At 48.1% G+C, this 71,196-nt stretch overlaps 3 protein-coding genes across 9 annotated transcripts in view; 1 reads left to right on the top strand and 2 right to left on the bottom strand.

Annotated features, from left to right (window-relative positions):
• The window catches only part of LOC148817882 (protein FAM110A-like), a 14,934-nt gene extending 6,969 nt beyond the window's left edge, over window positions 1-7,965 (bottom strand). Inside the window, exon 1 of one of the 3 annotated variants that reach the window (XM_088937158.1) lies at window positions 7,877-7,965. The gene's annotated coding sequence lies outside the window, so the exon portion shown is untranslated. Of the gene's footprint in view, window positions 1-1,278; window positions 1,349-1,371; window positions 1,544-7,876 lie in introns of those variants that run through there. The other 2 variants (XM_088937157.1, XM_088937159.1) reach the window with 2 other exon arrangements.
• A 25,921-nt stretch (window positions 7,966-33,886) lies between these two features.
• Window positions 33,887-38,947, top strand: cox4i2 (cytochrome c oxidase subunit 4I2). The gene is made up of 5 exons (XM_088937156.1): window positions 33,887-34,134; window positions 35,611-35,713; window positions 37,166-37,330; window positions 37,731-37,862; window positions 38,381-38,947. Exons 2-5 carry the CDS (start codon window positions 35,611-35,613, stop codon window positions 38,515-38,517), a joined length of 537 nt encoding a protein of 178 aa, XP_088793282.1. The 5' UTR covers window positions 33,887-34,134; the 3' UTR covers window positions 38,518-38,947.
• Window positions 38,948-39,718: 771 nt separating this feature from the next.
• On the bottom strand, window positions 39,719-70,534 carry bcl2l1 (BCL2 like 1). 5 transcript variants are annotated; one of them, XM_088937155.1, is made up of 4 exons: window positions 70,482-70,534; window positions 69,269-69,376; window positions 66,784-67,420; window positions 39,719-44,362 (listed from the first exon to the last, which is right to left on the bottom strand). In XM_088937155.1, exons 3-4 carry the CDS (start codon window positions 67,303-67,305, stop codon window positions 44,219-44,221), a joined length of 666 nt encoding a protein of 221 aa, XP_088793281.1. In that variant the 5' UTR covers window positions 67,306-67,420; window positions 69,269-69,376; window positions 70,482-70,534; the 3' UTR covers window positions 39,719-44,218. The 5 variants fall into 5 exon arrangements, with proteins under 5 accessions (XP_088793281.1, XP_088793278.1, XP_088793279.1 ...); XM_088937152.1 differs by lacking the exon at window positions 70,482-70,534 and adding an exon at window positions 70,030-70,189; XM_088937153.1 differs by lacking the exon at window positions 70,482-70,534 and adding an exon at window positions 69,877-70,187 and having other exon boundaries at window positions 66,784-67,415.
• Between the last annotated feature and the right edge of the window lie 662 nt (window positions 70,535-71,196).

Raw genomic sequence — 71,196 nt, 5'->3', positions numbered from 1 at the left:
CTTTATTGCTCGCCAAACATGGGACTTCAGACATTCCTTCCCAGCCTGCTCTGCTCAAGCGCCCCCACACACACACACACACACAACCGCTCCTTGGCTCACTGTGTGGGTCGTCTCACTGCTCTGTCCACTCAGCCAGGCTGCTGTCTCACGCCAAGTGCGGAGACAAAACACAAGCTTACGTTCTTCAGGTCCTGCTCACGTTACCTATTGAGGTACCGTCAGCATCAACTGAACAAGTTCTTCTCTCTGTGGTTTTCACGATAAAGGCTGCAGCAGTCAAATTCTCTGCCAGCTTTCTCTCTTATCCAGGGACTGCTCTGCCCTGTATGCTTCAGATCATGCACGCCTTGCTTTTCGAAAAACAGAAACCCTTTCCTCCCATTGTGGTGAATGTCAGAACCTGGAACTACCAGCAGTGTTGCCAGAGGCCTTCTGCAATTCCTCAACATCAAGAGCATTCTGTAAGCTATTCCCCAGACTTGGCAAGAAGGGTGCTTCACAGGCTCAGCTCGGCAACAATGACCAGGTGGATTCCCAGGGAGAGCCTCTGGCTCGAGGTTTATAACAGGAGAGAGGGGTTAACCCAGCAGGTAACATCACGTCTCCAAGTGCACTGTGCAGACCTTCAGAGTCCAAAGTGTCTTAAATCCTAACCAGTATTCAGTTTAACATTAACAGAGCGAAGAAATGCAGCAGGATTTATTGGGTAGGTGGTGACAATGTACACAAACAGCTACTACCAATGGATTTTACTTTCACATTCACAGTTTGAATTATTCGCAGAAGTAATTCGTAACCGAATACACACAGACTCATAGTGAAACTAGCGCTTCATGTTTTAGTTTTTAATACCTGAATGAAAAGGGGAGAGGAAAGCAATCAGAAGAGTCTTTCAAGTAAGCATTCGACCATGTTCACCATATGCTGTAATGATAACCACATGTCCATTATTTATAGACGGGGAAAACTTCCTTAAGCTGGAAACAAGCAGAACAAGCAGGTAGCTCAAGCACCAACCACATACTTGTGCGCAAGTACTCCTGTCTGTCGGACATGTTTTTATAGCCAAACATTAATCTGCAACTCTAGAAAAGAGCTGTGTTATCTGTTTGCCTGCCCCGCTGTACCTTAACCGCGCTACAGGCAAAGGAGATCAGCGCCGAGCCTTCAACGTTCATGTCCCCGCAAGCTCTCCACAGCTTACTAAAAACGTCCCCGAGTCTTGTAACCTAAATACCATGCTATATTTAAATCAGAAAGAAAAGGATGAGGTACCCTCATGAACGCCGGACGGCACAAACTTCCCCGCTGCCACCGTGCCTCAGGACGCTGCTCAGTGCGTTTGGAGACTGCGCTCACTCTACTTACTGTTTTCAGGAGCTCGGGTTACAGGAGAGGAAGAGACACCGGCTGCAGGCCACTGTGCCTCGCGATCCAGCCTGTAGCTCCCGCAGAGGCAGCAGGTGAGTGAAGTGAATGAACAACACCAGGGTCCCGAGCTTAACAAGTCCCTCCGCCCCCAGCGCCGAGTACAGGAAGAACCACTCAGTCAGGAAGTTCTCTCCCCGTCACATGCCTGCGCTCTACCTGTGAACGAGCTGTGGGCTGGCTGGCTGGCTCAGGCTGCCTGCCCTGCGGCTCTTTCCCAGACACGCTCGGCTTTCCTTTCCCTTCCTCCTCGCCTCGCTCCGGCCCGGGAGAGGAGACGAGCACAAGCACAAGCTCGAACGGCTTATCTCCGCAAGACGAGCGTGAAACGCACGTGAACAGCCCTGTCTGCGTGTGGGAGCTGGGGCAGGCTCGGCGTCAGCTCAGCTCGAGGGAGGGACTGACTGTCTCACTGGGCTGCAGCCAGACCTTCTAGATGAGAGTCTGCTCGCTGGAACTGAAATGCATCGCAGTTTTCCCCCCATTGCAGTGCTCAGGTCTTGAGCACTGAAGCCTTACTAAGTATGATGGTCACAGTATATGCTAGTGCAGTGAACAGTGCAGTTTGCACTTCTGCACAGTTAAAGAATGAATTCCCTGCACTCTCCACATTCCACCTGATTCCGAGGGATGTTTAAGAAAATACGAGTCACAGAGCAGAACCCAACACAGGGCCCTGGCTTGAAGTGGTAGATGTTTTCTTTGCCGCACACAATGTTTGCTCTGCAGTGGACAGGGCTCAACTGCTTGCAGTCTGAGACAGGCACACCTGTGCGTAGAGGCGGTGAGGATGTCCGTGAAACCAATGCAACTATGTGCGAACCCCCTTTTACATACAGAAAATGGCATTCGGGTATGGACTCTGTATGAAACCACCTAGGCAAGATCCTGCCTCCAACATGTGGCTACAGGGGGAAGCACCAGGCACTGATGGAAACTGTAATTACACGGAGCTGCTGTCACTGCACATGGCCCAGCAATGAGTCACTAATGGTATGTTTCCTCTCGAGGGAGAGAGAGGGGATACTGGAACACAGCAAACAAGAAGGGATTCCCTCGGTCTGGTCCGATGCAAGACAAGTCCGCGCAAATCTGAAGACATCACCTAATACCACATTGACATCGTGAGCGTCGGGGTGAGCAGAAGTTGTTTCCCTGGGTTCAGAGGACGTGCTTTAACACGGAGGGATATAGAGGAAGGCTTTCACAGCAGACAGTGCGGCATACCAAGAAGAGCTCGACCCCAGAGGTCTCAACCCTACCAAAGCAAGGCAGAACCGCGGCTTGTCGACAACACGCGGGTTCGAGGATGTTGCACTCACAAGAAAATAAAACAGGATCACCTACAACGAAACTAACAAAGAGATGAAGCAACAGGGAGCTACTTTAAACTGTTTATATCGACCGTTTTCCTTCAGTATCTCCATTTCTACTCGTTTGCCAGGCAAATATTGGGGAACACTCATCATTGAAGGAAGAAAAAAAAAGAAGAGGTTTTTAATCTCTAGCAGGTATTTGCTTAAACGTCACGGATTTGTTTAGGCGCAGCTGATCGACGTGGGACCTCAAAGGGTGACGGTTTGAATTCAAATACGCCAAACACCTGCAAAACCATAGAAACCAAAGGACCTCCATGGTCCCTATTATCCGAACAGGAAACTCCAGAGCTACAGAGAATGCCAAGTGGCAGCTGGCACTGCCCGATGAATATTAAAAGCCGCATAATCAGTGCAGCCTTTGGGGAGGGCTGGACAGCACACGGACAGGGCTGTGAAAGGCATCCCCAGGGCTGTATCTGTGAGCCACCGTGCATATGACTAAGTCTTCCATTTATCATGTAAAAGACACTCGTTACACGTGTCATCTTGCCACTACATCCTGCAGCACCTTTCTCCTGTGCAAGAGAACAAGAAAGAAGAAACGCACCCATTTATGTTAATAATGATAATATCTGGACTGCAAATAAATCCAAAACGATCCCTAATTCTTATAGCCATGGTGCTTGATGCTGACGACTTGGCTTCTTTACAAATGGACAAGACCACGCAATCAGCACCACGGGCATTTCTTTACTCGAAGAGTGGTGGGAGTAGGGAACGAGTTCTTGGCCATGCTGCTGAAGCTGATAACCCGGTTTCTTTCAAGTTTTTATTTACACCAGATAAAGCAATGAAATGTTAAAAAAAAAACTTTTTTCACATGGACTTAGAAATTGCATTCTCAAAAAAAAACTTCCACTTGTAGTTCATTACAAAATGCACTTTTAGACAGTTTATAGTCTGCCTTGAAAACAGGTTAAATGGGGGTGGATGATCAGAGATAAAGCTTTTCCCTCTAGACAGGCGTGAGCCATCCTGCAGGCATTCCACACAACCAGCCAGGCTTCATAGTTTATGCTGCTGAGTATTCAGAGAGGGAAAGTCCCGCTTCATTATATCAATACAACTGAATGTCCTGGGAAACAGCTTCAGAATACTTTCAGAAAATTAACCTAATAAAATGCTTACTAGATGGTAGTATGCAGAATGCCCCACCTGGTAAGTGACAATCCTCAATGCTGACAAATGCACATTCTCCTGGATAGTGGTTCGTTATTTTTGTGATAAATGTTACCTACTGTTGTACCAGATGCCAGGTTAAAAAAAAATGCATGAAAAAAAAAGCAAAGTGCACTGCAGTAAAAATCATTTTACTGGTGAATTATAATTTATCAAACACACAGGGACATCAAGCCTGTGAAAATTAAGAACCAAATTTATTAACTGTGTCTGCATTTAAAATTAAACATTTGGTTAGTTTTAGAGTACATTTTAGTATAAATCCTTCATTAAATAGCATAGTAAAACAGTCCAAATCCACAAAAACAACTTTATTGCCATTTACTTTCATCTTCCTAAAATGTACTGTATGACTTAGGAACTGCATCTTGGGAAGCAATCAAAACCACAGCAATCCAGCAGTGTTATTACAGCAAATGAAAATAAAAGCCCACAGACAGGAGCCTGCACATACTGTACATCGACATTATTAATCAATCACCTTCGGTTCAATTACCAGAGTGTCGCCTCTCCCTGCAGCTCCCCCACTTGTTTACAGTTCAAAGTCTCACCCGCTGCCCTGCTGAGAACCGAAAGCCAAGCAAAATGATAAGACGGTCCAAAGCTTCATCTCAAACAAGCCCAAGAAGAATGTTAATGAGGTGTAGGAGGCCCTCGACGAGCAATCTCAATACAGGACCAATGTCTCTGCGGTTACTGCACCTGGGCGATGCCGACAGAACCGATGAAGAGAGCTCACCGGCTCGCCTCCCACACCTCTTCCTGCACAAGTTCACGCGCAGCGCCGAAAACCACTGGCCCGCACGACCCCGACACAACAGAGCAGCGAGCTGTACAACGAACCAGCTGTACGAGCCCCTTGGGATCAGTGAGCTGGTCGACCAGACGGGCTACGCGGGCCGAAGGGTTACCAACGAGGAGACCGTTCTTATGTTCTTAGTTAAGAACAGGGCCCATGAGGGAGCTGGGGCTCACGGAGAGACGCTACAGGACCAGGGCGCAGAGCACAGCCGCCCGTTCCCACCTGCAGCAGGTGTTCAAGGACACAGCGCCCTCAGCCCGTCGAGGGGGGCCGATTGTTCTCGACGCGTTCGTCTGTAATTAGGCAAGCCAGCAAGGGTCCGGCTCAGTGGGAGCCCTGTAATTTATCTGAACAGAGCAGGTAGCTCTACAGCGAACACGAGAAGAGATTTACACAAAGTGCTGCTTAAAGACAGCTCGAGATCTTGCCTCCGAGCTTTATAAACGTATGTGCTGTACAAACCAACGTCATTCAAGCCTAGAGTGACTCAGCCTTTGACCAAAAAAAAAGTATCTGGATAACTTTCCAAACTTTTTCTTCAAAGGGATCAGATTTCCCCAGTGAGGCTTATTGTTTGAAAAGATAAAGCAAGATTTTTACTTTGCCTCCAGCTTTTTTTCCAGTGACAGAGTGAACATTGTAAATTTTGTTTGTTTCCACCCCCCCCAAATCCAACTGGACTGAGTCACAGAGCAGGACTGCTGGCTAAACGTGATGTCAGCACCCGAGTTCACAAGAGTCTGGGTCATGAACGTGTATCTGCAGAAACGGAGATCAATTAGGTCTCCACCCTGCATTTGTTTGGGCCTGCTCTGTGAACCAGGCCCCTAACGTGATGACTAAGTGATACACAATGAGGAGATCAGGCCATCTCCGCACTGGCAATGGTGAATACAGAAAATGAAAGGAATTCATACTCGAGTATTGCAAACCCACTGCTACTGACATCCCAAAAATGCCATAAACGGACAGCTTTTCAAGCTCTCGCTTCCTTCATTAGGTGGCTTAATTAAAGCACTGGTGTCATTCCATTCTTATACAAATCAAAGATAAATAAATCAGTGCAAGAGACACTTTGCACCTGCAATAGGATGAAATGGGTTTGCGCTTCGCGACTCTGATCACGCAAGCTGAACCACTTTTTAGGGACATAAGAGAAAACAGTTTCACTAATGAAAATGAATAATGTTTGAACAGAACCTCAGCTGAACCAAGAGGCCTCAAACTAGCGATCACAGCTGTGTAGCCGGATGGTATGTTTTGCAGGTCAATAACAAAGAAGGCAAAGATCACAACTGAGAGGAGGCCATTTGGCCGATCTTGCATGCGTCCTGAAGCAGAGAAAGGAAAAAAAAGCAGGACCACTTCCACAAGAAGTGCTGCGGTCTTTAGCAAACCGTTATTGAACCCCACAGCAGCAGCTGCATGTCCGTGGGAAGTCCGTCTGGAAGCAGCCAGCGTGCCCTGAGACCTGCCAGCTCCAGAGGCGCAGGGGGTAGGCAGTGTGGGCCAGGCCACACCAATCCTTTCTTCTCCCGAAGGCCTCTTCCCTCTCCCTCCCCTGCACAGCAGCTCTGCTCTCTGCCCTCCCTGCTGCTGTATTCCGGGACCCGACTCTCCAGCCAGGACCATAAGACAGGAGGGGCCTGCATCCTCCCTACCAACGGTATTATGGGAACCAAAATGAGAAGCAACATAAATTTAAATGCATCCAAGCTCCGTATGGAAAATTAGTTATTCCTGATGCTTCTCGTCCGTCTCCTTTTCGGTATCGTAAATTGCAATTAAACGTCAGTACGAGATATATTCGTTGAGGCAAAGGGACTACATCCAAAAGCTGCAAATGTTAATTGGCTGTTACATCTAAGGGTTCAGTCTCTCAGGAGTATATTCATAAGACATTAGCTGCGTACAAAGCTATCATTCTGTCCAAAACTCTCTCAAAACTTCTCCCTTCTCAAGAGAGGTTTTGAACATTCTTGATGTGGCACATGGCTGCACATTTAAAGAGGGCTGGTGGCCGTCACTCCCAAAACAAGTCCATCTAATATCGGAAGAAAAGCTCAGAAAACCTGCACACTGATATACTGTATCCTCTGGGGCCAGAGATCAAAAGAATCCCAGACTGACAGACAGAGGACAAAATTAGCAGTAACTCGATACTTGGCTGGAACCAGGTTTGGAGGAGAGGGGGGGGGTTTGGGGTTCAAATCACAGGACAGGGCTGCTCCTGCTGCCTGCGAGATCCATTCACTTCTTCTGCCCATCAGAACTGGCAGGAAGCCCTGCGCGTAAATTAAAAGCAAGGGGCAAGGGCTAATACCGTTTCACGGAAAACAAACATAGCGATTCTTCGTTCTGTTCGGCCTCAAGGGCAAGGGCGAGTTCATTTCTTCCCCCACCCTCTTTTTGGTGCAAACTGAAATTTTGGCATTCTTTAACGTGACGATTTAAAGTCACACTTTAATAAAAACAAGTAAAAGCTGCGAAAAAGGTTCCAAAGAGAACCTGAAGCAAGACCGAGTGTAGGTTTAAGCGCTGGAAAGGAGGCAGCTGGGTGGAATTAACCATGATCACAAAAGGCAGAGATACACTCAAAAGCGCCGGGTTGGACGGAGCACTACTTCTGGCCCAGGGGCCCGAGTTTTCACAGTCCCTCTTTGACTAATAACCCCATCAGTGCTCCTGTCATCAGATCGCTTTCCACTCCCTTTCACGCAGGGGCGCAATCCTCCTCTTTCCGGCGCCGCAGCCCCGGGTCGGAGCTGGGCAACGCCAGGACAGACCCCCCTGCAGCGCCAGGCGTGCCCCACGCCCTGCCCGCGACGGGAGAGGCGAGCCACTTCCCTCCCCGACAGCACCGTGTCCGAAAAAACAGCTCAGGAGGAAGTGAGGTGTGGAGACCGCGGGGATCTGTACGCCCGCTGCCTGCGCCAGTGCCCCATCCCCGGGCACCGTCCGGGCGACAAGCTGTGTGACAGTCGTGTTATTTACAGTCTACATGAAAAACTAAGCAACAAGCTACTCCTTAAGCCTCACCGACAAGCAAGCGGCCTTATACAGGAGCGTTAAAAGAAATCGTCACCTTCCAGCTCCCAACGAGACGACCGTCAACTCGTCTTCTCCCCCCCGCGCGCTGCCTCCCCGTCGAAGCTCACTTGAGAAATGAAACGCGACACTTCTTGGCCCCTTGCTTTTTTTTATGCTCCTCTCCATGACATCATCTCGCCCAGGTTCCAGTGCGCTCCGAGCTGCACAACAAGCCTGGACAGGTACGGGCTTCACTCGAGACGGGGAAAAGGGAGACCGACGCCGACCTGCAACTGTGCGTTTTTACCTCTAGGACTGAAAAGGCTTTCATTCGCACTGCAAGGAGAAGGTCTAAAGAGAACCTATCAGTTTACAGCAGCTCTTATACAAGAAAGAAGGAAAAACACCTGCCGTTTAACCCCTAAGCATCCCATCTTTTCTTGCAGCGCTGATAATCCTGTCTGAAAAAAGTCTCCAAGCCGGCTAAGAACAACCTTTGCTGCTCCAGAGTAGGCATAATCTACATAAAAATAACAATTAAAAAATAATAAATACACTTATATAGCTCTTTACTGGACACTCCACTCAAAGCTCTTTACAGGTAATGGGGATCCCCACCACCACCAGTGTGCAGCCCCACCTGGATGATGCAACAGCAGCCATAGTGTGCCAGTATGCTCCCCACACACCAGCTCTCAGTAATGAAGCTATATCATGGGGGGGGGGGGGGGTTATTAGGAGCCTACGACTAGTAAAGGTCAGGGGTAAATTTGGCCAGGAAACCAGGGTAACTCCACCACTCTTTTTGAGAAACACCCTGGGATTTTTAACGACCATAGAGAGTTAGGACCTCAGTTTGATATCTTCTCTGAAAGATAGCAACTTTTTTTACAGTATAGTGTGCCCATCACTTTACTGGGGCATTAGGACCCCTGCTGACCCCACTAACACCTCTACCAGCAGCAACCTTAGTTTTCCCAGGAGGTCTCCCATCCAGGTACTGACCAGGCTTACCCCTGCTGAGCCTCAGTGGGCTGCTAGTCGTGAGCCGCAGGGTGATACAGGCGATGCATGGAGTCATGTACACTTTAAAAACTTGAAAACGTAAAAACCCAGCAAAGCAGAGTGTAAGTCGGGCCCCTGTCTGAAAGTCCTTGAGCAACTTTTGCATATGTTACGCTTGCAAAGCTGGCAGTTGTAGCCCGGCCACCATCAACAAAACAGAAACCGCAGCAAAAATCTGACCCCGTGTCTTAGATCATCAAGCCTGAGCCCTGACATGCGACACCGCCAGCCTGGAGTTTCTTGCAAGTACATCTGCACCTCTTTGCAATGACCGCTGTGCCACTCCACACTGCTCGGGGCACGTTTTTTTACAAGAGCTCATGACGAGAGAAGGAAGGAACGCGATCACACGCCATTCTCCATTTTAACATTCTAAAGCAAACAACAATCAAACAAGAATGGCATTCAATTCTTTATTAGGGATTGTGTCAGACACACCCCTGTCCCCACTCTCACACCACACTTTTAATTGTGCTCAATAAGAGGTAAGTCTATTTAAGTTCATAGCATCAATGTTCCATTGATGCGCGTTTGTAACAACCAAGTGTGATGCCACCCTACCGCTCTGACAACCACTTATACAGCCCGTTTTCAAAAAGCATGCCCTGGTCATTCACAAATGTAGCTAAATGTTTATCGCCTGGGAGTGTGCAGGAAATAAGATCTTCTAAAAATAACACTGAGACGTTGTGCAAAAGTAGCTGTTTCACAGAGAAAAGCATGGAGATTCAGTTTCCAGTGTTGTGCGGCAAGGCACACTGGGGACAGGTTGTGGATTTCTAATGAGTTCCAAGAGAGGTGTAGGACAGGACTTGAGCACCTTAACAATTGTTCTTGCAACAATATAAACTGTTTCGTGATTTAGGGGTTATTTTATTCCTGCATAATATTCTGCATATTTTTATCCCCGATTCACTTAAAGAAAAAAATGAAGGACCAACCCAATATCCAATCCAAAATGCTTCCCCACTCAAATTCTGAGAAATTATGTGATTGATTTCATTACTCATATATATTTATATTTTCGAGGAATGCATTTTTCTGATTTGACCATTAAGGATTTCAACCAGCTTATAATCACTTTCCAGTGTTTGTTGTATCACTTGCAACATTGCAGAAGTGTGCCCATTATCTCCCATGTGCAAATTTCCTACCTCAGAATCTTCCAAGGAAAACAGGATGAGCCGTGCATTAAACAAGAATTCAAAATGCATGTGGGGAAAAAAGGTAAAATTTCCCAAAGAGGGAACAAGGGTGCCGGTATGTGTTATCACACTGACTGGAAAAGCTTTCATCCGAAGGTGTGTCGGCCCCAGCAAAACATCGGCCTCCTCAGCTCACCCCTGACCGCAGCCTGCTTGACCTCTGCCGAACTGAAGTCCCTGGATTTTCCAGTAACCTCCTCCTGACTCGAGGAAGGAAAAGTGAAGACGCAACAAAGGGAAACGCCGTGTTTTTATTTTAGTGGATATTCCCACTCCTATTTCCTCTTCTTAAGGAAACCCAGAGCACATAAACTCTGTCTCCGAGCGCCACGTAAACAATCGGAGTGCGGCGCACAGGATATTCTGATAGACGGAGGAGGAGAAGGGGGGGGGGGACACAAGACCTAACGCCAATCTTCACATTTCTCAGAACCGCAACCTGGCCTCTGAACGCAAACACACCAGCGCCTCCACAAAACCATGATCAGCCCTACCGAGAAAGCGACTCACGACCCCCGCCCCCACCTCCCCAGGACTTGTGACCTGAGGGAGACAAGAACCACCCCCACCCCACCCCACCCCACTTGGTGCGACGCCATGAAGCCCAGTCAACCCATCCTTCAGGATCCCAGCCATCCCAGGCCGCAAACTCTCCTCCCCCCCCTGCGCTCTGACAAGCGGTACCGCACTGTCCGAGCGCGGACCACTAGGCCGAAGATCAGCCTCTACTCTACGGCAGCTCACATCACAGACAGCTGACTGCAGGCTGCGTCTGTGCACTAGGCCCTTTTGACTTGGACTGCCATGTTTATTCCCCCCCCCACAGCCACACCTGTATTGCTCTGTTATGATGTTCGTAATGGGGCGTCTCCTGCTGTGCTGTGCATGTCCCGAGGAAGTCCAGCGGACACGTACAGTACACCGCCCCAGAGAGCTCGCCCTCCCACGCCGGAGCTGCCCGATGCCCAGCTTCGGGGGACGGACCCTCCCTCAGGCTGCCCCCTCGCCGGGCGAAGGAAGGGCGGCAGGCGAGTGCAGAGGGCAGAGAGCAGCAGTCCCCAGTCCTGGTGCCCCACACACCTGCCGGCGTCCATCCCACCCCCCCCCCTTCACCAGATAACCGCAGCCCCAACTCATCTAACACGTTGCTTCAACTGGGATAGCTAGCACTCTGTTTCTAGCCACAGGCTGGGGGTTTGCATTTCACTTTTATTTCACAAAATGCAACGGCTAACACGCGAAAGAGCCGGGAACAAACAGCTCACCTCACTCTTATCATTAAGTGAATGAAGGGCTGGATTGTGTCACCGAGGGCTCAGCTGGAACACACACCCGCAGGTGTGCAGGGCACCAGGACCGGCACTACTGGGAACCGCTGCACCGCGCTCGCCTGGGAGTATTTCCGGGGCCTACAGCCGTTACTGGTTGTACTGGGAACGAACCTTAAAAATATATATATACACACACACACACATGAACCCCCCACCCCTAAAAATAAGTGACAGGGCAGAACAGCCGATGAAGCACAACCAAAAACTCATCCCTGCACACTCCGTCCCAAACTGGCACAAAGCGATTACGAGCCCGAGCAGGGAGCCGCGTCAGAGTGCGCTGGCTGCAAAGGAGCAGGTCAAAGGTGTATTCATAACCCGATGCAAGCCAGACCGTATGACCACAAAACTCATCACGCTACAGATTCAGAAGCACCGAGCGGCGCAGTAAGGGCAGCGGGCCCTATGATGAGGGTGAGGACCTGCCCGCAGGAGGTCTCTCTCCTCCTGTGTGGGAAGAGCATGTGCGCCGGCGAGGGGGTGACCTCCAGCCAAGACGAACGGTATCAGTCGGTTTCTTCCAACAATGCGATCAGTAGGACGGGGCAGGGGAAAGTTACGACAGCACCGCAGTCCTGATACCCCTCCGGAAGAAGTGCGCTCTGGGCAACAAAGTACAATTGGGTGGCTGCGTGCAGGCAGGCAGGGAGTCCCTGCTAAGGAGGCGAGAAAGGTAAAGAAAGTGGGTGTTTACCCACCTGCCCGCAGGACAATCGGGTGGCGGAAATGCACTCTAAAAAATTGCGACAGATTAAAAACACACGCCACCAGCAGTGAGATAAAACCAGCACACCTCGCTGCTTTCAGCGACAAACGCCAGGTGCGGAACAGTAACCACATCCAAGAAGCGCGTCTTCCCACGAAAACGATATCTTCCGAGTCAATTATAGCAATAATTAATGCACCCGTTTGCTGTGTAAAATTACTCACCCCTCGAGCTACGGGCAGGCAAACAAACTGGTCGGACTGGTCGGGCTCTGCAGAAAGTTTCAATTTCTGCGCGGGCGATACCACACAGTGCAATGAAAACTTTGAAAACTGTGGATAAAACAACCACTCTGGTGAAGAAAGACCGGCTTTCTCAAACGGAAACGGGTGGTTTCATTACAGACTGAAATGCCTCTTTTATTAAATATAAAAAAAAGGTTGAGATTCGAACCCCGTATTTTTTTATATTTTGGGGGCGCTTTCGGGACACCCCTCTCGAACTCACTTGGTGCGGCCAGGGCGCTGGAATTGGTGAATTCAGAATTCGGGGAGACGCAGAGAACGCGGTTTCCAGGCAACGCGCTCACGTGCTTGGGATCCGAAATGGGTCTGACTGACCGTGCGGGCCGGCGGCTCGCGGGGCGAGGACATGCGCGGACATGCGCGGTCATCCTGCTGTGAGACTCGGGTTCAATAAACGTAATTGTGAAAGCGACTGTGGGTATTAATACCTGCGTGAGGGGGGGAAAAAAAACATGCTGACACTGCATCTCACGTATAGGGGAGTGCTCTTCAATTGACTAAATATGTATTTATGATCACCTACCTGAATATTCTCCCAAGACGAACTTTGGTGTTTTTTTTCCCCCGTGTTTTTCAACTGTGAATTATTTAGTCCTATTGCTTTTTATACTTTTGCCCAAGGGTTATTTTCTTGGCCAGGTGGGGGACAGGTTTGCGCGGAAGAAGGAAGCGCTTTTTGCATGTGCGCAGGGGCGTTCAGCTTCACCACAAGAGCAGAACATTTGTCCCCCGCTCACACCTGCTCAAGAGGAGAGCACTTCCGATCCTTGCCAGCAGCAACTGCCGGCTGGTGAACGTTATCTCATTTAATTATGGCTGTCAAGACGCCGTCATTACACGCCTCTCTCCCTCTCCGGTTCATTTACTTAATTACCAGCTGGAAGCGAGCCCAAGCCGAGTGTGGGATCTGGCCCAGGATGAGCTGACGGTTATTTCATTGGCACGGTGTTTCAAAATGAGCTCTTGTGAATGTTACGATATGTTCCTAAAAGAACGGTGGCCATGATCACAGAGGCAGAGGGCTCTGCTCTTTTTTTTTTTTCCTGAAAAAAAAAATAATTCTAAAAAGAAACATTTTGGTTAAGAGGGCCCCCAGTGCTTGATCCTGCATCAAAACTAAAGATGCCGTCTTCCTGTCTGACTCATGACGGACCCTGGTGTGCAGTCAATCCAGTAAACCACGTCAGATGCTTGGCTTTGTTGCAAATCGGAGCTCATCTCCATTCTGCTTCCCTCGCTGTGTGGAAGCAGTTTGCCTCTGCCTCCAGATCCTCCAGATCAAGGATGCCTCCAGACCCGACAACCCCCACTGACAGAGAGCAGGGCCCGTTCATGTCCACGGCTCTCGGGTGCCACCAGTGACAGTAAACTGCTCAGTTTCACATCACTTGTGGGGCCAAAAACAAACCTTTTTTTTTGTTGTGGTTCCAAGAGTGTTCTGCAGACAGTGAGCTGTATGGAGAGCCAGTCTGGAAACAGGACAAGCGGGGCAAACTTTTTAGCCTTAGAGCTATAAAAGGATTTGCTAACCCTGCTAATCCAGGAGGTTTCTCCAGCTAAACCAGGGAGGGTCTCCATAGCACAACCGTAAACTCTCTCTCCCCCCTTAAACGTACACTGCCCGACCTTCAGCAAATATCCCAAGGTCTTTGTGTGCAGGCCTGGGCCCGAGGGCAGCCACAATACTTTCTGTGTCTCGTCGTATTCTTCCTCAAGAGGAGTTGTGACGTAGCCGACAGGTGACACAAAACCGCGGGCGATGACAGCGGAAAATGACAAGGCACAGAAACACAGCTGCTGAGAGACACGAGAAAGGACCTTGTGACTTCGAATTGAGGCACTGTAGCGTCCGTTAGCGATTCTCGTTACAGTTTCATCATGACTTCATAGCTAAATGCCGAACGACACAAAATAAGAATAATAGAGCAGGTATTATCCTCAGCCTCTGAGCTCTTTTGTTTGTCAGGTTTCAGGCCTTAACTTGCTTTCTTTTCTATCTGTGTGCAAATACCAGGCACACAGATATAAACTGAGATCACAGAGGACACAAAGTACTGAGCACCAGACCTGAAAAGAGAACTGAAAGGGGAAGGTCATTTTAAAGTTGTGACATGGAATTCACTGGCAGGCGAATTCAATTGCAGACTTCAGGCAGGCTTTTGATGGCTTGGAGATTTACACCTACTGCTGAGGTTATAAACCAAGGTTGACTCCACTTGGTCTTTGGAGGTTCACTTTGAAAGCATTTGTAAAGTACCATTTGTGAAATGTTGATTTAGACCAGGGGTCTACAGCCCTGGTCCTAGAGAGCCCCAGTCCAGTTCAGCATGTTTTGTAGGCAGCTATTAAATAATCAATTTCAAAAGGCCCAGAACAAATTTAATCATGCTTATTTGAACAGATGATATTTTCAATTAAGTAATTTAAAGATAATTTGGAATAAAATCTAGAATGACCTTTAGTCTTCAAGGTCCAGATTTGACTCCATTGAACAGATGACTTCCTTAAGTGATCAATAACTTAAAGAAGTGTGTCTAATCTTTAAATAACAGGTGACGTAGGATGTCCTAAGAGATTATTCGACTGATGTGAAGAAACCAAATAAGCACAACGTTAAATTCATCAGGGCTCGAGGGCTGTGTTGTACTGTGTCTCAGCGCGTGCATGGGCCTGACAATCAGGCATCATTTTTCTTCACAATACGTTGAGAAGAGATTTTGAACAGGAAAACCAAATATCTCCCAACACAGAGAGAATTAACAGTCAGGTGAAGGATTTAGAAGCTTATTGCGACTCCCTTTGTCATAACCAGGAGTGTAATCCTGAGGCTTTCCTTCAACAAAAATTCACTGGTAAAACTCCAGCCTTTTTTTTGTAAACATGCATCTTTTATCATTTGTGAATTTGTGCCACAGCTTGATGAAACACAACAACATTCTGTCAGGGAGGAACGAACTAGTACGATCATTTGTGACATCATATGATGCCATATCCAGAGATACCTTTTAAATCATTTAAAATACATGTTTTTTTATAGCTTTCAAGGCTAGCCGAAAAGCCCTCTGTAAAGATACAGTGTAATTCCGACTTAGTATGGAATACTATACCTTACAAAGGAATACTATACCTGGATGGAATAGTAGACGGTGGGCTTTTCAAAAAAAGTGTTTATTTAAACACCAGAAATACAAAAACGGAGACAGAATATTAAATAAGATACAGAAATAGACACTTCACATCCAGAGGAATTCACAGTTATAAAAGCTGAAACTTATAATTTTTACATATTTCCATTTTATGTCCCTTTTTACTTAAAAAAGAAGGTCTTCTATAGCTCAGCTGGCAAGACCCGGGTTCGAGCCAATGCAGTGAGGCACGAAGTAGGGTGGGAGCGGCGAGGGCACAAGCCCTAGAACCCGAATCCCTTGCAATAACAAGAGGACAGACAATGAAATGTGGGCTATTTCGAAGTCGCAAATGTGAGATATGAAGTCGCAATTCTGAGATGCTAAATCGCAATTCTGAGATACCATAGCGCGGTTTTTTTTTACTCCCTGGCGGAAACGGCCTTCCATACCTTTTCCGCATGCCGCCCAAAGGAACCCTTGTTGTCGATTAGCGAGTGAACGCGATCGATTCCCCCATATGCCTACCGGGGAATCACGCGTGGCGGGGCACCACAGTCCACGTGTGCGCCTAAAGCAATAGTCAGGCCAACCCCGGAATTAGTACTGGACAGTCTAGGTGTTACACCTGCGTGAGCTACACCGTTGCGCAAATTGCGATTTAATCTCTGTATCAGGAGGTATAATACATTTCAACGTGAAGGGCTGTTTTGACACACCTCCACAGTGAGAACCCGCTCGTACTGAGGTGAACAAAAAGGGTTAAGTCACACCAATGGCATACAAAAATAAAAATGCCCTTTTCCGTGTTATGCGCAATGACGGTTATCTTTCTGTCTCATCAGTCATGACTGGTTTACATTTCCTTCTCAAGGTTTTCCACAGGAAAAAAAAAGCGACTGGGTATTTTCTGTGGTTTCCCCTCGAATTCCTGAGCCGATTGCATGGAAGATGCACCATTCCAACCTGTGTTTTGCTGTGACATTTATATATGTTTTACAGAACTCTGTTCTGCTGAAAAAAAAATGTTCACTACAGAAAGGTTTGATGGGGATTGCATCTCGTTTGATAAAAACTGATCCAGAATTTATTGACTTTTTGCTGAGCAGCGGTAAGAAAGCAATACTGCATATTCAGATACTCATTAAATAATATTTAGGCCCTAGTTTGATGTGAGCTAACACAGTATGTACAGTATGTCACTCATATACAAAGTAGGGGACACATTCTGCTGGTTTATCCACTGGTTAAAAAGGTGCAGTGTATCTTTTATCAGAAAGGTGCCTGCAGCCATTCACTACTCTTGTTCGTACTTCAGCAGTCTAACCATCTCCTAGCCTGCTCTCCTCAGAACTCAGAGGCTGCTCCTGGTCCCTACTGCAATGAGAGACCAGCAAAGAAAATGAGGCTGCTGGCGAAAGGGAGGTTGGTGGACAAGTAGGGGGCGCTCTTCCCCCTGGACCAGAAATTCCAAACCCAGTATGGTAACAGGACACAGCTGAAGGAGGTCCAGTCCTTCCAATGAGACAATTACGTCCTCGACGTCATAGATCCCTGTGTAAGATAGACTGTAAGAGTAGGGGTATTAACTCCAGCGTCTTGGATTAACTCTGCTTTGGGCTTGTTCAGTCTCCCTAAATTGTATTATTATTCTCTGCGACCAGTCCGGCTCAGAACCTTTCAGAGAAGACGTGATCTAATGGCTCTGAAAAGCCATGTAACACATGGGGCGTGAAACTTATATTGGGTCAGCCTCCTGGAGAACTGCTGACTTTCACAGAGCTTTCCACTCAGACAGACAGGAACGTACAGCCTCCCCACTGCCTCGGTGTTGCCAAGTGTGTATTTCATTGAAATCCCCCTGTCAGAGCATCATGCAGTACATCAGAACCACGAGGACTCATTCTGCGTTAAGGAAGTTAATCAGTCCTTTAGTTTCTTGTTACCTCTTCTCCTTGTTAACTTTGTTTTCTCTTACTGTAAAGCACTTTGAGAAGTTACTTGTAAAGGTTCTATATACGACACAGCTGTTTTTTTATTATCATTTAGTTAAAGGAACTCTTACTACAGCTCTTGTTACGCTTAGTGGCCTTTGCTTACATATCAGTTCTGTTAAAGACAGGCCGACTTGCTACAGAAAAGAACATCCCTTGATGTAATTCGGAATACAGTCCCTCCCCCTCCTACCCCCCCCCCCCAAAAAAAATACACAGGCATATTTGAGCCTGAATGACCTCCCATCAGCTGAGCGCCGCACTTTAACATTTGCGCAGGATTCGGAGCACATGCCTTAATTGGAGCGAACATTACAACAGCGCTGCATGTGTTCCAGTGTCAAAGACCCCCTGTGCGGGAGGCTCCAGCCGTCACTGATGAGATTTTCCATCAGTCACCACCTGGCTGTGGATCCGACTTGCGGAGCAGTGCAGCCTGAGTGATTCTATTTCCCTGAAGGGGGGTGGGGGTGAGGGGTGAGGGGAGTCCTCCTTTAGCACAATGGGGCTCCCTTAAAGATTCACGTTGGGGCTGGAGCTCCACAAGGAGGGCCTCTCCAGCCAGAGTACAGCACATTAAACTCCTGGAGATTACAGCGCCATAAACTATGAGAGAAACAGAAGGACTGGAGGAGTCTGTTAGTGTGAAACACGGGGCATAGCAAAATCAAAGTGATCCTTCACACAGGGCTGGCACGTGCCTGTGTAGGAGCCGGGTACATTTGCATTCCTGGATCATTGCTCCGGTAGCCCAGCTACAGGACAGCCCCACTCTCCCTCTTCTTCCAGCGACTTCTGCGGCCAGAGGGGTCTTTCTCGCTCTGCGTCACACCACGTTTCCTTTGAAGCCTCTCTGCCTCGGGTTCTCATCCTTAAACACAACAAGAACAGTAAAAACACCTTCTGTGTTTACCGGATTCCTAGAGTCTATATCGGGAAGAGTGCGTTCACATCTGGTCACGCATCTCACCCAAACAGTGCTATTTTTATGGCTCATTTCCTTGAATTCACTGCAAACCTGGACTTGTCTCACACCCAGCTCAACACACGGCCAGTCAGTCCATCTTGTCACAGATAAAGGATGCATTTGGCTCGCCGACCATCTGATATATTTATAGCTGTAAAACCTATTAGTCTGTTTTCTGCCTCACAGGCCCCAAGCAGGGACAAAAACGAGGCTCTTTTCAGTCGTCATGTGACACCTCACTTCTGTGCTTGTGATCTGAGGAACTGAAGCAGTTTATGACTTTATCGCTTCTTGCTCACAGAATTGTTTTCCAAACCTGTACCAGCCTGCACTGTACATGGCCTTTGGCTGTCCTCCTGATTTGAGCTGCTGCTGTTTTTCTAACTCCATGCCAGTCGCCCCCCCATGACAGTACGGACCATCCCACCGACTGGAAAAGAAATAAGAACCTCCAGAGCATCTCCTTTGTCAAGCGTGGCACCGTTCTTCACCTGCATGATCTTCAGGAGGATTCCTGCTCTTCGGCGCACTTCTCTTACAGTGTCTTCAGTCACAGCAGTATCCACTGGGAACTAAAAATAAAAGACAATAAGCAAAGCACAGGCTGCCTTGTGCAGATATTCGTCTGATCACACAGAGGAGGAAAGTGAAAGTGCTCAGGATCTGTGATGCGGCTTGGCTCTGAGTTTAGGATGTCATTCCTGGCCTCCACTTCTGTCAGTTTCACGACAGATCATTTGTCATAAAGATCTTGCTACAGCCACCTCATTGATATAAAGCAGTCAAACCCTGTAATAAAAAAGTTTGGGGCCTAAAACAGCTTTCAGATCTTCATTTATTTAAATGTCGCAATCATCTTTCCAAAGGGCCCATGAGCACTGACTAACGGCAGAGCAGAAAATAAGGACATAAACCTAATGACTGGCGCAGAGGCGAACTCTGCCAGGCAGAGACGCAAGTCTCTGGGAGGTGAAGATTAGTGACCCACTTAACGACAATCAAAAAGCAACTACACTCTCCATCTCCGTGTTTCTACCGTGATTTATAGCTGGAGAGGGTCATAAATAAGAGGAGAAGGGTAGTCTTGCTAGCCCCACGTCGGCCCGATTCCTGACGTGCTTGGCCAGGCCAGTGTCCCTGTGCGACTGCAGCACGGGCCCAGCATATGTTCCACCCAGCGGCTCATGCAAAATTAAACAGCTCTGCTACATTCAGAGCGGAGACGGAGAGGAGGGCCGCGCAGCCTACAGCTTTGTCAGCCAGGGCGCAGGAGGCACGCTCACGGGGTCACAGCAGGTCAAGGTCTAGGCGGCCGCGGCTGATGACCAGCAACTGGGGCTCTGGGGCGGACAGATGGAGATTTACAGCTTCTTCAATGGAGCGCTGACAGGCTGAGAGGGAAGGCCCATTGTCCGCGTGCTTTGACAAGTGATTTTGATAAGGTGGAGCCTTTCTCTCTCTCTCTCTCTCTCCCTCCCCTGGCAGCATCTAGCTCAGGTCTTAACACACACACACACACACACACACACACACACACACACACACACACACACACACACACCCCCTCGCCCTCCCTCCCCCCTTTTCAACAGCCTCCTCCTCCACCCAAGACGGCCAGCTGCCAGCGCCGCTCCCCGGCACGCAGTGGCTTGGGCGTCCCGTGAAAGGAGGAGAAGGGCCGGCGAGACGCCTGGGGTCAGAGGGCAGGTGCGTGTGCACCGGGCCTTTCTGCTGGGTCCATGCTTCATTCAGCGAGGTCACTTCCCCACTGTGAGACCTTCCACGCGCTGTGTGATGAGGCTTGCGGCGTACACTCATTAAAATGGTGATCACCGCTGATAGAACAGAGCTTCCACAAAGGGGAGAGTCGTAATCGGGCCTCATCCCTCATCCCTCATCTGGGGCCAGTGAATGCGGCACACTTCCCTTTGTGCTGTGAATTTTTTATACAGCAAATCCATTTAATATGCAGTACGCACGGCTCACACACAGTTGCACACAAAAGCCTGCAAATGTACACATAAATCTAAGTGTGCCCATGTGCGGTTTTAGTGTTTCTCCATTCAATAAACCTGAAAACGTTTGATAACAGTCTACATATTGTGTATGAACAGACAACATGTGAAAAAGAGTTGCATGTTCTTCTAATTGCATGATGTTCAGATGTATTCATATATATTTGGCAAACCATCCTTTTGCTTGGACAGCCTCAGGAAGACACTTCCAGTCTTGTGGGCTATTGTCCAAAGATTCAGCTTGTGATTTTTCATGACAAACCTCGGATGTGGGAGTGAATTAGTTGCTGTTTGGCGAATGGAAATCTTTTCTTTTTATGCATCTCCCAAAAGCGCCAGATTCACGAGGGTAGCCTCAAATAGTAGTTGGACATATTGTATCCTGATGATGCCAGATTTCTAACAATTTCCACGTATTTTTGCTGTATATAAAAAACATACTTTGGAATAAGCATCGGCAGGAAAACTACAAACCCTGCAGCCGCACACAGGAAGAATGAGGAAGTGTATGCAGACTCTACCAGACCTCTTGTCATTGAACTCATCAGAGGTTAAAGGCACCGTCTTTTCAAAGGGATTAAGTGTGCTCATCTTACTGTATTCATACTGGCCAAGCATTCTTCTGCGCCAGCCTTCACTCATGGTAAGAATGGTAAGACATCCCTCACCTACAGCACCACGGGCCTGAAAGCCCCTAGGAATCACAGTGATTGCTGTGTTGACTGAAGCTGAGAGAAGCCCTGCAGAAACAGATTAATCCCAGCCCAGCCTCGGCAGCACTCAGCCAGTTCTGCGCCTCCACCTGGGAAGTGGTGTAACCCAGGCTTGAACCCGCGATACTTAAATCGTGGTGTACAACCTGGGCTCACAAAAACCGCTCGAGAGCCTGCGTAATGCCACAGATATTTTAAAACCCCCAAACGTTTGCCTCCCAGACACTTTTTCTGACTGCACATGTGGGTAATATTAGCCTAATATCAGCCTTCCTGAAGACTGACAACATGGTCTAAACTTGTCTTTCACTTTAGCTGTCTCTGACTTTCCCCAACATAATATGGCAGAGATTGTTTTGCTTCTGTGTTCAGACACCGAGTGGTCATCAAGGTGACCTCCAGGAACTTCTAGACACATTCTGAGGCTTTGTACAGCCACTGAAGTTAAGGCACTGCTCTTCAACGAGTTTACAGTACCTTTTATCAGATTTATTGTTTGCTCTCCTAATCTTGTCCAAGGAAAAACCCAAGAGCAATTCTCTTGCTTAAATAAACCAATGGTGGTGCAAACACATGATACTGCGAACAGTAGGAAAATACTGCGCCGTGTCTCCTGACTTTGACTCTATAGATAAGATGGTTGAGCCTCATCTTCTCAGGAGAATGAACCAGCTACAAACCATCCATAACAAGACCAGTTTTGACTAAAACTCTATGACTCCCTCTACCATCGGAAAGACCGTGTTGTTAAACCGTACTTTCTCAGCTGTGTGCAGCTCATCCTCTGCTGTCTTCCCCTTTTGTTATAATCTTCAAAAATAGCATCACTGCATCCAAAGAGCTGTGGAACCCTTAAGTCATATCAGGCTGGTTCACTCTCCTGAGAAGATGAGACTTTTGCTTCTTTGACCTCAGTCTACTATTTATGAAAATTAGGCTTTTGAGCTTAACCCTCATATCTAGAAAGTCAAAGCATGGGGAATGCAGTGGTTGAAGTATCTTGTACAGTATCTTTCATTCCTTTCTTACACAAGGCCCAGGTCAATCACGAATGATTAGATGATTTAAAAATAGACAGAATTCTCATTATTACACTAGGGATAACGTGTAGCAGGAAAGTCCCGTAACTCCTTGGTCAGCTGACCACGTGAGTCAGCCTCCAGTTTACTGGCCACCTGAAGAAGAAGATGAATGGGGCTGTGTTGATCAATCAGTCTTACACTGAATATGTGCTCCTATTCTGGTGCACCTCACCCGGGGACACCCCTGCAGCAGCTGCAGGACCTGTGCTGTGCGCAGCCTGCTCTCACTGGGAGGGCTCACCAAGCCTTCTCGACAGAGCTTCTTTCCAGCACCTCCGGGACACATCTGGCCGACTCTAGCTCACATTGCCTGCCCTCTGCTGAAAGCCAAGGATGAGGCCCTCCATCGTGGTTGTGTAATCTGTACAAGACACTGCTGGGTATTAAACAGCCTGCATATTCATGTCCATGAGAACTGAGAAAAACCTGAAATATTCAAATGCCCGTCATCAAGATAAGCCAGCCTGGTATCTTTCCCAAGAACAAAGAATAGTGCCAAACATATCACAGCCTTTGCTTATTTATTTACACAAGCAGTCAGAGACGTATGCATTGAGATCACACATCTCTAACAATGCTATTCAATAATTTACTTAGTGCAATTCATTAGTAAGTAATGCTGTTGGAGATGGGGCTGCCAATGCATATGTATGTGACTGCAACACTTCATGTATGTTAATTTACCACTAAACTACTGGGTCATTCAAACTAGTCCTAAAGATAGGTGGAATTTATGGAGGTTTTTGCGTTTCATACATCAATAAATGTGTTTTATGTACTAACTGCAGTCATATTTGGAACTACAAGGGGAGACCGGTCCCCTGAATATTATTGACGATATTACTGGGGGCCCCATTTTCTTTGTGAGATCATCGTGATAACTCTCACACACCGGGGGTGCCCTGCAGCACAGATATTTGAGCTCAGCGTGCTATCTTGGAACCCTCAAGCGGGCTGTATCAGTTTCCCTGATCACTGCCTGGAGTTTACAGAGCACTTACTTCTGGGGAGATATGACTGACGGACTGAGACCTGTGGCACCAGCATGCAGGAGACAGCACTGTATCATAATTAGATTGTCTCCCCTGGAAACAAGACTGGCCTAGATAGCTGGGATCTGCATAATATTTAAATAATCGAATCAAGCTCTTGATTAGCCATTCTGTAATAATTAACATTTCGATGGTGGAGATAATGATTATTTAGTTAGTATTAGCAGGCCGACTGAATAAAGTTCTGCATGCAAATATAAAATATTTTACTGCAGTTTTTTTATTTTTAGTTGTAGTCAAGTGGTTCTCAGACCTGTGTTCTCTGTGCCTTATGGTTTTAACTCCAGTTGAATTCTTGATCACAGGTTAATTGATTTCTGTTTGGGACATGCAGTATATGTACATTTGCTCAGTACATCTAAGAGCAATGCACAACCATGCAGGCCCAGGAAAACTAACTCAGGGTCCATTGACATACAAAAAGACAAAGACTCCCAGAGACACTTTTCTCACAGGAGCACTGGACTGAAAAAAAATGGAACTGTTAGACAATTCAAAGAGTTTTTAGAAGTGCCCTCATTTCAGATGTATTGCCTGAAATGTAACCAACTGGACCTCTGTAGGAGTGTCATTCTCTCCTGTCTCTTCAATCGATCAGCTGATTAGTGATGAATCAATTGAGCAGTCAGTAAGAGCTGTTTAGTCAGAGGCTGCATGAAGCTCTGTGTGCTGAAGCAGTCGGAAACAAGACCCTTGAAGTGAGGTTTTCAAGTACTCAGGGCTGAGCGAAGAAACTTTAATCAAAGTTTCAGCAAGCAATCAAGCAAGTCAGCAATTAGCACTGGAGATTTACAGCTCAGCTGGAATGGAAACAGGCAGACAAGACAGAGTTCCTCCTGGACCAGGGTTGAACTGCTGATCTAGGTAAAGCACACGCTTAGTAAAATCTGCCATTAATAATCTAGTCAAAATTCAGATTGCATATAAACTCATATTATTATATTAACTTTTCACACTCCTTATTTTGATTAAGGCTTCTGACCCACCTATGTTCTATGTTTACAGTATATTAAAACCTGTAGCTGAAGACTGTTTAATGATCAATGCAACCCCTCACATGCTTGACAGTTACGAACAGAAAATACTTCAGCTCAGCAAATGCAATATAACTGAACTACTGATGTTTACATAAGTAACTCGTTAGGACAATAGCTAGGAGGTTAATGCTTGGCTTTGTTTATACTTGATTGATTAATGATCAATTCTGCCACTTCGCTTTCAATGATACAGTCAGATTTTACAGAGCCATCTTGTGGACTCATTATGACGGTAATTAAAGACGGGTCTAATCTCTTCAGCAACAATGGCCTCTGACAAGGAGCTGGTGATTCACTGGACAGGCTGCAGCAATGGAGTGAAAGAGGTTTTGCCAAGTCCTGGCAGGAACAATGAAGCCCTGCCATTGGGGCGTCAGTGGGGGGTGCTTGTGTGTGGGGGTGTTGATTAAATCACCACCGGCACGCTCATTTCCCAGTGCTTGTGCCCTGAAATGGAAATTGCACATTTTCACTCTGGAGCTCTTCAAAAAGACAAACCCAATACAAACCCGAAGTACCACGAAGGTCCCCCAGTTAGATTCTAGGTGTACTTAATGACGTTCACAGATTGCGTGTTTAGCTTTTGCAAGTTTGGAATACACGCATCTGTCTACATCAGCATGCTGTTTCACTCACAATGTATTTTTTAACAAAAACAAATTGTCTGAAACCCTGTAGAATTCAATGTATTCTGTACCACAGAAGCCTACAGTCTGTGGTATTAAAAGATGTTATTAACTCGTTACCAACGTTTTACGATCTGTATTCGAGATCCCAGTTTTAGTTGGAATCATTATGCCCCCATCCCCACACATGTGAATTCCAGCACAAGTAAACTGCATATACTGTATCAAGAAATATACATGATACATCAAGCAATAAAGAAGAGAATCTTTATAAGAACAACACAGACAGAAGTATTTGCACTCTTGGATTTGATTCACTTACCAACAAGACCTTTTTGCATTTTCTGAATGCTCTTTCATCCTATCAGCAGTAATAATTCTGAGGACAACCAGGCAAAATGGAGGCAAGGGACTCCAAGAATGAGATACAGTATCTGCAGACATTGGTCCCCATTTTCTGCAAGATCATCAACAGCTCCTCCAGTTTCTGGACACATTATCCAGTTCAGGGTCACAGGGGAGCTGGAGCAACAGGCTCAAGCCACCCTGGACAAGACACCAGCCCATCACAGGGCATGCACACAGACGCACGCCTGGTCCAGAATTACACCCAGGGCCCCAACACTGCAAGGCAGCAATGCAAACCACTGCACTGCAGTGCCGGCCAAAGAATGATCAAACAGCGTTAAATAATCTGTGCAAATGTTTTTGTTTTTGTGTCTGAGACTATTGATCAGCATGATTCTCTGAGATTCCAGGAGGGAAGAGGTTAATGTTGTAAGAAATTAAATGGTGGGGGGGATAGAATTGAAGATGAGAATAAAATGTCATACCTTATATCCTGGAGCATTAAAACAGGCAACACTTAAAACTCTCTTCTCAGGTTCTGCAGCAGTAGCTGCTGCAGCATTTGAAAACAAAGCAGAGCTGTCAGACAGGACTAGTGAAGGAGGTATTCGTGTCTGGGCATGCTGGACGTTTTATCTCTGAGTCTCATGCTTTGTCACTTGTGTTTGTTTTATTAAAGTTCTTCTTTATGAGAAAGGAGAAAGCTTCACATTAACGCGACACCCACTTCTGGGATGGTCTTAAACATGATGGATTATGGCAAACCATATCCGAAATGCTTGATCCTAACTAATTGTACATACACCCTTATTAAATTCTACTTTGGTACACCATGATAAAGACAAAGTGAATTACAGCAAAGCCAGGTGAAATCATGGTAGTTTCTGTAGGTGTACTCAGGTTCATGCTTTACTGTTGATTCTGAAGAATCGAGTGTCTTTTTCCATCTACCTGCTAGATAGAGTCTCTCAGTACCTTTGAGGATTTTGAAAACTGGGACCATGTTACTCTCTTAGTCTTCTCTGCTCAAGATTGAGTTGAGTTCAGATCTTTTTGCCTGTCAGTGTAGGAATCTTCTTTAAGTCAGAGAATACATCTTGTTGTTCTTCTCTAGAATGATTGCAGAGCAGCACAACTTATTTTGTAACAAAGCAGCCAAATTCATAAATAATATTCTAAATGAGATCTTCACTCGTGCATTGTATGATTTTAACGTAACTTCCCCTGATTTACATTCTGTGCTTTCAACTATATGGCCTCATAACTTGTTTGCTTTTTTTTTTTAACTGCTTCCCCACAATGTCTGGAAAAGGGACTTACTCATATAAACACCATACTCCTTTTCAAAAGTAGCTTCTTCAGATTTCTTGCCTATATCTTACGTTTACACTTTGCAACATACAGTAGGACAACTTTCTCTCAACGTGCACCTGAAACATTGATATACCATATTTCTCTCCGATACAGAGTCCCTGTGCACTTTGTTGAAAGCTCAGTTATAACGAATGTGTTTCAGGGGATTGAGGGCTGGCTGGGGTAGGAGGGAGGGCAGCGAGAAACTCTACTGGGGAAACAGATTGACTTCAGCTACCAGTCAACGGCAATTTTCTATCCCCCACCCCCCGAAAGACAAAACACATGACAAATGGTAGCCGTGCCGCCGATCTCCAATTCTAATTTCAAGTTCAATGGACGCACCACGCAGCCCGGCGAAGAGGACAATGGGTGCTGGAATTGGTGTGAAAGAAAGACCGTTCTATTTGAATTGTGCAGTCGGGCACGTGCCGGCAGGCGAGCTGGGGGGGGGGGGGGGGCGCGGGGAGACGAGGAGTGTCTGTCTCTTCCCTCTCGCCGTTATCACCCCAGCTGTTAATGTCAAATCAAACGCCCACCTCACCCTCTGTCTCGCGCCCCCCCACTCCTCCCCTGGGTCTCCGGCAGGGCGACGCTTCAGAGATGTGCGCGGTCTGCTCCCCGGCCTTCAGCCTGCGGCCCTTCCCCGTCCCCCCCCTATCGGGAAGAAGATCCTGCTGCTCCTGAAGAAGTGCCATGGTGTCCGGATAGAAAGAGGCTCTGTTCTGGGGGACAAGCACAGCGTACAGTTTGCAAAGGAACGACTTCAGGAAAATGTTCCTCTTCCGTTCAGCACAGGTGCCCTCTCCAGATAGCAAAGTGCAGCGCAGCTCCGATCAAACAGTCACTAATTACACCCACAGACTGTGGACAATTAAAACCTCTTCAGCTCCAGTCCTCGTACTGCCCTTCCTGGCTGGTACAACTGCATGAGGCGCGAGTGCTGGGGATTTCACAGGATCTCAGTGATATTTCTTTGGGCAGGAAAGAGGGTCAGTTAGAAATGAGACCTTTAGGACTGAAATGTCCATTTAGCTATAAGCTCTCCTGCCAAGCGGACAATAGCAGGCGTCATGAGCAGCTGCTGCTCTCTGGAGTGGACCTTGGACTTAAGGCTAGAGCAGGGGATCTCAGTCCTGGTCCAGTGCAACTGAGCTCTTTATTTCAGTGAGTCCTTAACAGAACCAACAAGCTGCTGGACTGGATCCTTTCTGGGTTTTGTTTCTTCTCAGAGGTTGAGAGATTTTAAGTTTCTGAAGGAACACAATTGTGAAAAAGGTAGCCTATCACATATTTAGGAATCAATGAAATAAACTCCAATTAAACTTATTATTAGGCCTGTTAAGGGCTGGGCTTTTTTATTGTGTGCTTGGGTATAATAAACACCAGCACAGAAAGTGTGGAGGTCCCCAGGACTTCGACAGGGAACCCCGTGTGTTAGAGAGGTGACTTTCTTCCTCTGTTGCTCTCAAAACCTTTGATCTAAGCTTGAAACTTAGTACTGGTCTCTAAATGTTGAAATCCAGCAGGTTTTCTACAGCACTGTGAAACAAAAACACTTCAAAACCAGAGAAAAATGTGCACAATCATGCGGATTTTGTTTATTTTCGCATGGGTGTTAGACTGCTGATGGTCTACAGAGGCTTGGGAACTCTGGCCACCTGCCAGCCCTCCAGGGCTCCAGATGTGTGCCCTCTGAGGGAGAGAGGCCAGTCTGTGCCACCTGGATACTCTGTGTGCGAGCGCTGGCACTCAGGCAACAGGGTGTACTTAGAGAAACATTTAGGCTTCACGCCGTGTTGAAAACGGATGATTCACTGTCTTCACACTGTAACGATATGCAAAGTGAATATTTGAATTCAGAAGGAGGAAACACAATAAAAATCCCCCTGCGAGGCTCAAGACAATTGATCAGGGGGAAATATTGAGGTGGAAGGAATGCAGGCTTATGGAAACAGTCCTATAAAGAGTGGGTTTTTGCTTCCTGCTGTGGTACTCACCCCCACCCCTCGATGCACACAACCCTCGTTTTTCCTGCCGCACGTTTTGATTTCAGTGTTCTGAAGCACTGAAGAAGACACGAGCAGTCTTGTCTCACGGCCTGGGGGGGATACAGCGCCAGGAGTGAAAGTCAGAAGCGTGGAGCAGATGGCCTGGTGCTGTGTTTCAGTCTTCCACAGACGACGAGACGCAGGCCACCTCTCTTTAATCTCACCGCCAGCTCTCCGTACAGAGAGGGTTGTGAAACAGGCCCGGGGATGAGGGTTTTTTTTGCATTGTTTGTTTTTGAGATGTGGAATTTTCCTGGGATGGGGAGGGGGTTTTTAGGTGACTTGTCCCGACCTGCCACACACTGAACCCCCCCCACCGCGTAGCGTGCTCTGCAGCAAGACTGTGCTCTGCTCGGCTTCAGCAGAGAGCTCAGCTGGGCCGTATCTGCAGCTTAGGCCAGGACTGGTTTGGCCAACTCTTCTGTCATGATGACAGCAGCAGCAGCATGGCCCAGTTCTGTGGGAGAGCATGGCACAGCGATGGGGAACTGCCACACTGCTGATGGCAGCCCAGGTTCTTATTTACACAGCCCCCCTTCCCCAGATACACACGTCTGTGTTTGGAGAAGGGCTTTCGAGATCCTGTACCTCCGGGACATGTGGGCGTTTGCAGTTAGAGAGGGGTCTTCAGATTTGTTAAAAATACATGATGTCTCATTGCTAAATGATACTGAATTGAACTGTTTAGTTGACTATAAAAATGTATAGTCTTAGAATTCATATGGAAGAGACGTTTTTAGCCATTGAGGGATATGGATTTCCTTAATTTCTTTCTTAACTGATCAATAATGTACAAGTCTCCCCAGTCCTTTAAAACAGGTAATGTAGGGGGGCATGCAAGTCTCTGTTTGGGCTGTTCCGAGAGCTGGCAAGACTGAGACACCTGCTGCCGCCTAGTGTGCAACTGGCCAATTGCAAAAAACGAAACCGTGATGGGAATGGTTCGACAAGCTTCACAGCCCGGGAGTCCGTGCAGAACAGCACCAGTCCTGCATTGTTCCTGCAGGCATCTGCGCATCGCTACCTGCTCACCAAACCGATACTGCTCCGACCTTCTGACTAGATGCCTAGGTCCGGCGCCTCATTGCCTGCCATCACACCCGAAGAAGGCTCCACAGCCGAAACGTTGCGTTTCCTTTCTTCTCTTTCCAGCAGGGAAGAAACATTTTACTCGTTCCTTTGCAGCCCACGCGTGCTGACGCAGCTCCCCAACTACTTATTTTCTGCAAGTGCGGTATCTTGTGCCATGTCGTCTTCCTGTGCTGAATCCCCTTTTTGTCCAACTAAGTGCTCTTCTTTTTACACCATTTACGGTGTTTTTCATTTGAAAAAAAAATGTCATCTTGGACAAATACAGATGACGGAATAAACGCCAGTAGCCAAAGCGTCAGGTATTTAGCAAATGGTCGGTCCTGTTAAAATGGGAGCTCTGCAGCGATAAACCCCACTGTATTCGGTCCAAAACGTCCATTCTATACTCCATGTCTGCCACCTAGTGGTTATTCGAATAATCGCAACGAACTGCACTTTGGAGCGCTTAATACGACTCAGCGCTATAGATGTCATTTTGAAAGAAATAGACGTTATGTTAAATACGCAGATATCTTTTGTAATTGACTTTATTTTACTTGCACGTTATTATACACATCACGTAAAACGGTTCAGGCAGAGTCCCATGTTTGAACGGTTCAAAATAGATATAAAGGTGAATTTGCAGACTTTTTTCCGATCTTTTTTTACTTCCGTTGAAACGTTTTTCATAAAGCGTATTTGTATTGTAATAGGTACCCCTGACGACGTTATTGATATGTTATATGTACTGTTGTTTTTATTGTATTTCCTTTTGTTGTTCAAATTTTAAAAAAAAGTCTTAAAGTGCCCATTAATCTGAAACCTGGATTACAAAGAAAAAAAGATGCAGCGCTTCTCTATTACGTTTGACTCCGGGTAGCAAAGCATTCTTTTCTTGTGGTAAGTTCATGCAGATCCACTGTAGTTGCGGAGACCTCCGGTCCTCTGGAAATCTGAGCCCATGACTACCAACTAAAACTTACCAAATGATCAGAAGACTACACCTCTCTAACGCAGTTAATTACGACAGTCACAGCCGGGGAGGTATAAGATCCGGAGGACCCGGCAGCGGGCAGGGGAGTTCAGCTGCCTATCCCTGCTAATTCTCCTAAATGTCGGAAGCATCATGTCTGCAAAGGAACTACCCTCCCATCGTGAGCGTCACTACACCCCAGGGACGGACTCCAGCCGGCCTCACAGGCGCTGTTCAGTTAGCGTCTGCTTAAGACAAAGATGTTATGTGCTTTACGATCCAAATCATCTCCGATTGCAAAAACAAACCAGGACCCTTCAGCCCGCCGAGGAGTGGAGAAACCCACCCTCATCACGTAGGGTACCGGGCCTCCGATCCTTCGACGCCAACCCTGTGCCCTGGGGCAGAAAATAATCTTGCAGGCGTGACTCCACTGCCCCCTAGTGGAGAACCCTCAAGCGCGCTGCGCGAACAACCATTTTGCGGCACTGAGACAATACTACCGCTCCCCAAAAGCTCGCAATGGTATTTCTAGTCTCTCCGTTTCTAGTTCTGGTACTTTGGAGCCACCACACTCACCAGCTGCTGACAGCTTGAGGTCCAAGTTACTGATAGAGCCTTTAATCGACCGGTTATGAATATCTCGATATCCTAAATGGCTTCAGCTCTTAAACCGGGTGGCCCTTTTTAGTTCTTTTATAGGTAGTCTAATCTATAGGTTTGTGTTCCCAGCTCTCCGTTACACGTTTCGATCGTCAGTTCAATTAACTGAATAATAGGATGGATCTGAATATATCTGTCTGGCTCCCAGCTGTTAAATTGCAGGTTTCCCTCTTAACAACTGTGTTTCAGAAGTGAAATAAAACCCCTGCTTCTGAGTAGAAAACAAGAACTTGCAGCTATTCCAAACAAACAACACGCAAGTTGGATTACAGCTCCAATCAGGCAGGACTGGGGACCCCTGGCATTCAAGCACAAGAGAATCATGAAAAGGCTAAACAATTAGTTCAATTAAGAAAAGCAATCAAGTAATTGAGAGCTCATCAGGAGTGAGGAGAGCCAACAGGTGCCGAGGGGCCCCCGAGATGTTTTATCATGAGTGCAAAGTCTATTAAAACCAGCTCCTGCAATTTCAAAACAGCTGCATAAAAATGGTCTCCGTGTCCCATTACACAGCTGCAGGATTCATTATGCCCTTGAAAAACAGTTTTAATACTAGCGAGAAAAACTGATGTGTTCCAAACTGATTGTCATGGAAAATGTTTTTAAAATAGTAAAAAACAGAGGTTACCACTTCAGCGCTGCCCCTGCCAAAACTGAGGGGAACCTTTTACCGAGGAGTAGAGTTTGTGGTTTACACCCGTTGCTTATCTAAACACATCAGCACAAACGTAGCCGACATGTGCAAGTACTACCAAAGGCCTTCCAGTTCCATTAACAACATCAGGTTTGCTGGGACTCTTAATTTACATGCTTTTAAACAACCACACTAAGCAGAGCTGTGGATCATACAGAGGTAGAACAGGTGTCTAAATGACCATTACTGGGCAGTACAGGAACACTCCTTTTGTCTTGGACATGGGAAAGCACTTTTAAAACACATCCAGGTTTAGTGACGTAATCCATAGTGACAGAATTATTTAAATCTCCCCTATTTTCTTACTCTCGTCAACACCCTGCTTAGTGCTTATATAGTGATTAAAGGATAGCCCAAATCAATTAGGGATTAGCCAATCAATATAAAGAATTAATCTGACAGTTTGCAACCTCTCCCACCCCCAGCTGGGTATTTGAGGTGTTTTCTCTCTGTTCAAAGCCGTTTGTAAAATCAGGAGCAGATCTGCTCAGGTAAGATGTACAGGCTACCTTCTTTGATAAAGAAGTTGATGGCTCACACTGTGTCTTAAATCTCTAAAGGGGAATTTCAGTCTGAAATTCACACTTCTAGAACTAGCAAAGCATAGTGATGTGATTTGTTTCCAGCAGGTAAATCAAACACTCAGTCCTGCTTATGGGATCAAGAAGGGGGATCTATTTAGAAGCAAAGTTCTGTTCACTAAGAGTAACACCCAAGAGTTAAGTGTATCAAAAGGTTTAAGGCGAGTAAATTTGGCCTGACCTGCTTCACTGAGGGCCAGCCCCCTGACTGCAGGATGAGCAGGCTGGGACCCCTGTAGAGTGAGAGGTGACCCCAAGTGGAGATGGGGGAGGGACACACGAGGGAGAGAAAGGGGTGACCTCTAGTATTTGTAATTTAATGCTCCATGGAACCAGGAGACTGTGGATGTTTTAACTACTGTATGTTTTAGCAAGGAACTGCCAGCCTGTAAAAGACAATCTCTACAGGACAGCATTACTAACAACTGACAAAAAAAAAGCCCCTTGACAAAAACGGCACCAGAACTGGCCGTATTCACAATAAAGTTCTGGCAGGTATTAGAATTGACTAATGCATCGTGGAGCACAATGTTGCAGAATGATGCAAAGGCTGTAGCAGAAATGCTACGCTTCTTATTTTAGAAGGTGCATTCGTTTTCTAGACTGATAAAATACTGAGTTTATAGTCCTGAAAATCATAATAGTTTTAGATTTTTAGCTTGCTTCATCCAAAACATCTGATATGTGCATCCATTTGTACAGCTGGGCATTTTACTGAAGCCATCTGTGTACACAGCCTTGCTCAAGGCAGCAACAGGACTTAAGGTTTGATCCCTTGGTCTTCCTATTACAGGTCCAGAGTCCTGACCGCTTATTCACACTGCTGCCATCTTTTAAAACCCAAACGTAACACTGAAAGAACTTCCTAAAGTGTGCACTTAACCTGCACTCATTGCTGCTGTTTACCCTGTGGAGAGTCTGCTTGAGGCTATGGTTTCAGCTGTGCCAAAAGTTACGGTTGCTATCCCAGACTTCTGCTGCCGAGTTCAGGCCTGGCTGGGGGCCAGCAGTCTGGAGGGTTCCATTTGTTTAGCGGGGAGAGAGGAAAAAGTTTTGCTTCCCCACTGGCAGGACAGCAGTCCTCCCCACTGTATCTTCAATGTCAACTGTCCTCAAAGGACACGGACCAGAAGCTTGATCGATGGTGCTGAATGCACAAACCTTGCAGTGCCAGTACAGTATCGCACTGGAAAAATGTAGCTGTACCCCCATCCCCATAATTCCTTGGTCAGTGTGAGCTTCCTTTTTGTGCTGAGAGTCCCAAACCCGAAAGAAAAACTGCACAACCGGGCAGCAAGAGGGGAAGAAGTTAGAGGGTGAAGTTCTTCTGACGCCTGACTCGTTCTGTCAACAGCCGTGAGTACGGTCACTGCGCTGAAACTGTGCACCTTGCTGGTGAGGGTAGACTAGAGGAAACTGCTTCGATCCAGCAGTGGAAGAGAAGCTGTCTCCTGCTCTTGAGGAGTCTGAGAGACGGATTTAAGATTTAACATGGCAGGCTGGTCTGCCGATCCAGGGCAAAGTGTGGCTTTTAAATGAGACTTGCTTTAAGCACGTGGTCAGCTACTGTATATCTGTCCTGTACTGTGCATTTGACGACCTGCACCGAAACCCTTTGATTCCACATATGGCTTAAGTGTCAAACCCCCTCTGCTCTGCTGCGACGCTTTATCCTGAAAGGCCTGTTAAAGGCTCTTTCTGTAAACAAGTAGGACAGAGAGCAACGGGCAACGCAGTCCATTTTTTGTTGTTGTTGTTCTTTTCCTTGCTTCCTTCACGGCCCGCGAGCTCCTGATTCATGGGAAAGTTCCCAGTCTTTTGTCCGGTGGCGGTCAGGTGGCCGGGCTGTTTTTTAGTGTTCTTGCCTGGTCGCCACTCCTCCCTGCGCTGCTGCTGTGGCTCGTGGCCAAGAGAGAGGTGGAGCCCGTTCCGCTGCCTGTGGGGCCGCCCAGGGCCCATTGCAGAGTGTTAGACAGCTCCGCTCTGCAGCTCCTGGACGGTTTTCGCAGGATTTTCTGAAAGGATTATCCGAGAGCAAGACCAGTACTTCATTTGTGCTGGAGCTCGACTGTCCAGGTCCCCCAGTGCAGTTCTTCCCTGCTCCCGCCAGATTTGATCCTGGTGGTCCTCGAGGTCGGACCTATGCAGGGTCACTCCCTAGACTGGGTCCTCCGCTGGGGATAGCAGAGCCCTGTAACATGTGGAACCTGAATCAGACTCCAGGTGTTTGCACACCTCACTCGGAGAGCTTCTCAAGTTTAACATGGACTCCGGTTTGTTTTCTAGTCTTTATTTTAAATACATCATTTCCATCTCCAGCCCCCCCCAACACTTGGGGCTGGAGAACATGTTCAGGGTGTATTAGGCTTGGAAACGCTGAGAATTTCAATATGTGACAACATTGTTCTCTATAGTCCCAGGAGCAACAGGACGAGAGTTTTATTTTGGGGGAAAAAATTCCTGCTAAACAGCAGACCAACAAGAAACGATGAAAGGTTCCCAGGCAGTCTAGCTTTCACGTGGCAGTTTGAATTCAACAGAATTACAATCGGAATGGTAGGAGATGGAGAGACAGCCCAAGGTCTGCTTCTCACGAAGTCATGAGCATCAGCACCTGTGGCCTGTACAGCCGTGAAAAGAGTAGCTGGGTTTCCTTTTAAATGGACCATCTTCAAACTTGTGAACCTGGCCTGTTGCTGTGCTAATGTAAAAGGACCGTCTCCTTGGGCCAAGCGGGGAAGTGAACCTGGGCTGTTCACGCTATGATACAGACGCGCCCGGTTTGCGGCCTGTTACGGGACGCTGACCCCCCCTCCTGCCCTGCCGTTACAGATGTCCCAGCTGTCGCTGCTGCGCGTCGGGAGCCTGCTGGCCAGGAGAGGCACCGTGGCCGGTGTGCGCAGTGGCAGTGTGAGGACAGCCAGCCACGGGCACGGTGAGTTCAGCGCCGCATCTCTGCACCTCCCTGGCCGGGGAAGAGCCCAGGCCCGGTGGAGGAGGGGGGGGCGGGATAAGGGCTGAGAGACGCACGTTTTTGAGACTTTCGGTCTCAAGCCCTGTTTCTCGGGGCTTGAGCGTGGGAAGACCTGAGCTGTCTCGGCTGAAACAATGATCCTTCATCCGTGCTGCCGACACGCCACGAGTCTGGATAGCCGAGAAGCTCTGCGGGCAATTAACTGCCCGGCATGGCGCTGTGCCCAGGTTAGCACTGAGCAGCACACAAGAGCAATTCTCTAGACCGCTGCTGCCCCTAAAGGTTTGCACTGAGCCCTTGATTGCAACCGTGGTAAATGCATCAAGCCTTTCCACCAGGTTAGTCCGATTGCGGGACAAACTATGCAACTCCACTGCTGTAGCTTCGAAACGCGAGCGGATCCGCAGACCCGATGGCTTGTTGAGAAGCGCCGGAGGAAAATGGGAAAACGGGAAAACATTCCATACACCTGAGAACCAGGTGAATCTCACAGATTTCTGATGTGACTGAGGCTATAGCCTCCCACATTCGGAGGGCACAAATGTCTCTCCACAAGTGGGGAAATACTGAGTCATTTCTTTTTTTTTCCCCCTTGACTTTCACCGGCTCTGACACCCCACAAGTTAAATCGTTGCCCGTGTCTCTTCATAGCTCTCGCTCATCAAGCTGCTTACTGCAGTGTGTAATGGTCAGTCACTCCAGTGTGCATGAATTAATACTACTCAAACACGGATGCAAACCTATGTAACTTATCGGTATGCTTTGTCTGAAATGTTTAGGTGTGGACAGTATGTGTTTTTTCTATCCAATGTTCAGTGTATATATTTAAATGGTGCAAATTAAATGTCAACTGGAGGGCTCGTTTTCATTGTGTCTACGTGTTTTAGGTGTCTAGAATATGCAGGGTAAAGATCTCTAGGTTTATTTACGTGCGTTGTGTTGGTGTTGATTGTATTTATGCTGTAGTTCTCCCTCGAACCGAGATCGGTTTGCGTTCCGTGCCCGCGGTGTTCCACCAGGGGGCGCGCTTATACAGGAAAACGGGCAGATCGAGAGAGTCGTCCTCTGTCGCGGCGTTTTGGAAACGTGCAGTTCTCTGTACGAAGGTGTTAATTGAGAATAACCACACTTTCAGTTAATATACACCGTTGTCTTATTTTTATTTTTTTTCCAGTGATCTCGGGTGGGGACTTATCCTGCAAAACAGGGATTTAAAATTGCAGGGACCGCAGGGATGACTGGGTGGCGCGCTCTGGCCGTGAGCGCGCTGTGTCCCGGGTTTGACTGTAGTTGTGCTCTCTGTAAAGAGCCTCCCCCTTATCAAGTTTTATCTTGACGGCTGGGATTACAAACCTTCTCGCCTCCCAGTGTCCTTACCTGAACCGTAATCCAACCCACGTCTCCGTCCGGCAGGAGTGGCGAAGCAGGCGGACATGTCCCTGCCCATGTACTGGGACCGCCGGGACACCCCGCTGCCGGACGTCCCGTACCAGCGGGAGCTGAGCGGGCCGCAGGAGAGCCTGAAGCTGAAGGAGAGGGGGTCGTGGAAGGAGCTCACCCGCGAGGAGCAGATCGCCTGTAAGAGTCGAGCGTGGCCTGCGTCTTCGCGTACAGGAGCCCCAGAAATAATCATGTATCACGAACGACTCTCCACCCCATACAGGGTCTATAAAATAAAACTCAGGTGCGGCGAGTCTTGACGATTAAAACTGGTATCCGCAATTCACGTCATTGCGTGGGTTCGGGATCTCTGAGCACCCGTGTGCCACAAGCACTGCTTGTAAGTATGGGCTTGAGGAATTCATGACCTAGTACTGCACATTGCAATCTTGCACGCAGTACCTGCAATCTTTTTTTTTTTTTACTTGCAGTCTTTTAGGAGAAATGTGGGCACAGATCGGCTAACCTAACCCGGCCGCTCTCGTCTGTGCCCGTGGGTCAACAGCGCCTTATGTCCCCCTGTTCCCCCCCCCTCCAGTGTACCGCATGATGTTCAAGCAGAGCTACGCGGAGATGAAGAAGCCGTCGAACGAGTGGAAGACGGTGGTGGGGGGTGTCTTCATCTTCATCGGGATTACCAGCCTGGTGGTGTGGTGGCAGCGCGTCTTTGGTGAGCGCCGCTCGGTGGTTATGTCTGCGGGCAGCCCTCTGTGCTCACGGCGCTGTTGGGCGCTCTTTCCTGGCGCTGGTCAAAACCAGGCTTTTAACCGTTCCCTGTGAAAACTCTCTGTGATGCTGTTGTTAATTTGACCGTCCTGTGATCAGAAAGTAACACACCTCTGAATTCTTACATTTCTGGGTCTTCCTTGTGAACTGGCCAGTTTTTTAACACTGGAGCCAAGCTGTGAGCCTCCCAGAAAGGTAAGCTTGGGAGACGAACCGGTCCTGATCTTCCCACCCGCTGGTTCTTCTTCAGAAACCTAGCCCTGCCCTTTTGATTCCTAGTCTCCGAGGGAGCCTGTTCCAAACGGACCCATTGCATTAGGAAGGAAAGGAAATGCTGCAGTTGTAGCTTCGGAGGGGATCCTCAGATCAATTGTCCTACCAAACAGCCTAAATAATCTGAATGGTCCCTTCTTGTGCGGTCAGAAGAGCATGTTGAAGCCCCTCTCGTTGTCCCTGTTGCAGTGTACCCCCCCCGGCCGCACACCCTGACCGACGAATGGAAGGCCATGCAGGCCAAGAGGATGATCGACACGCGGGTCAACCCGGTGGAGGGCTTCTCCGCCAAGTGGGACTACGAGAGGAAGGAGTGGAAGAAGTAGGAGAGGAGAGGCCGGGACGAAGGGCCAGTCGGTCACCCTCTCGTCTGCCTGCCCGGATGAGCGCTCTGGCCTCCCTCCTGCGAGCCACCGGTCACTCCGTTCTGTCCTTCACGCCTCCAGCGCTCGGGGAGGAAAGCACCTCCTGCTTGCCCAGTGCCGACGGCACTTCGGCAGGGCGCCACTGCACGCCTCTCGCTTCTAGGAAACGAAACGAGCCTATGGAAGGTAGAGCCGGTTAGCTTCACCTGAGATGCACCCACATGTTTTCCCCAACAGGAGCCAGGATTTGTTTGATCAAGTTCCGAGCCGCGACGTGCCTCGGAGTGCGGATGGAAAACCGGGGGAAGTCCGTTGCGGTGGGATTCCCCTTGCACACTTCTGTTTCCTTCTGACGTGCACTATCTGAATTGAATAAAAGTCTTTAACCGTGCCTGAATGCTCGTTTTGGCTAGGCTGGGACGCCAACAGCCTCGGTAGAGCAGGTGATGGTGTGAGGAAAGAACGGGTTTGAAATTATTTTCCCATCGGATCTGTGGTAGGGATTTTTCCCCCCCCATCTTTGGAAGGATGTTTTGAGACTGGGCTTATGCTTGCCTTCTGTTTGAATACTGGCTTAAAGCCAATTTTGTTTTCAGATGGTAAAGCTGATAACTGCAGAAGGTACATTTCAGGTTGTTTTTTTTTTTTGGGGGGGGGAGATTAGCTTGAACTTGAGTGTTCTTGTTGGCAGCCATAGTGCGCCAGTAGGTGGGGAGAAGAGCAGAGTGATGAAGCCAGTTCATAGGCTGGGATTATTAGGAGGCCATGATTGGTAAGGGCCAATGGGATATTTGGCCAGGACGCCAGGGTTACACCCCTACTCTTTCTGAGAAACACCCTGGTATTTTTAATGACCGCAGAGAATAAGGACCTTGATTTTACATCTCAAGTGAAGGATGGTACCTTTTTTTTTTTTACAGTATAGTGTCCCTGTCACTATACTGGGGCATTAGGACCCCCACAGGCTGCAGGGTAAGTGCCCCCTACTGATCCCACTAACACCTCTTCCAGCAGCAGCCTTAGCTTTCCCAGGAGGTCTCCCATCCAGGTACTGGCCAGGCTCACACCTGCTGAGCTCCAGTGTGTTGCCAGTTGTGAGTTGCAGGGTGATATGGTTGTTGGCAGCAACCAAGAGGCTCCACAATAAATAAAACGCCACACATTTCTTTGATACTGTACTAGTCTTTATTCAGTGTTAAACATTAAAATAAAAAGCACAGGCTTCTAAGACCACAATGGTTCATTTATATTAAATTAGAACTAAACAAAACCTTTAAAAAAATATTTCCACTTTTCTTCTAAGATGACTAAATATACACAAAGGGCCTTACAAAGACGCTTCAAACAGACATGTTGGAATTAAGGCAGCGGGAACTCTATATGCTGTACACTCAGCTTTAAATATTTCTAAACTTCTGTCAAGGAGACAAGTGTATGTAGTGCTTGTACTGATAAGCTGGTTTTTAGACCCTGGAGCAAGGACATCCTCAAAGTATCCATAACCAAAAGCAGGGGAAAAAAAAACAAACTTTTGCAGCAAGGTTAAACATTTATTAAGGTGGTGCGTCATGGAAACAACTGGCTTGTATACAAGACCAATGTATTAATTTCATGGATGGATATATTCAAGGTTCTCTATTGTCAGTTGTCAGTCAAACAGTTCTTGGAGCTGCTGGTGTCATCATGCTTTTGTTGCTAGCTGAAGTCAACCTAGTGCTTTTCTCCAAACACCTGGGGTTGTCCTTGCACTTACACAGCACTCAGAACATCCCCATCCCTGAAGACACCCTCATCTAGAACGCCTGGTTAGAATATTAATATTATGCACTTAATTAGACCAACTATGCAAATGAAAGCCTGCATGGGACAAATAAAGCAGAGGGCAGGCCCTTCAGGAATTGATCCTATGAGCCCTGGGCTCGTCGTGTCCACAAGGGGAGGGGTGAAATGTGCAGAGAGCTAAGATTTGGCCTGTCAAGGAACAAAAAAGAAACTGCAAAACCTGCCCGTTGCGCTGAATCTCAAATGGATTGCATCCGCTTCCCTCCGACTTTATCGACTTAAGAGAGTAGAGATGTTTTTTTTAACTAGTTAGCCCAGGTATTTCAGTTTCAAAGTCTATCTGCACCCAGACTGACCCTCCAGGATGGCCAGCACCAAGCTTGTGCACTGGGTTCCTGCTCATTAACACTTGACAAAGAGCGGGAAAGCACTCTGCGAGCAGTGGAGGCGTGTCCAGCTTTTAGTGTCTGGAACAGAATCTAGCAGGACCTGGTCAGGCTGACTCGTTAGCTCAGAACCTCCCCGTCAAACAAAACTAAACTAGGGAGGAGCAAACATCCCCACCTAATAAAATGCATTTTTTGCCTCCTTGAATATTTTTCCCAGCACAGGAGGAGGAGATTGGGAATTCTGGGGAGGGTGCTGAGGGACAGTTCTAACCTCACCATTTAGGCTTAAGAATATGCTCCTCTGAGAAATTCTGAAACCTAAAAATCTCAATCATTCTCTTTGACAAAGTTTCCACTGGTCTCTAAGATACGCTACTTACACTACTGCTAACAAGCCTGTGCCTTAAACCCAATCGTCAGATTGGGAATAAGGAATTTATGCCTGATTTTGGCCTTGCCCCACCTGGAGGCAGTGGACAGAAACTGGTACAAAATCTGACCAAATGAAGCAAGTTATAACCCAAACACCACTAACAGATCACACTTGGCATTTAAAAAAAACGTGGATATCAGCAGCCAACATTTTTTCTTAGAAACATGGAAACAATCCAGTAAATTCAATTCAGTTCAATAAAATAGTTTCATATTAAAACATTTTTAAGCCAATGTGGGGTGGACGTGTTTCTAAACTGCTGTTTTCTTACAACGTGACAAAACCCGATATTCATCTGAGATCAAGGCCTACAACTGGAAGTGTTTATTCTTCACAAAAAAAAAATACGATGCACACGACACAGTATGTAGAAGCTCTTTCCAGATACGAAAGACTCATTCCCACCTGTAAATACTGATTCCAAAATATTGGTTCTATTATAAACTGACAGACCTGTACTAATACAGACCTAATAAAAAGGTACCGTGAGAGAACTAGACCAAAAAAAAAAAATACTCCCACCTTCCTACTCTGCGTTTTAGTGTGATCTGGTTTTGTCAGTTGGTGCAACCGTTACTTTTCCCAAAAACATACCAAGATGTGGACGCAAGAACTGCATCCTGGCAGCCGATTGGAATAAACTGGAAGAGTGTACCCTTCCCTATTTCTCCCGTTTCATCCTACACTTCACCTCTTTTAATATCCAAAACAAAAAGCTGCATTCGGAAAACGGATTCGATTTTTGGGAAGAGGGAGAGTGTGCACGCGCCCCACGAGTTGGGGAGGTGACGACGATGATGATGAGGAGGCGGATGAGGAGGACGATGGCATCACCCAGTAATGGCTCTTCTGGCTAATCCCGGCACAGGACACCCCAGAAGGAGCACGTCTCCAGCCTGCCTCCCCAGGGCGGCTCGAACCCGCAGCGTTCGGGCTCTCGCAATCACCTCGCCAGGGCCAACTGCTCAGTGCAGTACAGATAATGTCACTTGTGCCGCGTGGCTGGCGGTGAGTCATCAAGATTGTACCGAAACCCCGTTTTTGGATGCCATCTGTTGTGACACAGCCGATGCTTAGTCATGCTTCCTTTGGGATCTGAGCTCACAAGAATAATAACGGTGAGAGTCGGGTATTTTAACGATTCACGGATAAAGAGCTTTCTAAACAAAAACACCTTTTATTAAAAAAAAAACCCACAAAGTGCGTTAACTTAAGATTCCTTTCTGGACATCTGCCCAATCTCTAAAGCCCTCTTTCAAGTACACATTCAACATGGGGTCGCATTAGGCTCTGACTCAGCAGAGCACAATAGCTCAGCATTGTTGTTTACAGAAAAGGCTGCTGTATTTAAATGCCTCTTGCTAGTTTCCCTGCTACACAGCTTACGGAGCAGAACACTGGTAAGAGAAATGTTATGTGCTGACGTCATACAGAACGTTCTGATTTAGCATTTGAGATTCCAGTAATTTCTGTTTCTGGACGGATACTTCTTGGTGGGTGGTTTGGAGACAAAAGTTTACCGTGTATCTCTCTCGCTTTCAAGAATCATCCTGTAAGGAGGATATTACACCACTGGGGGGGGGGGGGGGGGACGTTCTCCAGCGATGCTTTAATTGTAAAATCACATGCAAAAAAAAATATCATAGGAAGGGATTTTGACCAGGATCAGGGGCTTTCCAGCACTGGTGAATATATCCTCTTTTTCTTTTTTTTTGTTCTTCAGACATTTGGGAGTTTTTGCTTATTTGAACAACAACAAATTAAAAACCACCAAAACCTGAAAGCGCAATGGGGAATCGAAAAGTCACAAATGTAAAATGTAAAACGAATGTGGGAGCAGGGACTTAAAAAAACCAAACCAAAAACAACAGCAACAGGTTGGCTAATGCCTGCTTCACACCTACTAAAATCTGCCCTGTCCGACGTACTCATGTCAGGGGCCATCTCTTTCAGCCTCAGGCGTCGGTGACACAGCAGGAAACCAGCACTTTCGACAGCTGGTTCATATCCCTGCCGACTCCGACTCAAGGCACAGGACTCGGCTGACCCGCGGACCCCTCGCCACGGGACGTCAGCAAGCGCGGATCATCCGGGCACGGAAATCGATCGCGCAGACATGGGGCTCGTCAGGTGCAGGACACGCACGCTGGGTGCAGCGGTACAAGCACTCGACAACAGCAAGGAAGGGATCAGCGGGGTCCAGCGCGGCTCCTCGTCCACATGTCGTTTGTTAAATACGCAAGCGTTCGCGTTAATCCTTCGTTGTCTGAACCCTATTTAAGAACCGGTTGCAGTGACGGACTGGAAGGCCCATTTTACTATTATAAATTGTATATATACACCCCTACATGCACTCCTTGACTACAGAGAGGCGTCCGAAATGTAACAAATGAGTGTGGGACGCAATAGAATTTGTTGCATTTTTAATGCCTCTCGGTATTTATTTTTTTAAGAAAAGTCCACCAACAAAGCCTTAAATTTGGGTACTCCTTGAAACCGCTGTAGATGTTGGCTCAAGACGGCAAGTGTCTGAGTCTCATCCAGTCGGATTAAATATTCCCGTCAGTTTCCGAGTGCCTGGGGATCCCCCAGATTTCTGGGATGGCGTGCCTGGCGAAGCTCAGACTGCTGTTCCAGCGGTTGACGCTGTTGGTGCAGAACATACAACAGCACCTAAAGAGGACCATTCGCCTTCACTACGGAAATGAGCCACCCCAGCCTGCTCACCCAAGCTTCCCCAGCTGATCATGAGCACGGCCCTGCGCTGTAAACACTCCCTAGCACGGTCCTTTATTTCCCCAAAACTTTAAAAATAAAGTAAGCCTCAAATAACGGGATAATGATAAAATAACGATGCTAAAGAGGGGGGATGGAGGAACAAAACTGGTCCCAAAACTCTTTTCTTTCTGCTTCATGAAGGCAGTGGCCAGCCCCAGGCTGGGACTAAAGTCCTTCTGCTTCAGGGCGTGCGAGAGAAGGGGTGTGTGGTGTGTGTGTGTGTGTGTGTGTGTGTGTGTGTGGGGGGGGGCTCCTCTCCGCACCTGGCACAACTGCTGTCCTATAAGCGTTTCTTCGCGATGTAGGAGCCCACCACCAGCCCAGTAACCAGAGTCATGCCCGCCAGCAGCCACTTCTTGAAGCTCTCCTGTGATCTCCGGTACTCCGCAGCCGCATCCTTGCCAAAGATCTCCGCAAACCTGTCCTGAAAAAAGAAAAGGGGGAGAGAATTATTTACTGGGGAAAAAAGGAAATGTTCTAGACCCCCCACACTCCGGGCGGTGTCCCACAATGCTCCGACTGCCTCAGAAGACAAAGGCAAGGGAGATGAGCAGCCACCAGCCTCAGAGGTGAGTGATTAGAAATGGAATAATAATAATGATAATAATAATAATCGCTTACACTTATATAGCGCTTTTCTGGACACACCACTCAAAGTGCTTTACATGTAATGGGGAATCCCACTACCACCACCAGTGTGTGGCCCCACCTGGATAATAAGACACCCAGACTCTTGCATCTGGGAAACAAAATAACCTGACACGAGTGGCCAGGCCCAAGGATGTCAGTGGATAGAAGCCCAGCGGTTCCCTCGAAATATTCAAGATGCGTGCAGGTCACACACTCTGTACTCCATTTGTTTAATGCTCATCAAACTTGTATCGCAGCACAAAACCGCCTCGAGTGAATCAGTGCTCATTAAACGCAGTAAACAAGGTGTGACTTGAGCATCAGATGGGGTGTCTCTGGCCAGCCCCTCACCAGCTTTGGGTGGGTGTTTGTTCTTGTCGAAATTTCACAGCATTTGTGCGCGCACCATGCTGTAACATTCTCTTCTCTCGCCAGACTTTTTGCTGATCCTAACAGACGCCCAGAGAGGAAAAGGCTTGTGAGGGGAATTCAAGACCGGGTTTCTTGAGGGATTTGTTTAAATTTCCCTACAGGCTCACGGTTTCCATTTCAATCTGTTGTGGGTTTTTTTTTTGTTATTGTGGTCTTTGCAGCTGGTGAGTAATGGTTCTCTAATGTTTAATCCATGTCGATATGCAGGGCCTGACAACTCGCATCAGACTGCTCTGAGCTAACAGATGCACTTTTTGTTGAAATCTTCTTGGCTGCTAAGAAGAAAGTAACCACTTGTTTCCTGACCTCTACTCCTCCCTTTCCAGTCAGTGGAGCCATGAGAAGTGCTCAGACACTCTTGTCCCAAGAGCTGCTCTGATGTTTCACATGCGTTATACTACAGACACACTAATGGCCTTCGTGCTGCCCATCTTAATTAGGCACATTCACCTTAATGATCATCGCCTTGCAGTTTACCTGGCATTAACACCAGCCTCATGCGGTTAAGAACCTTTAGCGATCAAGGCCCAGTGCTCCATGGGTCTCATTCACTGGGTAAGGCGGACAATAGCAGAGCAGCTCAACACTCAAGCACATCTGGCCCCTGGACTGATCCCACTGATCTTCCTCAGCATCACCCGAGCTGTCCCCGGGTTCTGATGGTGACTCGCGGAAAGGGCCTGGGTTTGAAGAGCCTCAGCTCAACCATCCCCTTTCAAAACAAGAACATGGTGCACGCACGCAGGAGAGGTGATGTCTGCTCGTCTAGTGTTCTACAGGACACACGAGTCCAGCGCTGCCACTGCTCTGAATGGAAAACAGACTGGCCCATTCTCGGGCTGCTGGCCACCAGTAGGGACCTCCTCTTCCTCACCACTATGTGTTTGCAGCGTTAGGTGTTGCCTCTCCATGCTCCCTGCTCTGCCTATTGTACTGGCCCCCTTCTACAGAGCGATCAAGACCTCTATAGACGTCAGCTTGCATCTCTTACAGCTGTGCCACTGGGGAACTGCCTCCTGCTACCTGCAGGGCTGCTCTGAACCCACTCTGGCTGCACCTGACCGTTCCCAAGATGATCACTTGCACATGTAAATAGCCCTACTGATGTGCATTCTTGGGGGGTTTGCTGAAGATTGTCCTCGCTGACCAGTCCTAAACTTTTTGTGACCTCCCACCAACCTCGAGGGTACCGGTGCTCCTATGGAAAGGCAGCCACTGCCTCCCAAACTCTCCAGGTGGCGACGCCAAACCCCCTAGTCTGGAAAGACCTAGACTGCTCATGGCCGGAGTCATATTGCCCACTGCCCTGCGCTCTGCAGCTCTATCACTTTCCTGCCTGCTGTGTGTCAGCATGCAAACCACTCTGTGCTCCTGCACTTACTCCACCTGCAACACGAGGTGCAACACTGTGCAGAGCCTCATGAGTCACTTCTGCTCAAGAAGGCAAAGAGGCAAAAATAGTGCAAGATAAGGACACTGGAAGAAAATTCAAGGAACAGCTTGCTTAACAGCAGATAACCATCTCAAACTGAAAAGCTGAACGCAATCTCAGGCCTCACAGCTCAAGCCAAATGGAAACAAATTAAGTGCTTCAAGGTTTTTTTTATATGATTTTCAGCCAGGATTTATGCTTTTCTCGTGTATTCATGAAACGTTGCATAGGCTCATGTACTGTCTGTGGTACTGCACAATGCATGCAAGTTTGATGTGTCCGAGAGCAGAGACTCAAAGTGTTTGTGCACAAGAGATTTTTTTTTTTTTTAAAGGCCAACATACTGCAAATATATCCACCATACTTTTAATCTCAATGGCCAACACGCAAGCCAACAGGCTGTAATACTAAGTTCACTCTACTGTATATCCAGGTGATAAATGAAGACCTGGGATTTAAACCGAAGCGCTGAAAAGCAATGCTGTCAAGGTGCATTGAATCTCCCATTTCCCAGATGCTTTTAATACTTCTCACTGGGGCGTAGCGCCGACTGCTGATTAAGAGCATGCCTAAAGAGAGACGTACTGCATTCCCTTTCCCTGCTTTTCAGGTCATGCTTGTGACTCGTGACTTTTTTTTCTGGTTAAATAACCAGGCTTAAAAAATGCAAAGACTTTCACCCATTTGCTATTTCTCTATTCCTTCTACTGTACAGAAGATCTACAAGAATACTATACACATAAACATCGCCCTGAATATAGATACAGTTTTTTTAAAACTACGTTAGATATACTAATTGTATTTATAAATAATATAGATAATACACTAGACAAAAAAAGGTAAATACACTGTATTTATCATCATCTTCAAAAATAACAAAGTACATACAGCATTTCAGTGTATACAGCATTCAGGCTTAAAAAGAGGATCCTATGTGAATCCAGCCTGCAAGTGCTTCACCTGCCTCCCCTGAACAGGAATCAGCATGCAGTCGGGAACCGTACAGAACAGATCGCGTTTTTCAGAACTGAAAAGGTCAGGATCACTAGGAACCGAGCAAAGAAAAAGGCTTTCTAAGAAAAATGGGCAGCGGGCCGGCAGAGATAAGGAGGCGAAGGGTGGAACGCGGTGCCTATCGGGCCCAGCAGCAGACAGCCCTGACGCCACTGCTCAGCCACAGCCCAGCCAGCAGCTCGCTCCCAGGAACACCAAGCGCCGGGGAACAGGCCCTTCTCCTGCGGCCCAGGGGCTGCCGGAACAGTGTCGCTAGCGACGGCCCCAGGTCGCGGCTCTAAAAAAGACAATGACTCAGCTTGTCAGAGATGGCAGCGCGCCTTGTAGTGGGCCGCGCATTCTTGCGACTCTGAACGACAAGAGATTGGTCAATCTTGACAAGAAAAGTATGCAGGAAACAAAAGAGCAGAAACAATTGGCTCTTCCAGTGAATTCAACACCTATTTCACAGTACTCCCCCGTAGTTTTCCCCAGCTACAATAATTCCACTGTGATGCATTCAAAAAGCTTTGCCTATGCATGCAGGCCTATATATAATATACATGTTTTATGTGCCCATGCTCCGGGTAACCACATCCTTCCTAGATGAGTGTCAGTGTAGTCTGTACAGTGCCCTTTGCTGTGATGCTCACCAGCCTATATTTAGTCCCCTGCCCCCCCCACTGAAACTGAGAACAACCTGAAACAGGAAGAGCATGCTGTCAGATTCCACCACACAACTACAAGCTCCCAGGGAAGGGTGCCTGAAGAATGCTGTGCACAGGACAGGGTGCGGTGCTGGGTCCTCTACACCTTGATTGCAACAGTTTGGATTCCACGCCACACCACAGCCATAAAAACTACGAAAGGCGTGGAGGACGGAGTGCCTAGTGACTAGGCTTGTTACAACATGTTCTCCCACAGGAAAGGTCCTCGCACACGTGTGTTTGCAAGCGCGTGTACAGTAGCTGTGATATGCACGGATGCATGATGTATAGCATCTCCAGCAATGAAGACCAATCCAATCAAGTCATGCAGATGGAAGGAGGGGTTTAGAAGAGGCTGTTCGGACCAGGCACAGGAAAGAGCTGCTGCAGCAGGGTGGCGGCACGTTTGTGCAAAGAACGCTAGAACAGAACATTTCAAGCCCCGCATTCATGCGTGATCGGCAGGCATCCCCAACCTTCCTTCAAAACACCATCGAGAAGAATGATGCAATACTGCAGGCCAGAGCGTTACAGCTCCTGGTGCAGATTTTGTGAAAGGAAAAAGCGCAGATATTTCCAGCTGTCCGGCACCGATAGAACACGCTAGCCTTGATGCAGATGGGCTACACACTAATGGACTCTCTGGTGGAAAACTCACATGTCTTGTGACTTCCATTCCCAGCAATCCTAAGCACAGCTCACTCCCTTTCAGTCAGATTTGTCTTAAAAACAGCCGGCTGAAGCAGGACCCACTTTCCCATGGCATTCACACACGCAGGAGTCATGTGTCCAACTGATAAAAGAAGAGATAACAGCCCTGCTGATGTCATCAGTGCAACTCATGGCTCTAAAGACAGTACATACAGTACCACATGCTTTATTCTTTTCACCAGTCATCCAGTTGTTGTTTTTTTATAAGCATGGGTGGCACAGTGGCTCAGTGGTTAGCATTGCTGCCTCACAACACTGGGGCCTTCAGTTCAATTCCAGTCCTGGGTGCTGTCTGTGTGGAGTTTGTATGTTCTCTCCATGTTCATGTGGTTTTCCTCCAGATGTTTTCTTCCCACATTCCAAAGACATGCCGGTAGGTTTATTGGTTTCTGGAAAAATGGGCCCTGGTATGCGTGTGTGTGTGTGCCTGTCCTGTAATTGGACTGGTGTCCCGTCCTGGGTGTACCTTGCCTTGCATCCATTGCTTGCTGGGATAGGCTCCAGCTCCCTGAACTCCTGGAAGATGTGGTTAGAAAATGATTGGATTGATTTAAAGCTAAAATAAACTCTGCAAAGTTTCATGTGTACAGTATTGCAAAAGCTAAATTAAAATGTTAAATAAAAGATTTGGCCTGTTAATATTTCATTAACATCTGTGCAGAACATGTGATTTTTAATAATAAAAGCCCTTTCAGTTTATTTTCCAAGGGATTTATCGTGTAGCCAGGTTCATTTTCAGGCATACAAACTGTTTATCCTTGCTGCTCAGCTTTCACTCTGCCGCTGTGCTTGCCCAGACCTGCCCAAGCCGTAAACATCTTCACATGGGCTGGATGAAGGACGTCCACAGACACAGGCAGGAGCTGCAGGGAAGAACACACCTCCTCCTGGTGCAGCTCAAACACAGGCTGCCCAAGTCAGCCCTGCGCACAGAGATGGAAAGACATCCGATTCGAGTCACGGACACACTTGGAAAAAACTGATTTTAGTGGCAAGAGCAGTGCACAGAAAGCAATCCCATTGCTTGCCTAAAGCGAGCTCCATCTGGTTAATTATTAGAAGCCCTAAAAAAAGCCTCTGGAAAAGCAGCCTAGGAAATCTTGTCAGACTTTGTCCTTCTTTTGTGGCCATCAATTCTTTATTCTAAAAAGCCATTTCTTCAGAATTATTTAACCTTCAGAAGAGCTCGTACACGGACACAGGAGATTAAGTTAAAACGAACAACGTTATTAGTACAGAATTCACTCCAATAGGTACCTGACCACAAAAGTGGAAACTGGTGTCCCATGATTTACTGTCCTTCGGTCCACGCTTATAATCTCTGTAATGCCAGCTCAACTCGAAACGAGATGAGCTGTATCTCTGAACAGGATCAGCCAGCAGAGCACTGCAGCTACAGTGGGCTCAAACCACAGGTTTTTTTTTTTTTCCACACCTGCTAAACCTGCCAATAAAAAAAAAACACTGCACCACATTAAGAGCAGCCAGCAAATAACCATTCCGAAAAAATGAGCTTTGTTTCCGGCCTTAGAATCAAACATTATATAGTTTGGGAGCACTTTTCACGCAGAAGCATCTATATAAAAGGACATATACAGTATGTATATATATAAGGAGAGTTGTGTATTCTCCAAGAAAAACTTAACATTTGCATTACAATCTGTTTCTTGATGACAGTAGTATTTTTCAAATGTTGTTCCTTAACTGGAAAACTGGAAGGATAATTTCCAAATTCCCAATCCCAGTATTTTTAAGATGACAAACAAAAAAAAACAGATCCCTGGACGTCCTGCAACTCGGAGAAGTTCCATGCTGCCCTTAAAAAGCAGGAAGCTGGCATATGAAGCAGGCCAAGCGTGACCCCCAGAACTGCAAACCTGCACAACAGAGCGGGGGGGGGGGGACAGGGCTGTGTTCTGGCACCACAACGCATTGTCTAGGTGTGGGTTTAAACACTGGAAATGAAGTTTCCAAGCCATGAATGTTATCAGCGGAATATAAAAGGACCTTATAGCTGCGGTGGAAAGGAAAGCAGCCCTGGAAAGTGAAAGATTAACCGAGATGGAATGTCGTTTTCAGAAAAAGGCTCAATTATGCAACCTTGCACCTTGTGGTAAAAAAACAACAACAGTTTTGGCACTGAATTATCACCCCCCCCCCCACATATCCACCCAGGAAGTCCCTGACATTCCCAACCGCTGAGTTCCATTTCTTTTGAAGACTGTAGCTGTTTCATGGGAAATTTGAACTGTGCCAGGGGGTGTGCTGACCTCTGATGGAAAAGAGCCACGTTCATCCCTGACAAACAGCAGGGCCGGAATTTGCAAAACAGCAATAAACCCCCCCCCGAGCAGAGGAGCATCTTTAACTGGTGCTTTTTTTTTAAATTAAGGTTAACGTTCTTCAGGCACAATCACATCACAGAAAAAACATTCATATCTGTATCGTTAAGACAACAAATCGCCAGTTTCGTTGGCAGCGCGTCTCTGAAACAACACTGACAGTAACAAGAACAACAAATCAGAACTGTTGAAAGGCCAAAGAACACTTCCTAGACCACTATCTGCTGGTCACAAAGCTTCTTCACGGAGAGATCTCCTTCCTGTACGCAAGACCCTAATATGACTTTTCGTTCTCCCCCTGATCGGAGAGTGTATGCTGGGGCAGCAGCAGCTTCCAAGCCAAGCTCCATGCAGATCCCAGCTGCAGCCCCTGGCGCTGGGCAGGTCCCAGGACACCGTGCGTCTTGGCTTCATAATCCTGCAGCGCCAAGCAGGTGGCTGGTTCTATATATAGAAGGAGGTGTGTTCGCCAAGGTAATGACATCCTTCCCTGTCTGGGAAGTGTGTTCGCCTTAAAACCAATTAGACACGGTCTGCGAGCTCTATTCAGAAAACGCTTATTAGAGCTAATCTGGCAGACATACAGAACAGGTATTTAGTACTGCATTAGACAGAGAGGCAAGGCCAGGTTGGCTATGTCTGGACTTCTGGGGGGGGTTGTCTGTATTGAAAATGCAGTAATGCGGAGCAGTGGTCAGGGTACAGGAAGGCTGTGGGCTCAAACCCCAGGTGAGAGAGGGCTTCTGTACCTTTGAACAAGGTATACATCATCTGAAGTGCTCCAGTAAAAAGAGCCAGCTGTATAAATGTGTGCAAGATGTCACTCTGGATAAGAGCACGAGCCAGATAAATCAGTAATAGTAGGTGATGCACTGGGTATTGACGCGATCCTCTTGCAAACAAGCTGTTACACTGCGGAGGAAGGAAGCATGTGTCAGATTTTTCCATGGAGAAATCTGAATGACCCAGGTCATGCACCAAGCCTGTCCATGAACATACTGTGCTAACTCTGACTCTCCCAGCGGCATGTAACTGAGGTGCAAACTAGTGTGAAACCGAATCTCAGCATCTCCACTAACCAGCTAACCACTACCATCAGTACTGCTGTAGTAAGGAGCAGGCTGCAGCCATTCTCCCACAAGGTCTCTGGGAATATCCTTTGATCTCAACGCAGCCAGGGGCCAGCATGTGTATGCAGAACGCTGCTTCCAACAGTCCGGTTTAAGAGCAGGAGGCTCCGGGTCCCATGGCTGCGTAGAGCGAACCAGACCGAGAAGAACACTCCACTACTTCGCACAGCGAGAGGCCAGGAGGCTTTGAGGCAGCTGGGACGGAGAACAGGAAAGGTACTTGCTTTAGAGCAGCTATCGTCCACATCCTCCTCGCACTCCACCGCGTCTACGAGTCTGGGAGCAGAATTCTCGCCCTTCTGCAGGGAGGACACAGATGACAATGCATTCCACTGACCCTGGAATGACGAAACTTAAGTCGCTTTCACAACGCGAGTGTGATGTCATTTAAAAAAGAAGAAGAACAAAAGCCTTTTGAATGCCCTGCGTGCACTGCCTCTTCACGAGAAGGCATTTGCACAGGCTGTCGAGTGCAAGACGTGCCTAACCACGACTAACCAATACACTTTATCCCCCATTGCCAAAAACACTTCCAATTAAGAACACATTAAAACACAGGGACAAGTGAAGGTTAATTCCACGCTGAAAAAACAGGTGAAACAATGTTTCGGCTGTTGAGCCTTCTTCAGGTGTGTATTAAACTAGAGGTAAAAGGAAGGTCAATTCTGAATTAGGAGAATACACAGCTCACACGGCACCCAGGAGTGGTTCTCATAAGACTGTACGAGTCCTTTCTGGCGTTGATTTCACCTCGCATTTTAAAGAAGAGGCAAAAGAATGACCCTTCACCTGGGAAAGGGGGAAAAAAAGATCTGTTTTTCACGCCCCAAAAACAGATCATGTGAACATTCCAACAAACTGAGCAAGTGAAGGTCAAGAGTCCTCTTGCTCCTCTACAGCAAGACCTGCTCCTGCCCAAACCCCAACACTGATTCGTTCTAGCACGTCACCCACGTGCCACCAGCGACCTGCTACCGTTCCTGCCACAGCCCGACTGCCAATGACCCAATTACAGGAGGCCTGGGGCAGCGACAAATTCACATCACACGATTCAGCAGCACGAATTTAGATGACGGAATCCTCTACCGCTGATATCATGACTAGTCGCAAATGGCTGGCAAGGTGGAAAAAAACAAGGTGAAATGCAGCTGAGCTCCATACACTGGACTTGTATGTCAATTAGGAGAAATTAAATATTCCCCAAAAGATCCACAAGACTTTCCCAGTCACTTTTACAAAAAAAAAGTGTCATAACTCCTTCATAAACACCACACAACACCATAAAACAACAGGCCTAATCCTTTACAAACTTTTGTGCAAATAACATTACGAGCACGTTGATTATTTGTTCCAATCCATCATGCGAGTTTCGGCTTGAAGATGAGAACGGAACTCCAGGCAGAGAGCGGTCTGGTAAGAATGATGGAAGAGCCCATCAAAGCCGAGAAGGACGCGGGTCCTGGTCCGTTCGCGTGGGATTGTGATTTGGAACGTGTTTTTTTTAAATGCATGTTTTTTGATTGTGTTACGCAGTGTTTATGAAGGAGTTATGATGCAGTTGTGTTTTAGCCTCCTTCAAGTCAAGCGTTACTAGAATATATTGCAATTGCAACCTGAGGTACGTCTTTAAATCAAGTGACTGGGAGGGTATGTTGCACATGGCAACGCTCACAGTACTGGGATGGGCTGAGCCACTACTCCCAGTAAATATCATTACCGCATTAGTAACCACATCGCTCACAGAGCCGTGCTGAAATCCTGACACGCGCACCTCCTCGGTTAACTCCCTCACGGCAACAGACTTCAAGATGACTGCCCTTCTTTTCGAGAGGACCACTGAAGGACGGTACTCAGAGTGCCCCTGGGAACTGGTATCTGCTTGGAGATCCAGAGGTCATGAAGGGAAATCCTGAGCACATTAAGCAGAATTTTTTTCTGCTTTTTCAAGAGCTGGCGACACTATGGCGACTACGTCCTTTACTGCTCTTCACTTCTCCCCGCGAAGCCTCAGGCGGAGCAGACGCTGTATGATGCAAATGGACAGAATGTACAGAAACTTTGTTTGGGGGGGGGAAGAGGAAGACGGCGGAGGCCTGTCACAAGATTTGCGAGTGACTCAAAGGCTAAACAAACAGTGCACATCCCTAACAGCTAAATACAGTGTTCAGAACTCAATGCACCTCTGCACTATACACTGTTTGCACGAACTATCATGTTTTTCTTTTGCACTACTACATATTTCTTCTTCTCCACAACATATGTACTGTTCTGGTTGTTATTACTGATTCTGTTTGTAACGTACTGTCTACATCGTGTGGCATTGTCCGTTGTACTGTATGTCCCGAGAGATCAAGCGAATAAGAATTCCAATGTACGTGTAAACATGGCAATAAACTCTTCCATTACAAGAAAGCGATCACTGTGTCCTGTCCAAGAGGTCGGGTGTATCTGCAGGGCTTCAAGGTCTCTTCCAAGCAGCAGCACCTGAAGAGCTGGGAGGAGCAGCTAAATTGGTCCAATTGAGCCAATTATGAGCTTGTTATCAGCAGGACTGGGACGGAAACACCCCATGTCCTAGGACTGGACACCCCTCTTCAATAAAAGCCTGACTCCCCCTTCTATAAAATACACAGATAAAAAAAAAGGCTTGCTCATCCTTTAGAAGATGTCTGATCTGCGTGCAAGTCGACAGGTACAGTGAACCGCACATCACGAGGAAGGAACAGAGCCTGTGGCACGCCCCCTGTCGAAGCATCCCATCATGAAGCTGGGACTTGGTGTTGAACCCTGGGTTTTAATTCTGTTTATTGCATTAAAATGCAATGCCTTTCAGGGCAGTGAGATGCACTCTCTGCGCTGTCTTAGTTAGAGATTGCCTTCCCTAGCTCAGAAGCAGCCCTCTCACTTCTCTGCAAGTGAAAATCCAGACACGGCACTGCTGGTTAATACGGTAACCCTCTGCAGAGAAAGCAAGCCACTCTGGCAAGAAGAACAGGGATCTGGAATGAGTTACTCAGCTGACTTTGACCAAAGGACTGTGGAACACAGTGGCGGAAATAAGACCCTTCACACAAGCACCTCACTTCCAGGATCCACACAGTCTAGACAGCAAATTATAAAAAAATGTCTGTTACACGACACCGCAAAAGATTTAAAGCACTGCCTCTTAATGCACCGGGAGCTTCTACACGCTGTGCTGTGATTAATGAAGGCTGCTCCAGGGAGCTGCACTTAATTTCTGAACGCGTCCTGGAACCAGTCCGCAGCTCCACTCTCCACTGTCGGGGTACTGCGCCGCGTGGCTGCGCTTCTGCCAGGACAGCAAAACAAAAACCAGCGCAAAAGGACGGCTATTTGAAAAGAAAGGGACACGCACCTGTGCCAGCTGGCTCGCGGATTCGGCTATTGTAAGGTGCTTCAGCCGGAGTCTCTTAGGAGTAATTAAACTGTCAGGGTCATCAAAAGCTGCAGTTCGCTATGTGGGCTGAAACCTGAATGGCCTTCATGGCTAGAGGGGACAGAAAGCAGCCTGCGAGCAGGCACAAGGAGGCGTGTGCAGCGCTGGAGGTGGGGATGCTGAACCTACTGCCTGAGCCGCCACTGTGCCGAGGGAGGGAAAGAGCTGCTTCGACTTCTTCAACTTCACTCTTCGCCCTCGGATTCCTCCCTCGGCCCGCTGTGTGTGTGTTTATGTCCCTTAGCTTGCGTCCCCACCGCCAGCCAACACCGAGTGTTCATCACAAAGACAGCGAGCTACAGTTCGACACCATCGGTGGGTAGTGGTGTACAAGGCAGAGCGGGGCGATAGGTATTAAGAGGCCGTTGCCAACGGAAGCTTCCAGCACAGCCATTTTGTCTTCGCTTTGACTCCCAAATTCCCCACAGGAGACCAGCCACGCTCCGCCGTCCCCGGAGGGTCAGAAAGAGCCCAGGGGGCAACAGCGTGGGAAAACTGCACCCTCAGCAGCAAGCTGACAAGTCTCCACAGGCCCCAGCTGGGATCTCGACTCTCCTCCTTCGGTGGCCTGCAGCCTGCAGCCCCTCTTTTATGATGCAGCAGTTTAGTTTCTAACATTCGCTCCAGCCTTCACTGCCTGCCAGTCCCAGGACGAGGCAAACCCAGGTCCGGGAGTTAGGCGCGGCCTAGCAGGGGCCCGCAGCGTGAAGGACCCAGGCACTGCAGACATGCAACACTTCAGGAGTCGATACGCAAAATCAAACTCTTGCGACTGTGTGCGGTTGGCAAACTCAGGTCTGACCAGGACTGGCTGTTAGCACGGGTGTCTGTTGCAGAAACCGTGCAGCAATTTTTGCAACACTATTTTTTTTTCTGGCAGAAAAACTGCATGCATATTTCCTCTGCTTTGCTTCCTAGTAAAGCCCTTAACGTCTACAACAGTAAAATGTTCTTGTGAACCTCAGGGTGCAGGAGAAGTGTGGTTTATTCAGATGTAGAGGCCCATTTATGTAATGAAGGCATAAGTTACATTACTGGTAAAGAAAACTTTCTTTTAAACTCCCACCATTCTCAGCTTCTAAAACGGGGGATGCACCCATGACCCCATTTTCATCAGCCCAGCAAGTCAGATGAGCTTCAGCCCACACGGAACACACGAAACTTCCAGTAAATGTGACAACTCGTTTTTTTTACTTTCATGTTTTTATGGGTCATTTAATTTATGTTTTCCTGCAGGCGTCAAAGAAAGGAACTGAAGTCTTTCAGTTTCTTAATATTTCTTTCTTAGGTAGTTTCTTAATATTTGTATACATATTTCTTATAAAGTGTATATATTACAGAAACAAAGAAATTTTCTAATTGAGATGAACTGAAAGAGAAAAGTCAGCCATAGGCTCATCTGTTAAAAGATCAGGATCCCCTATTGAAGAAGGCGTTCAGCCTGCACCCCACATCCACATTCATACAGGGTAACGGAGTCAGGATTGAACTGAGGACAGAGATCTGGGGTGGAGAAGGTGATGAAAGTCTCTCTTGCATGTTGGGGAATCTATTAGCTGAACTAGGCTGGGGTCGAAATATTTTGACCTGATTCATGAAGAAGGGAACTTGGAGCAACTTTTTCGTCTGCAATACTAGCGTATTTCACCCTCCTGCAACCCTCAAAAACGCACGCAACGCCACAGAAACGGACGTTTTCCCTTTCAGTTTGGAACCTTTCTCCACCACACTAAGACATCCCTTCCAGATATTTAATTTTGCTTTATCTTCTCATCACAAGAGCTTGAATCACCACTTCCCTGGGGGGGCCTGTGGAATTCCTGGCTCTACAGGAACAGGTTCTGCTGCTGTTTCAAGAATGACTGAGGATCTAGGCACTGCTCCAGCCATTCTTCAGAAACACCCCCCTCCCCACCAAAACAAATAAAGAGATCAGATGCTTCCCAGCCAACACGGGGTTCTTGAACAATTCTGATTTGTGTTGAGCTGGACTTGCCACAAGCATAAGCATTGCCAGATCACAAAACTGAGGCAAAAAAAAAATCACCTACGCTGATTACCAACCATTTGGCACTGCCTGGAAAGGGTGAGTCAGTTAAGAGAGGGGAAAGTTCCACTTCCTTCCCTACAACAAGTGATGCAGAAGGTCCCTCTTGCGTCTGCTGCAGCTCCTTTCGGTTAACATTGCTTTTCTTCATTTCAGACTAACCTAGTCGGGAATCTCCAGCCCGTTTCTCCACACCTCACCACGATGATAGCTGTTCGGCAACAGACAAGTCCTGCACCCCCTTCACAGATCACATCCGCAGGTGGCCAGCCGAGAGAGAGAGGGCTGACCGACTGCTCCTGTCCCTACCCCTTGTCCATACGCTACTGCCCGGAGAATCCTAGACATGCCTGGCCAGCGACGTTAAAATCCTGTAGCCTTTTCACCACTACAGCCGATAATAATAACAACCAACTATTTTATTCAGCACTTGTAGTAGGTGCAAACCTCACAGCACTTGACAGTAGGTGCAAAAATAAACAGTGATAAGGACGTAAGGAGAGCACATTATTAAATAAGACCAGCGGTTAGATGTGCAGCAGAAGATATATGGTCAACAGGAAATGGAGCGCCCATTCCCTTAACAGACACAGAGTCCAAATAAAAGACTGTTTCGAAAAGATTTTAAGTCTGGCAATAAACGCGCTCCTGAAAACCAGGAATCTCTTATTAACCCCGTATTGAAGAAAACGCGCAAAACCTCCATCAGTGATGCAGAACTAACGAGCTGCACAGAGACGAGCAAGCAGCTGCAGGGATCTGCTCACTGCTCGGGGGGGACAGCCGCTCACAGCACATGGGGGGCTCAGCAAGCCTTCGGGCCCTCGGTGGCCCCTGGTAGGTCGCTTTCGGACGGGGGGGGCGCGCTTGATGACGGCTCAGCAAAGTGCTCCACCGGCAAACTCGCGCGGCCGGAAACGGGAGCCCCGGGAGCGGCATGACGCAAACCATTTTGAAATGCAACGCAAGAACAAAAGACGTGACGTCTCGGGCCGCAAAGCGAATTTCCCCCCGACGCGAAGCCGACTGTGACCGAGCAGAGAAGGGACCTGAACCTGACTTGAACTGCAAATCGCTGCAATGCAGGGTCACCAGCTCGTAACGCTGAACTCTAAAGCGGTGCTCCGCTATATAACCCATCAGCGCTGATGAGCGCGGACTTGGGCATCACCTCGCACATAAAATAATCGCCGCATCTGTTCCCCGAGAGAGTGCTGGAAAAACAACAACATGTCAGGGGTTTATACCTGCAGGCCGGCCTTCCAGTCCACTGGCTCAGGCACGTCTATAAATAGGAGGGGAAGAAAAAAAAATCGCTTCTGCTTGACTGGGCTGATTTGCGACCTCAAAACAGAAAGCGCCGTTATATAACTCGCAACGCGTCGGCTGCCGCAGCAGCTGCAGCTCCAGCGCTGCTGCTCTGTGCGAGTCTGCGGGCCGGGAGGCGCAACTTGACGGCGCCTCTGCAGCACGGAGGGGCGTCCAAGACGCCGAGCACGGCTGCTTCCCCACCGCGGAGCTGGGTCCCGTCGCCTTCGTGGGGAAAAAAAGTGCCTTTGCGGCCTTAAAGTGGGCTCTTTTCACCACGCAGGAGGCGAACAACGCGAAGCGTTATGCAATATCGCCAGCCCGTCTTTCTGCAAACACAAAGCAAGGCACGTCACATTTATTTTGCAAGGAAATAATCTAATGGCCACTGTAAGGCAATATGCCGTGTTGCAAGAGGGTTGCACATTCTCTACAAAGAGCGACAAGAACACTGTCTCATCATTAGAACCCCTGCAGGGAATATCACTTTACAGCTGCAGAATGCTTAAGAGCGCAACCTGGGATTCAACACGCTCCCCCCAGTAACTGGGCGATGCGATCGGACAGGTTTTTCTATTAGAATTCTGCAAAAAAGGGCTCCCTGAACTGGAAGATGGGATCAGAAAATGGGTGATTGATAGACATGTCGAGGTGAGGAGGAAAAAAAGAGTTTCATTTAAAAAAGGGGGGTGGAGGGTGGGGGGCGAGGCTGCTTAATCAATGCTGTCGAATAGTGTGGTGGAGATATTTACCTTTCTGGGAGTGCGCCAATGCCCGGACAACAGAAGCACGCTGTATTATCAGCGAACAGAGCCGATTAACAGAGCACACAGAGCCTTCCATTCACGGGGCCTCACACACAGAGATGCACAGACACAGGGGGACTGCCTGGTGACAGCAACGGACCAGAGCCCTCCCAGCCTGTCCCAAAGCTATTCGACTTTTCACGCAGCCCTCACAAACCTGACGCTGAAACGTTAGGAAAAAAAAGTTGGGGAGTGCAGGAGACGGGGTTGGCTTGACCCGCTTCTTCCCTCAACTGTACCCCGTGTTTCCGGCCTCGCGTCCGATGTCCTGTAGGGGCAGCGAAGGAAAAGGGGGAAAAGAACCGAGCCTGCGAGGGGCAGGCCTGCCGACAGCGAGCCAGCGCGCACGCCGAGCGCAGGCTGGGAAATCGGGACAGAGGGTACGGGGGAGGCGCAGGAGACGCAGAGGAGTCAGCGGCTCTTCCAGCAAGACTCCGTTGCTCAACGTCATCCCTCCCCACAAAAGAAAAACAACACGGAAAAAAAAATTCGAGGACAAACCGGAGGACTGGGTCACGCGGGCCAAGGATGAACGCCGTGTGGCTCAACTTCCTGCCCGGCCCAGTGTGGCCCCGGAGGTGCAGGGAGAGACCCGAACCCAGAGGCGTTTTTGTTTAAAAAAAACAAAACAAAAAGACTCGGCCGCCCTTAAGGGTGGCTGAATAAGGCGATGAGCCCCCGAGCTGCACGCCAGAGCCGCCGCGCTGGGGCCTGTTGCGGTCCCACCGGAGGGGGCAGGGTCTCTCCCGCCTCTCGCACAGGTGAGTCGGCCCGGCTTCGGGACACTGGCAGGGGCAGGACTGGGCCTGAGGGCCGGAGGCGGGGGACGCTCTCGGTGGGGTTGCTATAGCGATCGCTCACAGGAGAACTACAACTGGTCCAACAGGAGGGGGAGTACGGAGGCCCAGGATGCAAAGGGCCTGGGGAAGAGGCCGGACACGACCACTCCCGCTGTCCCGCGGCGGCGCTGGCGCAAGGCTACGGCAGCTGTCTCTCGTGGCGAGGGGGGTGGGGGGCGAAAGGGGAAGGAGGAAATAAAATCTCTCTCTCCGCTTCATGCTTCGAAAACGCACCATTTACAACGAAAAAAACAAACAAACGCTGCTCGACCTGCCTGGCTGGTCGGTTAACGGTGTACACCTGCGCCCCAGCAGAAGCCATCTGCTAACGGCTGAGCCCCAGCTTCCTGCCTGCGCCGGCGGCGCTCTCCAAGAGGCAGGCTCCCCTGCGGGGCCACAGGAGCCCCCGCGCCCTCTCGCTCTCCGCCGGCCCGTTCGATACCAGGGGGACCGAGAGCAGGCCCTTCGAAGCGCTCGCCAAAAACAAACAGAACAGCAGCGGCATCAACAAGTTAGATAAAAACCCGTCAGTCATCTGACAGCTTGTGGGAAGAAACTTCCAACCTGGTGTAAAACCCCTCTGGTGTTTGCTGTAATACATCGTGCCGAACAGCAGAGAGGTACCGGTGAATTCTTACAAGCTCTCTACTTCGCACATCAACAATCTGAAAAGCAAATTACCTGCAAATTAGCATGGCCACATGCTTCTTAACCTAAACCATCAGCCGAGACAAGAACCGTGAACCTGGCCAAATTGGCCTCCTGTCCCCAGAGAGAAAATAGTTCATCAGCAATTCTTGGAAGACTTTTTTTAAAAGAAAAAGACTGAGCTACCAAACTGTCCTCTGGCTATCTGCTGCCTGATTGTACAGCTGACTGAAAAACAACCCTTCCCCTGCAGAACCTCAGCAACAGGCGCTATCCTGGGCAGAAAAAGCCATTTAAACATTAACCAAGTAGTGTCAATCACAAACAAATAATTAATGTTTACCAGCACAAGGCTATCTGTTTTCTGCAGCAACTCGGTTTAATCAAATGCAGATCTAAAACCTCTGATTAATCCAAAATTCATGCAGTAATTGACAGGACTGTATAATTATAATTCAGGATGTGTCATCCCTCCTCTTAGGAATTAAGTGGCTGAACTGTTCATGAAAAAAATATGATGAACCAACACTCAACTGGGGACAGGGGTAGTAATAAATAAAAAATAATTTGCTCTTCGCTTTCAAATCTTATTAATCATATTTAAGAGTTGAATAATTTAGCGTTGCACTACAGTCTGCAGTTACCTTGCATCATCTTCAAGAGTGAAACAAACACAGTGTGCGCCTCCTGTTACAGGCAGAACTCATGAGTTCATCATTTCTTTCCAGCAACATCAGGTTTTCCGGAGACCACCTGAGAGCAATTACTTCAGACGTCTGGGCTTTTTAAATATTTATAAGATAAAAACGTGTACTTCCAAGGGTCAACAAAAATCTATACATTTCACACAGAGAAAAACAGAGTAATTACAGCGAACGTATTACCAAACCTCCCAGGATCACAAAACAGAGCTTAGAAGCGGTGAGTTTCTACCAAAGAAGATTCCTGGTTGTGGTTACAGAAATCTTACTTTCTGCTTATTTTTTTGGGCCAAGCACATCAGCGGGGTCTCAGTTCTGGGGTCTTGGGAGGTATCCTGGAAGGCAGCACACTTCCTTTATGGGCTCAGCTGGTCTGTGAGTAGAAGCAGGAGGGAGGAGGGGAGACATTCTTGCTGAGGATGTGGCTTTCCAGACCCATTCCGGAGACATTTCCTGCTAACGCAACCTTCCCTTCCCCGAGCAGCAACCCCCCCCAGTCAACGGGCCGGGTTTCCGGCGTCAAGGGAGCGGGCTGGGGCAGAGCCGCTCTCTGCGACTTGAGCAAATGGGATCTCCGGCACCCGATACCCCCACTGGGCCGGAGCGCGGTTCCCAGGCCGGGAATTCGAACCTCACTCTGAACGGGAAGGCCCGGCTAGGCTCTGGGGGTGAGCCAGGGGTAGAGCGCCTCTGCAGCGCGGCGCGGCTCTGACCTCATCGACCGGAGAAGCACCGCGGCGGCCGCCGTGAAGCCGATACTGTGGGACACACTGTAATCGGGTTTGCTGCCTGCCCTCTCAAAGTTATTAACTGGCCTGACGGTCGACTGTTACCCCCTGGGAAAGATGTCCGCCATGAAGGGGTCACTGGAGCCACTGAATTCCGTTTCGTAATGGACCGTCTACATTGTGTGGCGTCGTCTGCTCTACTGTGCACGTCCTGAGAGATCAGCGCGAATCAGAAATCCAATGCACACGTACAGGAGGGGAGTTTGTGGTGCAGATGGGCTGGGCTTCTTTGCAGGGACAGCCTAGGCAGACCTCTAGAACCTGGATGATCTAACTCGTCCCAGCACCCCTTCTTTTCCACTTCACACTGACGGAGACTGTACACAGACCGCAGGAAATCCAATCCAACACCAGCTGTGAGCTGCAGTATCCCAAACGGACAGACCTCTCGGAGTTTTGCCTTCCCTTCTTAAAACCGGGTCATATCTTGGGGTAGAACACAGTCAAGGGCTGAACAAGAGGCGCTTTTTTTTTTTTACACAAAGGGTTGTGGGAGTATGGAACATGCTATCTACCCAGCCATGTGGAAGCAGACATCCAGGCTTTCTTCAAGGCACAGCTATAGGAGACCCTTGGATCAATTAACTACAAGCCAATGGGCTCCTATCATTCGAGAATGCTCTTATACATGTTCAATGCGAGAGGTAACATGCAACACTCCTAATCCCGAGAAGAGCCAGTGATGTCTGGAATGATGGCAGAGATGAACAGCACTGTGTGCCACACAGACTGAAGAGCCCACACCTCCCTGTGCCAGTTCTACAGCCTGGGTGACTCATGCTGTCGTGCGGCTGAGAGCTCATGGCCTTCACACATCTAAAGTTTAAAAACCTGATTAGCGAAAAATGAGAGATTACAAAACTACAGGGTCAGCACGAGGGATCTGCTAAAGCTTACAAACAGTTGGGCATCTGGATGGATGAGACTCACATACCTTTTGATTAAAGACACGTCATCATGCAGCACTAAGACTTATAGTGAATTGATCCCGAATGCATAACGAGGAACAGTATAAACGTGCAAAATGGGCACGTCTCTCTCCCAGCAGACGTAAACACTGGCCTGCTTTTGGAAAAGAAAGAGGTCTAGGGACGTTTCCATATAACCCCACAACTTGCGCTTACATTAGTTTAATGTCTTCCATTTTGTTTTATTTTTTTTTTACAGAGTAGTGTCCCCGCCAGTATACTGGGGCATTAGGGCCCACACAGACCTCAGGGTGACCCTCTACTGGTCCTACTCTTCCAGCAACAACCTTTCCCAGGAGGTCTCCCATCCAGGTACTGAGCAGGCTCACCCCCCCTGCTGAGCTCCAGTGGGCTGCCAGGTGTTAACCTGCAGAAAAGCCCACTGCTCTTGCCTTTCTGACGCCCCCTCACAAACCACAGGTCTCAGTGAGCCTTAAGACGGAGACCCGAACGTCACATCCACGATTCTAAAGGAAAACCAAACGGAGAAGACCGGTACAACATCCAAAACGTTGTTCTTGTCACCCCCACACAAGTCACCTCCAGGCAGAAGCTGCGATTTGTGTTCAACAGGAGCATGAAAAGACAGAGCTGCCTCCAGCAAAAGCTCAGTCAAACAGCTATCAATACAATTGCATCAATGCTGCTGGGTGCAGATGGTGGTCACAGTGTCTCATTCATTAGACTATCATGACCAGAACGTTCATTCAAGCTTAGAAGTTACATAAGCGTACTCTCTCTGGGTCATGTGACTTTAAGGGACTCTGGGCCCATCGAACACAAAAAAAAAAATGCTCTAACCCTAAACGAGTGGATCTACCAAGTGAAATATTGAATAAATCGACGAGACAGAGGAAGCAGGGAAAACCACAAACTGTGCTTATTCCCCTCCGAGAAGTGAAACTGCTGTCTGCTCTGTTCCCACTTCCATTCACTCAGACTCCGCACAGCCGCCGCCCGCCCGCGCCTCATTCAGAGAGAGCTTCACAGCAACAGCACAGTACGCAGGTGGGTGGGACCTCTCGCCGAGCCGCACAGAGGCCGGCGACTGTCACGCTTCTGGAGTCAAACTGCGATTTCCAGCATTGGATCCTCAGATCAATTAGCTGCTAGCAAACCCCCAGGAGACAGGTGGGCCGCCAGGGGTGGCCGCTACTGGGACACAAAGGTCCAGTCAGCTCCAGGTGGACTTGCAGGACGGGCAGACGTCCCACGGAATTTGAAGCAAACCAGCAACTTCGCAGCGTTTCTCCCTGAAAGGGAGGATCGGGCGCCTGTGTTAAGGGCGGCATCTTCCTGCTCCGGGAAGGGGAACATGCATCTTACTCCTGCCTGCTGAGCCCGCAGCAGAAGGGCAGCTGTTACAGACGAGGAAGTACTGAAGACCTCGCCACCGAAAGGATGCTGGTGAAGCCGGTATTGCATGCATCTGCTTTACCGCTCTTCCATCTTTTTTTGTTTAAAAGTTCATGCTTCCCTAACGTGGATTAGCGTCAGCGTGAGTGCAGCTGTCTATTTTTCTAACCCTTAGCTTTTTTTTTTTTACAGCGTCGTCCAAACTGAATTGGGCATTGCCACCGAGGGAAACTCGCAAATAGAACAGGGCCGCACAAAGCCTTTAAAAAGCATAAAAGTAAGAAGCAAAGGTGGTGAGAAAACACACCTGTTCAGCTTTAAAGAACATTCAGCTTCACCAACACCTTCCTGAGTGGACTGGAACCCAGACCCTGCCTGTCTAAATGCAGCTCCTCAGCATGTATACAGAAGAGTAAGTCATATTCAAAGCAGAAAGAAAGAAAGGTAAACCGCCCTGACAATCACAATGGAATGGAGATCAATCAAATAAGAGGAAAGGACACTGCGCACTATTTTGCGTTTAGACAGCCCCAGATCTTGCAGCTCTTATAAAGTGGAAATGACACCCAAGACCATCCTCCTTCTAGCTCAAACTGAGCTAGTCTAATGGATTCAGTCTGGAGCCCACACTGCCTGATCAGTGACGTGCCATGCCCATATTTTGTGGGGAATGTAGACAGCTCTGACCTTGTGTATGCGTCTAACAATCAGGAGAGAGGTCCCTGGAAATTCTGAGCCCAGGGAGAGAGGGAACACGCGGAAGATGCCGACCAAAACCTTGAAGAAAACAACTGCTTTCTTTGGTAACATTTATTTTTTAAAATCTCTTGTCCGTGGAAGAGCAAAAAAAATAAAACCAACCCAAAAAGAGGGCCATTGTCAATCCCTGCCCTTTCTCTGGCTCCAGAAGGCTTGAGCCACTTGTCACACCCTTCAGAGATGATCTATGAGAAGACGCCCAGCGAGGCAGCTGAAGGCTTTTTCATTGGCACAGCTCAGCCCTGAAACTGATTCCTGAATTGGAAAGACTACACTGGTGGCTGCCTCCATCTGTTGGCGTGCACGAAGCAGAGACGCAAAAGTCTGGTCAATGCCAAACTGATGCATCGGACTTAAAGCTATAGAGAATGAGAAAGACAGAAAGAAAGAAGCACCAGGTACCATCAAGAGCGGACTCAGCAGACAACCACATGAAACATCACGGGTATAAACAGAGGGGGGGGCGATGCAGCAGTGTGGGCCAATACCAGACTCGGGTCCAAATGAGTTTGCCAATGCCCGACAAACAGCTTCAGTTGCTCTCACCCCTATTCATCAAGAGGAAAGCCAGCTGCCACCTACTGAGCTCAAATGCACCTGTCTGCACCTGTACGGAGCGGTAGCACTGTGGCTAAAGATCTACGCCTGTGGCTGGAAGGTTGTGTGAATATCAAATTAAAAAATTAAGCACAAACTCAAAAACATCCCCCATGCAAACACACGCGGTCCTAGACCCGGATCATCTCCAGCTGGGGCGCCCCTGTGTGGAGGGGCAGGGGAACTGCACTCACCCATCCTCCCTGACTCTGGATCCAGGGCTGAATGTTGTTGTCCAGGTAGACGGTCATCCACTCGGCTATGCGGCTCACCAGGTTGCTCATCTCCTTCTCCACGCACTCCACGCACAGCGCACCCCCGAAAGCGAAGAGCCCCACGATGCGCCCCCAGTTCACCCCGTCCCGGAAGACCTCGTCCATGACGTGCTCGAAGCTCTGGTAGGCGGTGGCGGGCGTGATGTGGAGCTGGGAGGACAGGTCGCTGAACGCCCGGCCGTAGCGGAGCTCAAACTCGTTGGCGGAGTCACGCAGCGCCTCCTGCACCGCCTCGATCCCCTGGGGGGGCTGGCGCGACACAGGGCCACCCCCGCCATTGGCCGCGCCGTTCACGCGCTCCTCTGCGTTCGGGCTCCCCGAACCCACCGCCCCAGCGCCTCCGGTCCTGCCCTCCAGGCTGAACTGGTCCCAGGAGTAATTCTTCTGCGAGAGTTTATAGTTGATGTAGTAGACGACAAGGTCTCTGTTGCTGTACGACATCTTGTCTGCTCGTCTCTGCCTGCTTCACGCCACAAAACCCATTCTGGACACAAGGGATTACCAAGTTCCCTTGCCTGGACGCTGCAATCTCTTTGCTGCCGGCTGACGGTCTGTCCTTTCGGAATGAGAAAAAAAAATGGCATTCTGAAATCCGTCAGGACCTGACACAAGGAGCATGTGGCACAGATGAAGCACATTTTCCGTTAATCACGGCATGCAAAAGCAAAAAGACCGATCATCTCAAATTCATGCACTACCTCGTTAGAAACATGGCCACCAGAAAGCATTAAAAACAACTTGGCAACCAGAGTCTGTTTTTTTTCCAAGCTCCAATATGGGGGCTCATTATAAGCTACAGGGTTGGTGTAGGGATCACGCTAATTAAAGCATGAAAACAATCAGATGTCCGTTACTGTCTGACAGCGTTCATTAATTGTCCAGGACATGGCAGGAGAATGTCTGACGGCTCTACACCACGTCCTATCACAGCGCCACTGCTCATCTTCTCTGTGGCACCAAAACCCTTCAGAAATTAAACTGACCGGAATTCAATGAACAGCCCTGCAGGGAGAGATGACCACTGACACAGGCAGGCAGGCAAGGGTTTCTCGAGTGACCCCCGCAAAGACCAACTCAAGTGACCATATTGAGGCACAAATCAAGACGCGCCCACCACCACCACACTCAGGGGCAGGCTGGGGAGGAGGGGTCAGAGGTCAGTGATGACCTCTCCAGTTACCTGACTCCTTGATTCCCCGATGCCAGCAAAGAGCTGCCAATGCCCCTGTCCAGAACTGCTCAAGATGCTCAGATAAAGTACAAGTATTTCTGCTGCCTTCAACCACAGGGAACTGAGACATCACAAATTAAACCCCTAGCCAGGGAAACCTCTTCAAACCAGGGTGTCTTCTTTCCCATTTCTAGTGTCAAGTGTTTCTGTACACACGGACACAAAAAATAAACCTATTCACAGGCTGAACAATGTGAATAACACAAACATATAATATAATCACACAGTTTGCTATTACCTAGTAATCTTACACACATAACATTCCCTCCATAACAAACAACACAGCCATTTATGTTTCTAAACCGGAATAAACGTTTTTCCGACGCAGAAAAATGTTCCTCGGTCTGACAAATACACATTAAGACTGAAATGATGATAAAAACGGTTATTATTCTCCATGTCGTCTGACCTCATCCAGGTTATCAGAGGCGCCTAGCAAAAGGTCAGAGTATCTAAAACCTAACCTTTCCTATGTTAATCCTGGCATTTGGACTGGTATTTTAACGGCTACGATAACGGCAACTTCCTACACGAAAGCTCATTTAAAAGCCCGATGTTAAGGGCCACGGCTCCCGAGATAGATTTTCATAAAAATGCGTTATCGCGGCCAGACGATCTTTGCCGGATTCCCCGGCCACATACAGTAGGTGTGACTGTGATTTGTGCGGTACCGTCTGCAGATAAATGAGACAAAAGACAGGCTCGACATTTCAGACGGGAGAAGGCTGACATTTAGGGATCCTAGGGTTCGCCTGCGGGTCTCCCCCTGCGAGCTGCTCTTCCCACCGGAGCGAAATACCGACAAGCAGCCTACCCCCCCCCCCCACACACACACACACAATCGGAAGCAATTGCTAACTATTTTATTTACTCAAACACGCCCTGAAAAAGATCAACATCAGTGTCGGGGCTCATAGCGCACGCCAAAAACAGACAAGAATGCCGTTTGCTTTCTGCAACCTGCTGAAGAGCACTTTTTTTGCTCATCGGAAAAAATAAAAAACCCAAGCAGAAAATAAAACAAACACGTATCTCGTAATCCACTGTCGAACTACGGATTCTCCTCGGCTTCGGTGTTTCAATGCCTCGCAAACGGAGCAAAGTGAAACATTCTCCATAAAAACCCAGCCTAAGGCTACGACGGACCTGAGAAGGTTTTGGGGTGACACTCACCTCGGGAAATAAAAGCCCTGCGTTGTTTGCGTTGGTGGCAATACCGCTGGCTCGTCCCTATCCAGTCAATCGAGCTGGGCTTCCTGAGTCACTGCACGCTGTCAAACCCTGCAGCACAGGAGCAAAGCAGAACCTATTAGCCAATGCACGGCGCTCACGGCCCCGCCCCCTCGCCTGGGACAGGGGGCGGGGCCATTACGTCCTTCCTACCGTAATTGCACAGTTAGAGGCGCGCACACCCCCCGCATGAGGCACAATTACGTCAATAAAACTATACATCTTTGTAAATCAATACTACACATTGCTCAAAGCAACAACAACAACAACAACAAAAAACCGCGACGGTTACGAGTGCATATGAACTGTACATAACTTTGGTTTGGTTTCCAACAATTAAACGACTGCACTGGCCTATTTTCAGGCGGACCAACCCAGGTGAGTAATCCATTTTAGGAGACAGTGCACCAATCACACACCACTAACCACTGTAACCCACATTAAAGTGGTTAATGACTACCCGCAACGAATTAAAATCGGCCCTCCACGGTGAGCCGGAAAAATTCCGTCCCATTCCCCGTTACTCTGTTGTTTTAAGATCCTCAATTTACCTTTGCAGATTCAACATGATTATAAGCCCGTGTGCAGAAGAGGCAGGGAGCCCATTTCTAATTAACCGTCAGCGCCAACGTAGTCCAGCCACACACAAACCACCTCTGATTGAAGAAGACCACAATTTAGCACTCGCACATAGCACTACCTACCCCATTCGTTTTAACTGAAAGTACCCTTCATAAATCATGGTCGCTTAACACTAATCAATAATACGGACCAGGATCCGACATTTTACTCATTTCCACAACCCCACTCGAGATCCAGAGGCCAGCCCGAGCCTCTTTGCGCACTACAATTTTCCTTCTGCAGGATATTCCGCCTTTGGGATGTAAAATGACACTTTTTAGACCAACCCTGCTCGAGTAACGACGGGACGTCATGCTTTTTTTTTTACCTCGGTCTTGTGCACACTGGCTTGCAATTTGTAATGCACGTTTTCGGGAGGGGGAAAAAAAAGAAATCCCGCATTTACACAACGTTATCATTCTTATGTCGCAGCAGTGTTTTCGTTAGCTAATCAAGGCAGGTCCCTTACCAACCCCTGCAAAGCACAGTAAGCGTGTTCAGTCACGACGTCTGAAATAATGTATTTAAATCTGACCTGATTAAAGAACAGGAAGAGGTTGTAACGCCCTCGGCCGGACTGGTTTTCATCTTTAAACCAACACAGGGAGTGAGAAACGATGAAACGCTTTAAAATATCTCTATGGTAACGTTTGTTTCCTCTAGTGACGAACCACACTGCTCCCACTCCCCCGTTTTGTTAAAGACACAGCGCCTCACCGTGGCCGCTGGGGGGAGCTACCACTGCAGGCACGGTGAATACTCCCACGTCGCCCCAAAATACATCCCTCTGTTCCGTACAGGTCATGAAAATAATCATAATCATAAGTCACCGATATTTCAGATATGTCCTTAGTGATGGGTGACAAATCTGGATAAAAACAGTAGCGAATTAACACTTTTGTTCGTTTTTTTTTTCATCCTATAGTTAACTTTATCTATCTGCTGAACGATAAAACTGTACAACAGTTAAAGTAGCGTGCGATGTAACAACATGTTTATAAAATCTAGTTCGTATTCAGCATAACACAATATAAGACATGATGTCCTACAATACAAAACAATACGAGATGACGAAAATACACCCGGGTTGTCCTTGATTGTTTTCACATTAAATGCGTCTGTTACACCAGAGATCTTTTCGTAAAGCACCAGAACAGCACGAACTCCTTTCCTGAATTTGCGTTAAACTAGCAAGCCAGACGAGCAAGATATACCGAATAGCCTCCTCTTGTGTCTCGTTTAAACTGTCT

This window comes from Atractosteus spatula, chromosome 19 (assembly GCF_055471065.1).
Source record: "Atractosteus spatula isolate fAtrSpa1 chromosome 19, fAtrSpa1.hap1, whole genome shotgun sequence".
NCBI classification, from domain to species: domain Eukaryota; kingdom Metazoa; phylum Chordata; class Actinopteri; order Semionotiformes; family Lepisosteidae; genus Atractosteus; species Atractosteus spatula.
Note: the sequence above shows the minus strand (reverse complement) of the source record. Positions and strands in the feature narration are given on the sequence as shown.

Bases quoted from the DNA above. Each gene is read 5' to 3' on its own strand.
- bcl2l1 (XM_088937155.1), bottom strand. From the start codon at position 67,305: ATGTCGTACAGCAACAGAGACCTTGTCGTCTACTACATCAACTATAAA. The intron at 44,363-66,783 runs GTGAGTGCAGTT...TTCTTTTTTCAG, and splicing joins TCCAGAGTCAGGGAGGATGG to GACAGGTTTGCGGAGATCTT.
- cox4i2 (XM_088937156.1), top strand. From the start codon at position 35,611: ATGTCCCAGCTGTCGCTGCTGCGCGTCGGGAGCCTGCTGGCCAGGAGA. The intron at 35,714-37,165 runs GTGAGTTCAGCG...TCCGTCCGGCAG, and splicing joins GACAGCCAGCCACGGGCACG to GAGTGGCGAAGCAGGCGGAC. The intron at 37,863-38,380 runs GTGAGCGCCGCT...TCCCTGTTGCAG, and splicing joins GTGGTGGCAGCGCGTCTTTG to TGTACCCCCCCCGGCCGCAC.